This window comes from Nicotiana tabacum, chromosome 18 (genome assembly GCF_000715075.1).
Source record: "Nicotiana tabacum cultivar K326 chromosome 18, ASM71507v2, whole genome shotgun sequence".
NCBI classification, from domain to species: Eukaryota; Viridiplantae; Streptophyta; class Magnoliopsida; order Solanales; family Solanaceae; genus Nicotiana; species Nicotiana tabacum.
Window position 1 is genome coordinate 137,299,527 of NC_134097.1, and position 72,089 is coordinate 137,371,615.

Genomic DNA, 72,089 nt, shown 5'->3' on the forward strand with positions numbered 1-72,089 from the left:
AAACAATTCCAGTATAACATCGACATTGCGCCAGACCGAAACTCTCTTTCAAATTTGAAGAAGAAGCCTTCAGAAAGCTTTAGAGAGTATGCTATTAAGTGGCGTGAACATGCATCGAGAGTGAAGCCTCCCATGGATGAAGTGGAAATGGTCACTACCTTTCTCCAGGCTCAAGAGTCTGACTATTTCCAGAACATGATGTCGGCCATGGATAAGCCATTCGCGGAAGCGATCAAGATTGGAGAGATGGTGGAGAACGGTTTGAAAACGGGAAGGATTTTGAGTCAAGCAGCCATAAGGGCAACCTCCCAGGCCGTCCAAAGTGGGTCTGGAGGAACAACAAGGGGGAAGAAGAAAGAAGAGACGACTATGGCAGCCTCTGAAGCAAGGGAGTATCGTCATCCCAGGCCCCATTTTCCGGGAAGAGCCCCACAACACTATTACCCCCATTCAAATTCGGCATATGCTCATCAACCTTATATGGTCATGAATGCCCAACCTTATAACCATCCACTACAACAAGCCAACCGAGGCCCAGCTCCACCTCCCAGAAATCAGCCTCCTTACCGCAACCACTATAACCCACAACCCCCGCAGAATAACTACCGCCCCCAAGATCCACCTCGACGACGGACTTTCACACCCATCGGTGAGCCATACTCAACTTTGTTCCCAAAGTTGGTCCAGTTGGGTTTCTTGCAACCCATCCCTCAAACGAGGCAAAACCCGACATCTCCTTCTTACAAAGCCGGAGTCAGATGCGCCTATCATTCAGGGGCCGAGGGACATGATACAAACGACTGCTGGTCATTGAAAAGAGTGGTCGAAAATTTGATAGAGCAGGGGAAAATAGTGCTAAGGGACGAGGAGATCCCGAATGTAACAAACAATCCATTGCCCGCTCACAATAATGGGCCGTTGATCGACATGATTTGTGAAGACAAAGAGTTCGACCCTGCTTTGAAAGCCATAATTGCCATTGTCGACACGGGGAAGAGGTTTGAAATAGACCAAAAATCAGAAAAAGGGGAAGAGGCCAAGGTCGCAGAGAGCAAGTCTGAAAAGAAGGTGGAAAAGAAAGTGGTACCAGCAAAGGGCGGAGTTCTTTACGTACCGCGAGGTCAAGCTGAGAAGACGCAGAGATCCGGGATCAAAAAGACAAAACCTATGTACGTGCCAAAAGGGGCCTATGTGGTCCGGGGGACGATTCAACCACCTCGGCTGAATGAGCCAGTGGTTATCGGACGCGTGCCACAAAAGCCAATGACCAACCCGACCACAGTACCGTGGAATTATAAAAAGACTTTGGTGATGTACAAAGGGAAAGAGGTCGTGGGAGAACTTCCAGAAAGTACTTTCATTAGAGGGTACTCAAATACCCAAGAACTGAACAACGCCACACAAAGGCGCTTTCCTCCAAAGAAGCCTGTGAGTGTCGAAGAGGCGGAAGTGTTCTTCCAACAAATGAAGATGCCGGATTACGAAGTGATAGATCAGTTGCGCAAGCACCCCGAGCAGGTGTCCATGCTATCATTATTGACAAGGTCGGCTGAGCATCAAAAGATCTTACTGAAGACCCTGAATGAGGCATATGTGCCGGTTGAAACCTCGGTGGAGCAATTAGAGCGGATGACAGAAAGATTCTTCGCCGTCAACCAAATCTCCTTCAGCAAGAACGATCTACCCCCGGAAGGAGCAGCACACAACAAGGCATTGCATTTAACAGTCAAATATGAGGACTACTATTTCAAGCGGGTAATGCTGGATGGGGGATCAGGTGTTGACATTTGCCCGCTCTCCACGCTGCAAAGAATGGAAATTGAGACCGGAAGAATCCGACCCAACAACGTCTGCGTAAGAGCTTTCGATGGTATCAAGAGAGACACCATGGGAGAAATAGACCTGCTGCTGGTCATAGGACCAGTCGAATTTCGAGTCACTTTCCAAGTGATCGACATGAACACATCTTACAATTTCCTCCTTGGCAGGCCTTGGATCCATGCGGCAGGAGCTGTGCCTTCTACTCTTCACCAGATGGTGAAGTTCGAGTATGAAGACCAAGAGATCGTGGTCCATGGAGAAGACGAACATGCCATTTATCGGGACCCATCTATCCCGTATCTTGAACCGAGAGAAGGGAGCGAGCATACGGTCTATCAAGCTTTCGAAGTGGTATTGGCAGAGCAGCACGAAGAGGGAGTACCTTGCCCCCAGCCTTTCTTGTCTAACGCTTCGGTTATGGTGGCCAAAGAGATGATCCGACACGGATTTAGGCCAGGGAAGGGGCTTGGACGAACCCTTCAGGGAATGACGGAACCCATTACTTTACCAGTCATCAAGAAACCTTTTGGACTAGGTTTCAAACCTACTCCAGCAGACGAAAAATGGGCAAAGAAAAGGAGAAATGAGGGCTGGAAGTTGCCTCAACCACTGCCGGATTTACATGCGACTTTTGTCAGGCCAAGGTACACTAAAGAAGAAGAAGATGAGGTCTTCACAGCTGAGGAAATCGAGGAAATATGTGGGGCAATGAGGGAAATGCTCTACGAGGTCCACATGGTTCAACCAGGCGAAGGCACGAGCACTGCTGAGATGATGTACATGGGGCCAAACGCCAAGCTCCAAAACTGGGAGATCACGCCATTCCCAACTAGACGGAAGTCCGGGTAGACCTGTCCTGCCACCTTTCCTGTATCACAAGTTATCTCCGGGACATAACTTGAACGTTTTCTTCTTTTCAATTGTTGTTCCGAATTCCTAGTTGTAAACGTTGTTGTCTTCCAATTTTCCAAAGAAAATAAAAAAAAATCATCATTGCTTTCCTATTCTTTCTTTTGTTCTGATTTTATTACTTTTCCTCTTATCTTCCTTTTCAGTCCTAATAATGCGGCTTTAAATATGACATGCTTGCGGACTTCACGCCCAGATCACAATGAGCTATTTAACTGCGAATTAATGAACCCAGAACCAGAATATGATGCGGAAGAGGCTTTTAGGGAGATAAACCGAGAGTTGGAATATTTCGAGAATAAACCTAAGCCAAATCTGAATGACACTGAACCGGTAAATTTAGGAACCCTGGAAGAAATCCGGGAGACCAAGATAAGCATTCACATAGACAAGAAAATGCGAGAGGCGATAATTCAACTTCTTCTTGAATTTAAAGACGTGTTTGCTTGGTCATATGATGACGTGCCGGGACTAGGTGTCGATCTAGTGGTTCACAAATTGCCGATTCATCCTGATTGTCCTCCGGTTCAACAAAAGCAACGAAAGTTCAAAACTGAGGTCAGTGACAAAATTAAAGAGGAGATCACCAAGCAACTGAAAACAGGAGTGATCCGGGTAGTCCAATATACAACATGGTTGGCGAATGTGGTTCCAGTACCGAAAAAGGACGGGAAAACTCGGGTATGTGTAGATTACCGAGATCTGAACAGAGCAAGTCCCAAAGATAATTTCCCGCTGCCCAACATCCACATCCTCGTTGATAATTGCGCCAAACACGAGATACAATCCTTCGTAGATTGTTACGCTGGATATCATCAGGTGCTGATGGATGAAGAGGACGCCGAGAAAACCGCTTTCACCACGCCTTGGGGCACCTACTGTTATCGGGTCATGCCATTTGGTCTAAAGAATGCTGGGGCTACTTACATGAGGGCCATGACCGCCATTTTCCATGACATGATGCATCAGGAAATAGAGGTGTACGTGGACGATGTAATAGTCAAGTCCAGGAAACAGGATAATCACATCCAAGACTTGAGGAAATTCTTCGTGAGGCTAAGGAAGTATGACTTGAAGCTAAATCCAGCCAAATGCGCTTTCGGAGTTCCGTCAGGTAAACTTTTGGGTTTCATCGTAAGTAGGAGAGGTATCGAGCTAGATCCGACTAAGATAAAATCTATCAAAGATCTACCTCCCCCAAGAACGAAGAAAGACGTGATGAGTCTTTTGGGCAGGCTGAACTACATCAGTCGGTTTATTGCCCAGCTGACAAGCACGTGTGAGCCCATATTCAAGTTGTTAAGAAAAGATGCGGTGATTAAGTGGACAACGGAGTGTCAAGAAGCCTTTGATAAAGTCAAAAAATACCTTTCGAATCCCCCAGTCTTGGTCCCTCCAGAACCAGGGAGGCCACTTTTCTTGTATCTGACAGTCTTGGAGAACTCTTTCGGTTGCGTCCTCGGGCAACACGACATAACCGGAAAGAAGGAACAAGCAATCTACTACTTGAGCAAGAAATTCACCGGCTACGAGGCCAAATACACTCTACTGGAAAGGACATGCTGCGCTCTCACATGGGTTGCTCAAAAGCTGAGACATTATCTCCAAGCCCACACTACATTCCTCATAAGCAGATTGGATCCCTTGAAGTATATATTTCAGAAACCAATGCCTACTGGGAGACTGGCTAAATGGCAAATCTTGCTTACGAAATTCGACATAGTTTATGTCACTCGCACGGCAATGAAAGCCCAGGCGTTAGCAGATCATTTGGCCGAAAACCCGGTCGATGAGGAATACCAGCCATTGGATACCTACTTTCCAGATGAAGAGGTAAACACCGTAGAAGTGATCTCGGAGGAAGCTCATGTTTGGAAGATGTTCTTTGACGGAGCCGTGAACGCCAAGGGTATAGGGATTGGGGCAATTTTGATCTCACCTACCGGTCAGCATTATCCCGCCATAGCTAGACTTCGTTTCTTCTGCACAAATAATACAGCTGAATATGAAGCCTGCATTATGGGCATACATATGGCAATCGATCAGGATGTCAAAGACTTACTGATTATGGGAGATTCTGACCTGATCATCCGGCAAGTTCAAGGCGAGTGGGAAACTCGGGATGTCAAGCTTATCCCATACCGACAACATGTAGAGGACCTCAGCAAGCGCTTTACCTCAATAGAGTTCAGGTATATTCCGAGGTGTCACAATGAACTGGCAGATGCACTTGCTACTCTGGCTTCTATGCTACCCTACCCGGGCAACGCCCACGTCGATCCTTTGGAAATCCAAATCAAGGAAAGACACGGATACTGCAGTGTAATCGAGGCGGGATCAAATACGCAGCCTTGGTACCATGACATCAAGAGGTTCCTGAAGACGCAAGAATACCCCGAGCACGCTACTGGAGATCAAAAGAGGACCATTAGGCGACATGAAAGTGGTTTCTTTTTTAGCAGTGAATTGTTATATAAGAGGACTCCGGACCTCAATCTCTTAAGATGTGTCGATATCGAGGAAGCAAGAAAAATCATGCACGAAGTACACGCAGGTGTGTGCGGACCTCACATGAACGGGTATGTCTTAGCGAAGAAGATCCTTAGAGCAGGTTATTACTGGATGACCATGGAAAAGGATTGCTTTAGCTTTGTCCGGAAGTGTCATCAGTGTCAGGTGCACGGTAATTTGATTCATGCACCTCCCACGGAACTGCATCCCATGTCCGCACCTTGGCCATTTGTCGCTTGGGGCATGGACGTCATTGGACCAATTGAACCAAAGGCTTCGAACGGACACAGGTTCATACTGGTTGCCATCGATTACTTCACAAAATGGGTAGAAGCCGTCACTCTCAAGTCGGTCACCAAGAAAGCTGTGGCGGATTTTGTACACTCAAATCTTATATGTCGCTTCGGTATTCCTGCGACTATCATTACGGATAACGCAGCAAACTTGAACAGTCACTTGATGGGAGATGTGTGTGAGCAATTCAAGATAACACACAGGAATTCCACTCCTTATCGGCCAAAAGCCAATGGTGCTGTGGAAGCTGCAAATAAAAACATCAAGAAGATTTTGAGGAAAACAATACAAAGTTCCCGACAGTGGCATGAACAGTTACCTTTTGCATTATTGGGGTACCGCACTACGGTACGCACATCGGTGGGAGCGACTCCTTATCTTTTGGTTTATGGGACCGAGGCTGTAATACCGGCAGAGGTAGAAATCCCTTCGCTTCGAATCATTGTCGAAGCAGAAATCGAGGACAGCGAGTGGGTTAAGACTCGGTTAGAGCAATTGACGTTGATTGATGAAAAGCGGATGGCTGCAGTTTGTCACGGACAGTTATACCAACGAAGGATGGCCCGTGCTTACAACAAGAAAGTCCGACCCCGGAATTTCGAAGTAGGACAATTGGTACTGAGGCGTATTCTGCCGCATCATGAAGAAGCAAAAGGGAAGTTTGCCCCAAATTGGAAAGGCCCATACATCGTAAGGAAAATATTGCCAAGAGGAGCATTGTATTTAGGTGATATCGAAGGAAATGACCCCGACACAGCAGTAAATGCAGATGCAGTCAAGAGGTACTACGTCTAAATCGTACTCCAGTGGTCCTGACACGTTTGAGAATGGCGAAGGTTTTATCCCCCACTACTCCCAAACACTACCCAATCCTCTCTACAAAAAGAAAAAAGAAAAAAAAAGAAGAAAAAAAAGAAAACAAAACAAAACATTGATTGAGGCCTGAACTACGTTTGACTTGATTCCGAAAGGATACGTAGGCAGCCTCTCCCTGAGGTTCAGTCACACCAACAACAAAATCCCATCCACCCTGAAATTGAAAACCGGGGCATGTCGGACACTTGAGAAGTTTAGTATCAGCTACCTCTCTTTACCAAGTACAAGCCTTCAAATCAATTACCAAAGATAGTGGGAAACCAATAAGCATCACAAATGGAAACTGGCACACCCTGAGTTGAGAGAAATAAAATGAGAGAGTCTCGGCGGTGAAAACCTTCGGGCACCACGAGGCGACGGGAGTAGAGAAACCAAAATGAGAGAGCTTGTTTAGTAAAAACTCGCAAAGAGTGCTATCAAGCGATGACAGGAAGAGAAATGAGAGAGGTCAGCCAGTGAAAACCCGCAAAGGGCGCTGTTGGCCGAAAAGGAATGACGCCACCCCAAGAAGGTCTCGGCAAAGTTCCACCGGTTTTGGAATCACAGATCTGTTCTGGTTCAGGAAAACGCAAGTTCATGGAAGGTCGGACGTCCAGTCCAAAGAGCATGTCATGTCATTTAAAGCCAGCGTTATCTTCCTCAGATAAGTCTTTCTCGTCCCGAAAAGGGTATTCCTTTTCTGATTTGTTTTCCCCTGCTTTGTTTCTTTTCGAATCCCTTTTGCATTTTAACCCCGAGTTCAGGACACACCGGAAAGAGTAGGTGGCATGGTTTGTTTGCACGGAATCCCGTCTCATGAAGGAAAGCACCTCATCTCGTTGATATGATTACCCAAGCATGATGAATCATGACGTTTGATGGTGTTCCGGAGTAAAGGAAAAAGAGAGAAATCTTGAAATCTTCCCCAGCAAGTCCACCTTCGGACAAATCCCCACAGAGTCTCCCCCTGTAGAAATCCCAACAGAGTCTTGTACAATCTCCCACAGAATCTCCTCAATATAAAAAAAAAAAAAAAAAAATTAGAATCTCCCCAGCACATCCCAGCGAGTCCTTTTGTAAACATTCCCCAACAAGCTTACCCCAACAAATCCTAGAAATCCCACTTTGAAATAAATCCCCAGCATGCCCATTGCACAAAAATCCACACAAAGAATCCACTTTGTAAATATTCCCCACAGAGCTTCCCTTTTGTACAAATCCCCACAAAATACCTCCAATAAAATCCCCGTTGAGAACCTCCAAGCAAAACGGGACACAAAAAAAAAGAGAAAAGAAAAAAGAGCCTTACGAGGCAAATCATCACAGAATCTGGAAATACAAGCCTGAGCGGCCTAAAGGGTTTCGGCATATGAATCAAATCAATGGCGGGATTTCACAACAGAAATGAAGACGCAACAAAGCAACCGGGAACGATCAAGGTCACCGAACCGACCGTCATTTTCGAACTAACAATTGTTCTTTAAGTCGAAACAGGTATTAATCCAAGACAACCGTGCAAGAAGCAGGTGTCGCCCAAAGAAGAAGGTACACGGGTACAAGAAACATTTTGGCAATAAGGAATTCACTCAAAAGGTAAGTTCCCGCAAAACTCCCTCTTATTTTTCTATTAAAACAAGAAAACTCAGAAAAATGATCGTATAGCATTCTAGAGCTCTATCCCCAGCCAATCAGCATTAGGGTTTTAAACCCTAAACTGAATTTCCCTTTAGTCAGCATTAGGGTTTTAAACCCTAAACTGAACTTTTTCCTTTCAGCCAGCATTAGAGTTTTAAACTCTAAACTGAGCTTGTCCATGCAATCAGCATTAGGGTTTTAAACCCTAAACTGAATTTTCCTTTTAGTCAGCATTAGGGTTTTAAACCCTAAACTGAACTTTTTCCTTTCAGCCAGCATTAGAGTTTTAAACTCTAAACTGAGCTTTTCCATGCAATCAGCATTAGGGTTTTAAACCCTAAACTGAATTTTCCTTTTAGTCAGCATTAGGGTTTTAAACCCTAAACTGAACTTTTTCCTTTCAGCCAGCATTAGAGTTTTAAACTCTAAACTGAGCTTTTCCATGCAATCAGCATTAGGGTTTTAAACCCTAAATTGAATTTTCCTTTTAGTCAGCATTAGGGTTTTAAACCCTAAACTGAACTTTTTCCTTTCAGCCAGCATTAGAGTTTTAAACTCTAAACTGAGCTTTTCCATGCAATCAGCATTAGGGTTTTAAACCCTAAACTGAATTTTCCTTTTAGTCAGCATTAGGGTTTTAAACCCTAAACTGAACTTTTTCCTTTCAGCCAGCATTAGAGTTTTAAACTCTAAACTGAGCTTTTCCATGCAATCAGCATTAGGGTTTTAAACCCTAAACTGAATTTTCCTTTTAGTCAGCATTAGGGTTTTAAACCCTAAACTAAACTTTTTCCTTTCAGCCAGCATTAGAGTTTTAAACTCTAAACTGAGCTTTTCCATGCAATCAGTATTAGGGTTTTAAACCCTAAACTGAATTTTCCTTTTAGTCAGCATTAGGGTTTTAAACCCTAAACTGAACTTTTTCCTTTCAGCCAGCATTAGAGTTTTAAACTCTAAACTGAGCTTTTCCATGCAATCAGCATTAGGGTTTTAAACCCTAAACTGAATTTTCCTTTTAGTCAGCATTAGGGTTTTAAACCCTAAACTGAACTTTTTCCTTTCAGCCAGCATTAGAGTTTTAAACTCTAAACTGAGCTTTTCCATGCAATCAGCATTAGGGTTTTAAACCCTAAACTGAATTTTCCTTTTAGTCAGCATTAGGGTTTTAAACCCTAAACTGAACTTTTTCCTTTCAGCCAGCATTAGAGTTTTAAACTCTAAACTGAGCTTTTCCATGCAATCAGCATTAGGGTTTTAAACCCTAAACTGAATTTTCCTTTTAGTCAGCATTAGGGTTTTAAACCCTAAACTGAACTTTTTCCTTTCAGCCAGCATTAGAGTTTTAAACTCTAAACTGAGCTTTTCCATGCAATCAGCATTAGGGTTTTAAACCCTAAACTGAATTTTCCTTTTAGTCAGCATTAGGGTTTTAAACCCTAAACTGAACTTTTTCCTTTCAGCCAGCATTAGAGTTTTAAACTCTAAACTGAGCTTTTCCATGCAATCAGCATTAGGGTTTTAAACCCTAAACTGAATTTTCCTTTTAGTCAGCATTAGGGTTTTAAACCCTAAACTGAACTTTTTCCTTTCAGCCAGCATTAGAGTTTTAAACTCTAAACTGAGCTTTTCCATGAAATCAGCATTAGGGTTTTAAACCCTAAACTGAATTTTCCTTTTAGTCAGCATTAGGGTTTTAAACCCTAAACTGAACTTTTCCTTTCAGCCAGCATTAGAGTTTTAAACTCTAAACTGATCTTTTCCATGCAATCAGCATTAGGGTTTTAAATCCTAAACTGAATTTTCCATTTAGTCAGCATTAGGGTTTTAAACCCTAAACTGAACTTTTTCTTCCAGCCAGCATTAGGGTTTTAAACCCTAAACTGAGCTTTTCCATGCAATCAGCATTAGGGTTTTAAACCCTAAACTGAATTCTTCCTTTGTTCGGCGTTAGGGTTTTTAAACCCCAAACCGAACCTCTCCCCAGCTAGCCGGTGTTAGGGCTCCAGCCCTGAACTGACCATGTATATCCTCTTTCATCAATTTTATGAACTTCCTGGTGAATAATTAACGAAATTTTCCTAGTGAAACTGGGGCAGAAAATTTCGTTTGTTTGTTTGTTTTCTCGCGCAGGTCTGACCTCGAGCCACATGGATCGAAATGACCCACGAGATAAATCCCAGTTCGGAATCAAAGAAGAAAAAAGACAAAAAAAGATATCCCGAGATATCAGAGTAAAGGGAAAGCAAATCGACTCCAACATTTGACTAAGGTCCTGAACTCTGCCAGTCACATTTTATTCGGTATCCCGGAGATTAAACAAGTCGCCGCAACTCGCAAGCATCAAGATTCAGATCAGAGTCTACAAGCAGAATCAGCTAAGACCCAAGATCAAGTCGTAAAAGAATCATAGATAGGAATCTTGTAACTAGCAGTTGACATACACATAAGTAGTTAGCTCAGTTTCCAATTTCCATTTGGTTGTAATAAGGCGGTCAGTAACGTAGCAGTGGCAACAGCAGCAGCAGTAGCAGCAAGCATTGCAATCCCATGGTAGTCCCAGCTACCAAAACTTCCCGAACTACATTGACCTGATTCCTGTTTAGCCCAGGATATGTAGGAAATCTTTGAAGCAAGATTCGGTCAGATCTTTCAAAAAATGCTTCATACGGAGTGTTCTATAGGCAAAAATCGCTCATACTCGCTCACTTTATCTTTGCACGAAAACCCTTCGGGTTTCCGAACAAAGAGGGGCAGCTGTGAGCACGTGATTTTTGTTTTCGCACGACAATCGCTCCAAAAAGAAATAAAAAAAATATAATTGGCCCTGCTGTACAATTTCGGATTTCTGTGCGGCACCTTGTTGATTTATTTGTGACTTTGGCCCATTTTTATTTATATACTTTATTAAAATGAAATTCAAAAAAAATATATGTGTCCTGCATAATTCAAACCGTAATCCGGTCGTTAAATAGAAAATCATGAATAGGCATTTTCGTCCGTTGATTTTATTTGGTTTGACTTTACCTGTTTTGAAATATTTTAGTGTGTGCGCAAATAATTGTATTGAGTGTGTATTTAATTTTAATTTGATTTTTTGGCTTAGTTTTGTTTTTAAAATAAATAAGAAAAGGAAATAAATAAATAAAAAATATAATAAAAAAAAAAGACCCCTTCCCTTCCGGACTTGGGCCAATTTTAACAAAATTGGCCCAAACAAACTCAGCCCAAACCCAGGCCTGCCCGGTCCAACACCAGTGGATGCCCAGGGTGTCTAAACGACACCGTTTTAATCCAGTGTGGTCTGGGCCGTTGATCTCAGATTGATCAACGGCCAAGATCATTTCCCCACAACCCACTGAGGAACCCGACCCGTTTCCACCCGGACCAACCCAAACCCCTTACCCTCGAAACGACACCGTTCCACTTAAGCCATCAGATCCAGACCGTAGATCTAAATTGATCTAACGGTCGAGATCCGCCTACTCATTCCATATATAAGCCCTTAACATACCCTACCCCCTATCCAATACCCCGACCTCCGTCTTCAACCTCATCCCCCATCAAACCCTAGAGCCGCCCTTGTATCCCCCACCATGAAAACCGGCGGCATGAACGCCGGTGACCTCGCCATGAACACCATAGAACCCCCTCACCACCCTGAACATAGACCTGTTAACCGTTTGGTTCGAATCACCCCCCAGGTCCTCGAATCTTCATTTGAAGATTCGAGTCAAAACTCGATCTACACCAAACAACCCCAGCTTCATACCAGACACTCCCCGGACCTTCCTCGTGACCAAACCATACTTGGTTTGGTCCGAATCTAACCAGGGAAGCACGAATATTAGATCTGAGTTTTGAAACCACAAGGTCCCTCGTCACTGGTTCAAACCGGTTCAAACCAAAGAGTTTAAGGTCTGATGGACTTTAATCAAAGTGTTTCTCATTTGAGAAACACTTCGATTAAAGCCCGTTCAGCCTTAAGAAAGTTGTCCGAGTCCGAGTTTGAGGTTTTGATTTTTCAAGATTTAAGGTGAGTTTCTTTCTCTTCTTTATTTGTTTTGGCCCATTTGATTGTGTTGAAGTCTGTTCATGCTTTGATTTTGTGTCTTTGAATTTTGTCAAATGTGCCCCGTCCATTTGCCTGAACTTCTTGTTTGTTTGAATAAGCCTTTCATTTGATCTGATAATGTATATGAATGTTGTGCAAGTAGCGGATTTTCAAGTTTGGACTGACTAATGACTCCTCGAGTGTATTTCTGCTTAGTCAGTATAATTCGAACCATGTTTAAATGTCTGATTTTGGCTACGATTGTGTATGTTAATGCTAATATAGTCGAGTCGACATGTGTCGTCAATTAGTTTCAACTGCTTGAGCAAAGTTAAATCGATTTGCTTCTATTGAACATTTGCATGAATCAATTAAGAGCCAGTCCACTTATAGCTGTTGGATTGTTTGTGTTTAGATTCTGAATTGGAAGGCATGTGCACTCGTGCACAGCATGTGCACTGGTGCATCTCATGTGCTTTGTGCACAGCCTGTGGCCTGCATAAAAGCCTTTGTTAAGTTTTAAACAATTTGACAGCATATGCTGTCAGATACATTCCACTGCCCATACTTGGCTTTAGTTTAAAGAAGTATTTAAACCTTTTAAAAGTGAAATCTGCCAGGGAATGTTGATGGGGTTTAATACTTAATTAGCTAAAGTTGGAAATGGAAGGCACATGGGAAGGGTACTGTGATTTCTGAAAACAGGCTGTTTAAAAAGAGTAGGATAGAGGCTTATAAAAAGGGGGGATAGACATACAGAAGAGGAAGAGGACTTGGAGGGTTGTAAAAGAAAAATACTGTGAGGAGTTTGAAAAGGAGAGCTGAAATACATACAAAATAGATACACATAGATAGAGGGAGATTAAGGGATAGAAGGGATACAACCAACAATCAGAAACTTTCTTCCTCCTATTGTTATTGGGTTTTCAGTTGTTTCAATTTGTTCAAACCAATTCTGATCCTTTGAAATCCCAGTTGTGTCTATTAGTTGAGTGCTTTCATTGGTTTACTACTGTTTTGATCTATCTGGAATTCTGATTCTACTCCACTGGGTGTTGCTGTTATTTGGCTATTGCTTTCTATTGGCCATAGTTGCATCACTGCACTCGAGCTTGTTTCTTGCTGTATTGCTTTGTCTGCTGCTATTCTGCCCTGCTGCTACTGATAGTGCTGTGATTGCTGCTGCATTTTTGTTGTCATCATACTCTGCTGACTTCCCCCTTTCCTTCAATTGTCAAATATTTCCAGGTACACAACCTCTGAAACTTTGTATTGTTGAAAGTTTGAAATTGAAGCAGAAATAAAGAAAAGAACAGTTGTTCATGTTATAACATTGGTGTTAAAAAATAGGTCGAATGTTATTTGGGATTGTATATTTTACTGCAAACTGCAAACACTTTGTATAAACTAGCATACATTCTGTTTGAGATGGACTGTCAGATAGCATTGTTCAATAGTAATGACAGTATGACATAGACAACATGTTTTGATTTAGTATATATTCAGTTCAGTATAACACTTGTTTGGTTTAGTTATGACTGTATAACATAGAGTCATGATAGGCACTTGTATGTATTTTGCCTAGACCACTGAATCAACAAAATTGTGGTACTGGGTCCGGGATAAATGTATCCCAAACAAACTCCCATGCAGTCACATTAAGAGTCTGGCTATGAATGCCAGTTCTCCTGTCAGTTTATTCGCTCCAATGCAGGTTCGATACTGAGTTTCGGTATAGATTGTTTGTCTCGAAATAATGTGATGATTGTTGAGAAAAACTAATAACCATTTTTGAGTTCACTTAGTAGTAATTCCCCTGATAAAACAGTCGATTTCGTTTATCAATTTCAAATAGGTTAAAGTGTTAAAAAATAGAACTTGGAGGTCGTTAAACATAACTCAATATATGTTGTTAGTTTGTTTGCAATCTCATTTAGCGAATTAATAAGTTATCCACTCGATGAAGACAAAGCATGCGGTAACCCTCACCTTATGAACAATCAATCAGGTAATCAAACAAGTTTAGTTTCGGCAAACATAATAAGGATTCAGTCCGTATTTGTCCAAACCCGCAAAATTCGGCATCATCCTTCTCTTTAAAGATAAATGTAGTAGAAATGTAGTCATTGTAGGGTACCCTTCTAAAATAATGAGACGAGCCTCGCCGAATAAAAAATGCAAACTGCGGGGCCCTCAATAATTGATCACGATAAATACTTAGAATTTGGGAGGGACTGTTTAGAGAATTCCACTGCCTTCCCCAAAGATAATAACGCGTTTAGATTCTTTAGGCGCGACTTTAAGTTAAATTATATTCTTAAATTCGGGTGCACATTGATGTGACCCAAATCCAAATCTCAGCGAAGTCAAAATGTGTTGACGATCACGGGTGCATTGATTGTGACGTGGTTCGAGACGCATCTTCACGACGTTGCAATTCTATAAAAATAAATGATAATGATAAAAGCGGTTTAAACTTAATAAAAGCACATAAGTCACAACATGTATTTAAATCAGATATTTAGCCATTATAACAATTTAAGCGACCGTGCTAGAACCACGGGATTCGAGGGTGCCTAACACCTTCCCTCGGGTCAACAGAATTCCTTACTTAGAATTTCTGGTTCGCAGACTTCATTTGGAAAAGTCAAAAATTTCCTCGATTTGGGATTCAAGATAAACCGGTGACTTGGGACACCAAAAGCCAAACCTTTCCCAAGTGGCGACTCTGAATTAAACAAATAATCCCATTTCGAATATTGTCACTTAAATTGGAAAAACTCCACCCGCGCATCTAACCCTTCGGGGTGGGGCGCGCAAAAAGGAGGTGTGACAAACATATTAATTTTTTTTTTTCTTCTAAAACCATTGTGATTAGAGTTTAGATTCTTCATCAACAACCCCCTCTTTTTTTTCTTTTCTCGTTTCAGCTCCTTCTTTGAACTAAAAGTTTATATTCTTTTTTATTCCATTCATGTGGTCGATAGCTTAAAAGCTACCAATTTCTTTGTACTTTTCAATTATTTAAAAGTTAGTTCTAAATAAAGACGTCTATATTTGGTACAACTTAATAACATATGTACACTTAATAAGTAACAATATTTTAATTAGAATCATATGAACTAACTTTATTTTATTATCATAGTTGCATATTGATCCAATTAAACATCAAGTAAAATAACATCGTCATTCATAATATATTCTAAATTCAAAATTTTCTAGCTATAACTTAAATTTTATATTATAACTCCAAATAAATTCAAGAATATGCATATATTTAGTTTATTATTTTCTTGGGTGTCGTTGGTTGAAGTACCAATGTATTTTTAGTTTGATTTGCTTTTTCACATTTTTATTAATATTTACAATCCATAAACATTGGATAACTCTATAAAACATGATTCCTTCCTTCAATAAATTAGCTAAATAGGATCAACAATTTAACACTTACCATTTTCATAAATTTATGATTTATTTTCTTAGATTCTATTTTATAACTCAAATATATTTTTTTAATATTATTTACGTGAGTTTTAAAAGTTTGCGCACATTAATACAAGGTACACGCGCGCACATTAAAACTAGTTGTATATAAGTTACATCAGCCATCTTCGCAAAGGACCAACATAAAAGTTTCCGCTCTGCACATTAAAAGAAGTTTATAAATTGCGCCATCATTTATATTTGTTTATCTCAAAAAATGGTTGAAAATTGTTTAAAATGATGGCACCAGTAAATGGAAAAAAAAAAGATATAAAAAGAAGATTATACAACCAAACAAGAAAGCTTCTGAAAAATACAGCATCACAACATGTGAGATTGAGAAGAATATCCGATAATTTAACTTAAAAATATATCCCAAGACTAGTGCTTTTTTTCTTTCCATCCAGTATCCGATATTCATATTGGCTCCTAATTAAATCTGGATTCGCACCGAAAATTTTTATATTTAGAAGTAAAATGCTCCCTAACAAACACAATTTCTACCAAAAGCTCGAACCTGATACCTCTAGTTAAGGTCTTACTAACTCGACTCCATACTAGTGAATCTATTCTCCAAATTATTGCAGTACTTTGATAATAAAATTACATTTCCCATGGCTTAGAATTTAAGGACTTGTTTCCCTCGACTTCCTTGTTTTCCCATTGCTTTTTCAAGAGCTGTATGAAAATCATTAAAAGGTACCATCTCCATCCTGTATGAGAATTGAGAATAGGCCAACATCAGTACACTGTAAAGAATCAAGATAATGATATTTTGCTCAAATATCTGGAGAACTAGTACAGTCTCACCCACCCCAACCCCAAAAATAAAAATAAAAAAGAGAAGGAAAAAATTCGACATAATATCTCACTTTATCTCAGGTCACTTTACAATCTCAAAACAATTCACATGTTTTTTTTTCCTTCCCTTTTTTTTTGTTTTTGGGTTGAAACTGTTAGGGATATAGTAGATATACTCTAGATCCAATATCATATTTGATGATTTGAACATATTTTTGTGAACGTTATTTGATATAAAATATATATATATGGCATTTGATATTCTTTTATCATTGTTATTAATTGTTTGATTAATTCGATAACGTCCTTGATTAAATTTTGAGACTTGACATTGTGATGGAGATCATGATAATGAGAGTAAAGTTTCTTATAATTTAATCTAAATTTGTTCTTGATCGTAGGATTGTTAATTTGGACATTAGTAATCCGGTTAGATCAATATTTATGTGATCGTCTTTATGGGATAAAGTTTAGTTGATCTCATTAACTAAATTACATAGATAGAGGATGCAGATATGATCATTGAACCGACTCTTTGGATAATTCCTAATGATTAGAATTACCATAAACTGTCAATAGGGTATTCTCTTGAAGAATGTGATGTAAAAGTTTCCTTTGACCTGAGATCGTCATAGTAATTGATAAGTTATTTATTGTGCTTTGATACTAGACACCTATGGCCCTAGGGCAATAGTCGAAAGGATATTGGGTACGATTAAATACTTGTAGAATTAGTGATTGGTCAAGATGAAATCTGTCAACTCTTGGTAATGAGTTTAAGCTCCATGTGGTCATGAATTATAAACGACCAAACTAAAACCTTGGCTAGGGCAATTGAATGAAAGAAGAAATGAGTTTCTTAGGTCATTCAGTGGTTGATTATATTTGACATGAACACATAGTTGGTCGCCTATTAGGATATGACAGTTGAACCATATCCTAGGGTGATCCAGAGCTATAAGGATAGAAGGAATTGCTACATTATTCTTCTACTGGTTCTTGAGAGTAAATTGTATACTTCATGCTATCCGGTCGTTAAGGAGTGTTGCTAGACGCCACCCTTGATTAGTATATTGATGTGATCAATTTACTACCGGTTTAGTATTGAACCTATTGGGTCGCACACTAACGAGTGTTCTGATCTTTGCTAAATGATTAATTACTTTATTGTTTGTTAATTAAATTAAAGAATTTAATCAGTCAAATAATTTAGTTATTAGTTCAAATGAAATATTATTATATTCTTTGCTAGCACAAAGATTATAATTAATATTGTGAACGAATTGAAATTTCTATTTCAAATAGCAAAGAAAATTATATCTCTTGGTTGAAATATATATATATATATATATATATATATATATATATATATATTTAATAGTCATAGTTGATATGTATATATAGGAGATATTAATAAAGTATCCAATGTGGAATTGGATTGTAAATCCCATAAGAGATGCCGACTACATGAAGTCATTGGTTATGGAATTTGAACTTTGCAAAATATTAAATAATGACTTATAAGAAAATCCAATATTGAATTGGATTTGGTGTTATTACATTTCCAACTTTGACGTTGGACTACATGGAAAATCGAAGTAGAATTCGGCAGAATCAAACCCATTAAGAATGGGTTAACAATTCTTTATTTAGAAAAATTCCAAAAGTTATTTTTGGAATAAACTTTTACCCTAAGTAAATCATTACCTCAACCAAATAGGAAAAAAGTTTGTAGGTGATGCTATATAAAGGGTGATGGAGAAAATTTGCACTTAATTAATTCTTGAGAAGAAAAACACTTTGCGAAAGTGAGAGTACAATACAAAGCCAAGAGAGAAAATACAATTACAAGAAAACTGTTTCTTGTTCTTCTAACATTGAGTTGAGATTTTTGAGAAAACTTTCAACACAATATTTTTCATTCAATTTGTTCGCGGGTTTCGTTGATCAAAGAGTTGATAGCAAGGATCGGTCTCGGTGTGGATACGCATAAAAGTCATCGCACTATCGAAGAATTTGAAACGAGAATTTCTTCACCAGGTACGTCTTAGATCCGATCTATTGACATGTAAATAGATTTTAAACACGAAAAGATCTACCTAGGATTGTTATTGTCTTCCGTTGCGTGTTACGAACACCTATACGCAATCCTTCAGTGGTATCAGAGCCGTGGTTTATTGTGTCTAAAATTTATTTACGAAATATTTTAGTATTATATTTGAAGAGTTCAAATCATAATACATGTATCTTGTGCAATAGTCAAATCGTTTGAATGTTGATATTATTTTATTGTGGATAAAATATGTATTCATATAACTATTGAGATAGTTCATAACTTGAATTTGAAATTTTGTATTAGATACGACGGGAATCTATAATAGGTTAAATGATTCTATTGTTATTTTTAATTGTTATTAGTTCATAAGATGTTAATTAATAATGATATTATGGCATGAATTACTTTTTTGTGATATATGTGATATATAGATTAAAATGTTAGAAGAATGTTGAATTTTTTTTTTATGTCATGTGCTTGTTTATTACATAATTTTGAATTATTTATTACATGTGATGTAAATCAGTTTAGGACTAAGCATGTAGACAACTTGAATTAAATTCACATGCTATAAAAGATTTGATCTTCATGTTATTAAAAATTATTTTAGTAATAATTCCCTCTTACTAAAATTTGAGTTCTTAAATAATAAAATATAAGATATTTTATTATAGAGCTATCCATCAAGGTAAATAATTTTACATATTTCTTGTTTATAAGGAGCGGTCTGACTACCAGGAGACTTATAGTTCGAGAATATGTTAAAATTATTTATTGCATTAGATGTATGGATTGAAAGAATTATTTAATTTTACACTAGACGCCTGGACCACCCGGGGGATTATAAAATTTAATAAGTTCTTTACTATCATGATGGTTGAACTCAACTATGCCAATAGGATCAACCTGACTACCAGGGACTATTTGACATAGAGCTATTTAAGGAAATTGTATGGGAATATAATCGGTAAGAGTACCTACCTTTAAAATATATGTGAGAAACGACTAGACTTCCAAGGGGCTCATACATATTGTTAAAGGATTCCTTTACTCTACTGACAAAAATAAAGATTTTGTAAACTATAATGAGGGTAAATAGTTTAAAATAATTAGTGGAAATATCATTAAGATAAAAGTTGTGTATTTATGATAAATGCAAATATGTTCTTATATTATTGCTTTTTCTTTTCTATATTTTAGATTTCTCAATATGTATGTTATATCACTACGTGAAATACTTGAGACCAACAAGTTGGTAGGACCAAACTTTGATGACTGGTATGGAAATTTGAGAATTGTTCTCATGCATGAAAAGCTCATTGATGTGATCGATAAGCCTGCAAAGATAGTCGCACCAGAGAATGATGTTCAAGGCACCAAGATTTATCAAAAACACTTGGAAGAATGCCTTGCTATTAAACACATCATTCACGCTTCTATGAGTTCTGAACTCTGGAGGAAACATCAGAATATAGATCCAACTGTAATCATTGAATATCTTAAGAAGATGGCTGATACACAGTTGGACATTGAAAACTCTCCAGTTGGACCCCATGTCAATCATATGATTGTTCTTACCGAAGAACATGAGAAGTTAGGGTACAAGCTTGGTAAAGAGCTTTCTGAAGATTTGATCTTGCAGTCAATATATGATGCTGAATGTTTTCACTGTAAGAAGAAAGGGCATTGAAAGAGAAACTGCAAGGAGTATCTTGCAACTCTAAAGGACAAGAAACAAGGTGAGACATTAATGAAAATTTTTTTCAAGGTTTCTTTAACTACTACTAATTCTTCATTGTGGGTATTAGATACTGGCAGTGGTTATAACATCTGTAATATGTTGCAGGGGTTCCAGATAAGTAGAAAGGAGAAATTAATCTACAAGTTGGAAATGGTGCAAAAGTTGCGGTCGTAGCTGTAGGATTCATTTCTTTAATAATGCCTACGGGCAAAGTACTTATGTTGGATGATTGTTATTACGTTCCTAAATTTGTTTCGAACATAATTTCAGCTTCTATGTTAGAAAAACGTGGTTTTCGCATTAATATAGGCAATGATATTTGCTCTATTTATTATAGTGATAATTTATATGTGAATGGCTATCTCCAACATGATGTTTATGTCTTACCTAATGTGAATGCTAATTCGATTATGCATGTTTCAAGTCTTAAGAGGAAAAGAGATGATCAAGTAAATCATACATACCTTTGGCATTGTAGGCTTGGTCATATTGGAGAGAAAAGAATTAACAAGTTGTACAAGGAAGAGTACCTTGACAAGTATGATTTTGAATCATATCCAACTTGTAAATCTTGTCTCAAAGGAAAAATGACCAAATCTCCATTTACTGGAAGTGGAGAAAGAGCTTCTGAATTATTAGGACTAGTTCATATAAATGTTTGTGGTCCCATGAAAATTCAAGCTAGAGGTGGATATTCCTACTTCATCACCTTCACTGATGATATGTCAAGATATGGATTTGTGTATATTATAAAACACAAGTCTGAATCTTTTGAAATGTTCAAAAGGTTCTGTAGTGAAGTTGAGAAGCAAACTGGTAAAAGTATCAAAGTACTAAGGTCTGATATAGGTGAAGAATATATTAGTGAAGATTTTACCAGATATCTCAAAGAGAATGGGATTCTCTCATAGTGGACACCTCCAGGAACACCATAACACAATGGTGTGTCTGAAAGGAGAAATCAAACCTTATTAAATATGGTAAGATCTATGATAGGGTTCACTGATCTTCCAAAACATTTATGGGGATATGCTTTGAAAACAACAACATACTTACTTAATAAAGTTCCCACTAAGTCAGACTCTATAACACCATATGAGATATGGAAAGGATGTAAGCCTAACCTTAAACATATTAAAGTTTGGGGTTGTCCAGCTTATGTTAAGAGACTACATTCTAATATACTTGATTCAAAATCTGATAAGTGTAGGTTCATTGGGTATCCCAAGGAAACAATGGGATATTATTTCTATCACCCTTCTGACCATAAAGTGTTTGTGGCCAGAGGAGCAACCTTTTTTGAAAGAGAATTTCTTTTAGAAGAAAATTATAATGGAGAAATAGAACTTGATAAAGCTCAAGAAACTAATGAATCAACACAATATAAAGATCATGAGACTCAAGTTGAAGAACCTTTATTGGATGTTTTGAAGTTGCCAAGGAAGTTGTCATCTTCAACAGTTGAAGTTCAAGAACTAAATGAAGTTCAAGAACAGGTTAATGAACCAGTTCCAAACCAAATTGAACAATAACCAAATCCAGCACAAGGTGAACAGGTTGTACAAGTACCTCTTAGAAGGTCTATACGAGAATGTCATGTACCAACTAGATTAAATTTATTGGTACAAGATGATGTATCAAATGAGGTTGATCATAATGATGATGACCCTAAGACCTATGAAAAGGCTATACAAAGTTCCGATTATGAGAAGTGGAAAAAGGCCATGGAATCCGAAATGGAATCCATGAAGGAAAATAAAGTATGGACATTAGTTGAGCCTTCAAAGGATATAAAACCTATAGGTTGTAAATGGGGTTTTAAGAAAAAGATTGGAGCAGACGGAAAGGTGGAGACCTACAAAGCCCATCTTGTTGCCAAGGGATATCGTTAGAAAGAAGGAGTCGACTACGAAGAGACGTTCTCTCCCGTGGAAATGCTCAAATCTATTCGAATTTTGCTTGCTATAGCAGCATACTATGATTATGAAATATGGCAAATGGATGTGAAAATAGCTTTTCTTAATGGTGAGCTAGAAGAGGATGTGTACATGATACAACCTGAAGATTTCACATCTTCGTCTGATCATAATAAAATTTACAAGCTACAAAGATCCATTTATGGACTAAAGCAAGCTTCTCGAAGTTGGAATATTCACTTTAACAAGACAATTGAAAAGTTCAATTTTGTTAGATGCGAAGAAGAACCTTGTGTGTACAAAAAGGTTAGTGGGAGCACAATTATATTCTTAGTGTTGTATGTTGATGATATATTGCTCATAGGGAATGACATACCGGCATTGCAAAGTACCAAGATTTGGCTATCTGAACAGTTCTCCATGAAAGACTTGGGAGAAGCAGCTTATATATTAGGAATAAAGATCTATAGAGATAGATTTAGGAAGCTAGTTGGACTTTCCCAGTCTTTGTACATTGATACTATTTTAAAGAGGTATAACATGGATAATTCCAAAAGAGGTTATCTACCGATAGGCACTAGAACTACTCTCAGTAGGGAGGATTGTCCTAAAACACCTGAAGAGAGAGAACGCATGAGTAGGATCCCATACGCTAGTGCAATGGGAGCTATCATGCATACCATGACATGTACATGTCCTGAGGTGGCTTATGCACTTGGAGTGACTAGCCGATATCAGGCAAATCCTGGTGAGGAACATTGGAAGGTGGTGAAGACCATTCTTAAGTACTTAAGAAGGACTAGAGACCAATTCCTCATCTATGGAGATTCTGAGTTGAAACTTGAAGGTTATACTGATGCAAGTTTCTCTTCAGATAGAAATGATAGCAAATCTATTTTTGGTTATGTATTCACCTAAAATGGTGGTGCAGTGAGTTGGAAAAGTTCCAAACAAGCTACAGTAGCTGATTCAGTGACTGAAGCAGAATATATAGCAGCTAGTGAAGCTGCTAAGGAAGCTGTATGGATGAAAAAGTTCTTAACTGAACTTGGTGTGGTTCCTTCAATAGAAGGTGCGGTTCTACTGTTGTGTGACAATACTGGAGCCATTGCTCAAGCAAAAGAACCAAGATCACACCAAAAGTCCAAACATGTTCTGCGAAGGTATCACTTGATAAGAGAGATCATTGAATGTGGAGACGTCAAAATTCAAAAGGTTGATGGAAAAGAAAATGTTGCAGACCCATTCACTAAAGCTCTTGGCGCAAAGGAGTTTGACAAGCACAAGTGAAAATTGGGAATGAAGTACAAGAGCGATTGACTCTAGTGCAAGTGAGAGATTGTTAGGGATATAGTAGATATGCCCTAGATCCAATATCATATTTGATGATTTGAACATATTTTTATGAACGTTATTTGATATAAAAATATATGGCATTAGATATTCTTTTATCATAGTTATTTTTAATTGTTTGATTATTCTTTTATCGTTGTTATTAATTATTTGATTAATTCGATAAGGTCCTTGGTTAAATTTTGAGACTTGACATTGTGATGGAGATCATGATAATGAGAGTAAAGTTTCTTATAATTTAATCTAAATTTGTTCTTGATCGTAGGATTATTAATCTGGACATTAGTAATCCGGTTAGATCAATATTTATGTGATCGTATTTATGGGATAAAGATAAGTTGATCTCATTAACTAAATTACATAGATAGAGGATGCAGATATGATCATTGAACCGACTCTTTGGATAATTCCTAATGGTTAGAATTACCATAAACTGTCAATAGGATATTCTCTTGAAGAATGTGATGTAAAAGTTTCCTTTGACCTGAGATCGTCATAGTAATTGACAAGTTATTTATTGTGCTTTGATACTAGACACCTATGGCCCTAGGGCAATAGTTGAAAGGATATTGGGTACGATTAAATACTTGTAGAATTAGTGATTGGTCAAGATGGAATCTGTCAACTCTTGGTAATGAGTTTAAGCTCCATGTTGTCATGAATTATAAACGACCAAACTAAGACCTTAGCTAGGGCAATTGAATGAAAGAAGAAATGAGTTTCTTAGGTCATTCAGTGGTTGATTATATTTGACATGAACACATAGTTGGTCGCCTATTAGGATTTGACAGTTGAACCATATCCTAGGGTGATCCAGAGCTATAAGGACAGAAGGAATTACTACATTATTCTTCTACTGGTTCTTGAGAGTAAATTGTATACTTCATGCTATCCGGCTGTTAAGGAGTGTTGCTAGACGCCACCCTTGATTAGTATATTGATGTGATCAATTTACTACCGGTTTAGTATTGAACCTATGAGGTCGCACACTAACGAGTGTTCTAATCTTTGCTAAAGGATTAATTACTTTATTATTTGTTAATTAAATTAAAGAATTTAATCAGTCAAGTAATTTAGTTATTAGTTCAAATAAAATATTATTATATTCTTTGCTAGCACAGAGATTATAATTAATATTATGAACGAATTGAAATTTTTATTTGAAATAGAAAAGAAAATTATTTCTCTTGGTTGAAATATATATATGATATATATTTAATAGTCATAATTGATATCTATACATAGGAGATATTAATAAAGTATCCATTTTGGAATTGGATTGTAAATCCCATAAGAGATGCCGACTACATGAAGTCATTGGTTATGGAATTTGAACTTTGCAAAATATTAAATAATGACTTATAAGAAAATCCAATATTGAATTGGATTTGGTGTTATTACAATTCCAACTTTGATGTTGGACTACATGGAAAGTCCAAGTAGAATTCGGCAGAATCAAACCCATTAAGAATGGGTTAACAATTCTTTATTTAGAAAAATTTCAAAAGTTATTTTTGGAATAAATTTTTACCCTAAGTAAATCATTACCTCAACCAAATAGGAAAAAGGTTTGTAGGTGATGCTATATAAAGGGTGATGGAGAAAATTTGCAATTAATTAATTCTTGAGAAGAAAAACACTTCGTGAAAAAGAGAGTGGAATACAAAGCCAAGAGAAAAAATACAATTACAAGAAAACTGTTTCTTGTTGTTCTAACATTGAGTTGAGATTTTTGAGAAAAATTTCAACACAATATTTTTCGTTCAATTTGTTCGCGGGTTTCGTTGATGAAAGAGTTGATAGCAAGGATCGGTCTCGGTGTGGATACGCATAGAGTCTTCGCACTATTGAAAAATTTGAAACGAGAATTTCTTCACCAGGTACGTCTTAGATCCGATCTATTGATATGTAAATAAATTTTAAACACGAAAAGATCTGTCTATCATTATTATTGTTTTTCGCTGCATATTACGAACACTTATACGCAATCCTTCAGGAACTCCGTCAATTATTAGGGTTTATGTTTACTCATGGTAGTTGTACAATCATTTAAAATATTTAGACTTACGAGGTATCAGGGTTCCAGCACATTGTATTAAATAACATCACATTCATATTATTTGTCTTTTAAGATCTCTACACACCCTTACAAAAAATTAAATCATAAGAGTATTAGTTTAAATTAACATTTACCTCTATTCAAATGTCTCACATAATTAATATTTCACTAATTGGATAGTTAAATTTGTAAAAACTATATTTAACGGCATCTTAATTTTCTACAAGGTCAAATATTTCGAGACAAATTTAATTTATTAAACGACTAATATTTGGCGAGGAAAAATGTATTATTTTGTTCATCAAAATGACTGATAAATGTTTTGGTACTCCTTTTGCAAAATGTTGTTTCACTTACCATCACCTCTCCGACCTTCTTAGGCTAATTCTCAACTTTTGCTGACCCTTGTACTATATTAAAAAGTACTTCCTCCGTTCTATTTTATTTAAATTTTTTTCTTCTTATTCTGCTGCAAAAATAATTACATGTTTTATATTTCTTCAATGAAAAGTTTTTACAAATTTTCTTACATTGAACCATTCCTATATCATATATGTGTACATGTAAATACAGGTACCATATATATTTTATATGAATATATGGATTCATTTTGTTCTTTTTAAAAAATAGTTTTAGTTGACATGTTTAAGAACACAAGTTTCAAAAATATTATGATATACACATAACTGTATGACATTTTTAAGATAAAGAATTTTAGGAGTCTTTAATTGTTTCTTAACAATACAAACTAAAGTTAAGGAATTTACTTCTTATTAATACGCTTCATTGTCCAAACTATCCTTTCACGTGAATATGACTTAGGAATATAAAGAATGAGTAGAAAAGAACTTACTCATATTTCAGTTTTCCAGCACGAGCTAGGGCCAAGAGATAATCGATCCAATCCCTATATTTTGCTTGATCTAATTTCCATTCTTGTAACCAGAATCCTTTCAACGTAATATCCTGCAACAAAACTCCCATTAAATATTTTGGCATTATTTCTCCGTTTTAATTATAGTCAAACCTTTCTATAACAGTTTCATTTGTTCCGATATTTTTTGGCTGCTATAGTAAAGTGTTGTTATAGAGGACATATATTATAAAATAACGTAATAATCGATTTCGAGAAAAACTTGACTTTATAGTAAATGTTTGTTATATGAGGATATTGTTTTAAATAGGTTTGACTATATATAACAATAAAAAATAATTAATATTTATTAATAGTCCCATTTCTCGGTTTGAAACGAACCTTGAATATGAAATATGAAGTAGAAACAGTAACAGGTTCTTTCGACATCCCTCCATATGTAACCATAGTACCACCTTGCCTGAAAAGAACATGCAACAAAGTTAATTATAATTAATCGCTTATAATTGAAAGCTAAAAACTTCAACTTAATAAGAAAATAAAATTAAGAAAAGTTGTCTCACTTCAAGAATTTGACAACCAAAGTAGCAGCATTGCCACCAACACAGTTCAAACCCAAAATAGGTTCAGATATATCACCCTAGAACATGCAACCAAAAAAAATTGAATAAATAAACTAGAAGTTAATTATAATCTATGTATCATCCTTGAAATGTAAAGTTAATTTCGTGTATGATTACAAAGTTAAATCCAATATACTAGTAACATTGTAAAATTATTTTCTATTACATTAAAGTAACACATAATTTAACCAATATAATCAAAGTAACGTTGATGGGTATGTTTTGTCGCTATAGTAGGTAAAGTACAATAATTTAATTCGAGAAATTCTTTTTGACTATACTATCATAGTGAATAAGAAGAAGAGCTTTGTAGTAATTTCCGTGTGACCTATAGATCATGGGGTCGAGTCGTATAATTAGCTACTGATACTTTTATTAGGATAGATTGTCAACATCACATTTTATTGGGATACGGTCTTTTCTTGAACTTTACATGAACACGAAATACTTTGTTCATGGAGCTGCCCGTTCACTATCATAGTGGATAAAATTTAAAACTTTATTGTTAGCGAATACAATTGAGTTACTTTAATCTGACAAAAGTAGTTGTGACTTTAATTCCTAAAATTCTGTGACCGTGCGTGAAAATTATCAACTCACATACAATACTTTTAGTACTTTCTCCGTTCACTTTTACTTGTCCACTATATAAATATATTTTCATATTTACTTGTCTACTATATTAAATCAAGAGAATTTTTTTTTGTTTTACATTTATTATTAACTATTCATTCTCCAAATTAATTTCCAAGACTTTTGAAAATGCTATCATTATTATGTTAAAATTGTAAAGTTCAAAGTTTGATAACTAAAAGTATACTAGGGAGTATAATAATACCAGGAGATTTTTGACACGTTTGACATCCAACTCTTTCTCAGTAAACACCTTATCAGCACCAAGTTTCATTAATCTTTCTTTTACTTCATCAGATCCTGGCTTATCTCTTATGATATTAATGCTATGAATTCCACGAAGTCGAGCTAGCTGAATAATACATTGCCCCGTAATGCTTGTGGCTCCATTTTGCACAATCGAGTCTCCTATTTATGGAAATTAAACACATAAATTAATGAGTAAAAAAGAGAGGGAATTAAACAATAAAACACTAAGTAATTAATTTGACAAATAATTAACCTGGTTTTAAAGTAACAAACTCATCGAGCATTCTCAAGGCGCTCACTGGATTAACAGAAACAGTGGCAGCATATTCTATTGGGGTGCTTTTATCAATTTTGTGCCACATACTTTGTTCTTGTACAATGTACGTTTGCCATGACCCTGAGCACAACATAAAGACAATATTAATTATATTATCGCATTTAATTTATATATACTGATTGTGCAAAATTTTTTGACATTTAGCACAGTGTAATGTAGCTGGTTGTCTACTTTATTTAAGAGTTATTAATTACCCTCATTATAGACAAATTTTTGGTGCTACATCTTTAGTGTTATTTGATGATAGTACATAAATATTTTATACCGTCAGTGTATATAAGCTGCACTAATCTTACTTCCTGCAGAGTAAAAGCAACTCACCATGGACTTGTGTTACGCGCACATATATATATATATATATATTCAAACATACGTCGTGCATCTATTGCTTTGGTATAAACAGTAGGTGTGTATAAGTTTTTACCGAAGAGTGAATCTATGTAATATTGTAATTATAAGACACATAAAATATTACCTTGAATATAAGGAAAACGTATAACCAAATCTCCCGGGGAAAGAGCCTTAACAGCAGAGCCAACAGAATGTACAATTCCCACCCCTTCCCCTCCACCGACTGTTGGTAGTGGTGACCGGTCTGGATATACTCCTGTTGATCAATTAATTATTCAGCAAAATACATGGGAAAAAGGTTAACTATATTCTAATAATATTCAGATGATAAGATGAAAAATGCTAAGTTTTCTATTGCAAAAAGATCATTAATAAGGGACCAGATAAATCAAAGGTAGAAATATAATAATGTATCATTTTCTTTGTGCTAGAAAGAAAAGAGTATACACAGTATATCACATAACATGGAACAGGGAGAGTACCACTCCCTCCGTTCCAATTTATGAAGATATTCGAAATTTGTGATCCTAAACAAATCAAAAAGGGGTTTAGGAAAAGCTTCTTATTAAGGGTAAAATTGTAAGCAAATGCGGATTTAGGATTTGAGTCTTATGAGTTCCTACCGTAATTTCAGATTAATATGCAATAATAACTGGGTTCACAATTAGATATTTATAAATATTTAGTGAATTTTTAAATATAAATACAGAGTCTACACAAGAGTTACTGGTTCCCGGGAACCCGCATTCTATGCTCTAGGTCCGCCCCTGATTGTAAGTTTAAACTAAATTATTTTCAAATTGAGAAAATGAGTCATTCTTTTTAGGACGGACCAAAAATGAAAGAGGTTCACATAAACTGAAACGGAGGAAGTATTTTTTTAGCAAAAATAAAAATAAAAATGAGTACTATTTCACATAAGCCTTTCTTTATGAAATATACGTGATGTGCAACAAAAAGAATTAAAAAAAAATGCCAACTTATAAATTTTGATGGCTTTTTATCTCCATTCTCACTAATTTTTAGGGGTGGCAGTTTGAGCCCGAGCCCATTCAACATACCCAATTCGTTTAAGGTTGGGTCGGTTATTGTTCGATCATTTATTGAATTGTCCATCTTGACCAACTCATCTCAGCTCATCTAAAGTTGTGCTGATTTTAGCCAAAATTAATTTACAAGTAACTTTACTAAAATATCTTTAAAATAATTCTTTTTGTTTGATATGTTGTATATGACCAAAACAAAAGAAAAAAGTTTATTTTGGTAATTAAACAACTTATAAGAAAATAACGTTCATTATTTAAAGATTGGTAAGAGTTGGGCGGGTTACGCTATTATCCAAATTTTAAACCATATTCACTCAATACATCTCAGTCCAAGTAACTTTTGGACGGATCATTAACCCACCCATTATTGACTCAGGCTATTTTGACATGTCCAAAACTAGTCCAACCCGTCCATTTAACACCCCTGGACTAATTGCTATAGGCAAGATGATATGAGTCATTTTGTCTCGAGTGCCATTATACACTCAGACCTCTCTATAACATCATTTCTATATAAATAGTACTTCATTATAAAAGCCAAGCTTTTTACAAAATTAATTTTTGTATTATGTCATAATATATGTTCTTTATAACAACAATTTGCTATAATATCAAATGATATTCGGAACAAATAAGGCTGTTTTAAAGAGGTTTGATTGTATATTGTTTGACTCAAAAGATATTGAAACCTTTTTGAACTAATCAATTAGAGATGAAGGGGTAAATGTTAGTCAGACACAATAAATTCCAGATCAAATAATTAACAGTGTGGATCATATGTAGGATGAAGATAATGTAAATGATCTTATTGAGATTTAAAGTTGCGTCTCCCATCAATCGATGAGGAGATTGCTTTACATATTTTTCTAGAGATTCATTCTTCTCAATCAAGAATAATAGAAGAGAGCTATTTTGGTTTTTTTCGAGAGATAGCCGGAGCAGCCCCCTTTTTGAAAGCTTTCCCTTGCTATATATAGTCATGACACCCTTGCCCTTTGTTTGGCTCGACGTCCTCTTGCTTCCAATGGGTCTTAGTCATGATTTTAGGCGTCGTTCTTGCGGACTTGTCGGATGCCGGGAAAGGGGCATGGAGCGGGTTATATTATCTTTCACTGCTCAGTCACTTAGGCGGGATGTTGGTCAGCTCGGTCGTGACGGTCAGATTTTGACCAATACAGTTAGTCCCTCCGTCTGTCGGGGTCATCCTCTGTCGGGCTCGATAGACGGATCATGATTGTTGAGAATTCGAGAAAAATCTAGCTTTCGACTATCTGTTCCTTTGTTACATTTCTTGGGTTTCTGGCGGAGTGGCAGCGTTCTTTCGATTCCCATAGACCGTTGCGGCGGTTTCGGAACCGAAACGTCGCTTGGTATCAAAGAATTGTTTTGTGATTGCCACCATTATTACACACGTTCCTGGGGGACTGAAACGTTTCGTGCCCTATCAGATTTGATTGACGACTCTTGGGTTTCGTGCTCGGGGGATTTATGTCTCTTATAAATAGAGGGAGCTTATCATTCGATTAACACACTTCTGTACCTTTTATTTGAGAGAACCCTGCAGATATCCTTTTTTCCGACACTCCAACTTCCTACTTGCCCCCTTGTTCACTAAAAATTCTCATCCATTCTTTTTGTTATTTCTTTGGCGTGTTTTCTAATGTCTGGTGATTCTTTTTGTGACAATTTCCGTGTCGCTAGTTCAGTGCCGAAAAATGCTGCTCAGGTCACCAGAGGGGCAGACACAGTGGAGGATAAGGAGGTCCCATCAGTGATTGAGATTCTGCCTCGCCCTGGGAGAGAGCCGACTGACTTCAATACTTCCCCCGGGGTCGAACCAGAACCTGTTCACTCCATTATGAGGGAGAGGGATATTGCAGAGTTAAAAGAAAGGTGGGGAATCCCAGGTTAAGTTGATATGCAGCCGACAGTGAGGAAAGACATAGTTCATTTCGACCGCCCCGCCTACCCCTTCATTGTAGGGTAGAAAGTAAGAACATGCAAGAACTACATTCTTCATTCGGTGTCATCACCGCCACCAGCATCACCATCGCCATCACCATCTCCAAGAAGCTCCCATTGCCATCATCCACACCCCCATTAGCTTCGGGCGTCGCCGCATCATACCTACAATTGATGCGAGCCTCCCACGCTTTCTCTCGCGCTTCTTCATAGGCATCCTCAGTCACAGTACCTGCCTCCCATAAACTCTTATATGGCGGGGGATGAAGTGGAGGAAGACTCAACCTAAGCCAATAATCGCTTATTTTTTGCCTCCAGTGCCGCGACCCGGTCTCCCAGAACACTCCTCGAGCCTTGCCTCCATGAGGGTAGCTGTCACTTTATCCGACTCCTGTTCGGAGTGGAGGACGCGAATGGTGTTCTCTAGGGCCGCCATCCTCGCCGAAGCCTCGGACCAGGCACTCTCGATTCTCTCTAACCCAGTGACTTTGTTCTCTAGCGCGGTCAATTTTCTCATCCACTCCACGCTCATCGCCTCGACCTTGATCAAGTTTTGATCCATCTCCGACTGCATCGACCTCAACTTACCCTGCAGATGCTCACATTCTGCGGCGACTCCCTTACCCAACTTGATCTCCTCGTCCTTAATTCGAAGTTGCTCCTCGAGCGCACTCTTACTGCGGATAGTTTGCATCAAATCCTAGTCCCTTTTCTCCAACTCCTCACCAAGAGCCCGATTATTGGGGTTTGTCCTCAACCGCTCATGCATCTCGCGACACCTGTTGCGGTATCGACAATACTTTTCCAACATCTTCAAGAAAATCTTGGCCCGGATGTTGGCCCTACGAATGCTTTCCACTTCTACCATATACATTTGAAAAACGCAAAGACGGGGTTAGACTAGTATTTTCAAGAAGGGCAAAGGAAGAAAACGAAAGTAAAATGCAACGTATACTTAATCCCATAACATCCACCTCATCCATCAAATCAGCATCAGGAATAGACCGAAGGGCCTCATTTTAAGCTTCAGAGCATAGCAGGCTGAACTGCAGCACCAAATCCTCTCATTCCCCCAAGAGATTGACACCGGAAGGGATCTGAAGAACACGGGCCGAGCCTCCCGCATGAACCACTGAATGACTAAGGCCCTCTTCAAACATCCTGACATCATCGGGGTCTAGGCTCGACTCAGATTCGTAGTCGTCGCTCACCACACCTTTTCCTTTTTCTATTGTTGAAGAGGAATCACGACCCACTGTAGAAGATGAGGGTACATCCAAAATCATCCCAGAAGTTTGATTCTCCACCACGATAGGTTGTTGGTCACTGACAACAGTAGGAATTTTTGATTGAGCTAAGGCAATGGTAGGAATTTCTAATTATCGATCACAGACACCGACAATTCCGACGGTCTATTCCGTCCCTACGGGGGTAGCCGCGACAACACCCTCTCTAGAGCCCATCTGGGGAGAGTCGTCCAGATGAATTACTGTAAGGGGCGCAATCTCAAACTCCACTCTCCGTTTCTTCGACGACCCCTCCTTTTCCCCAGTAGATAGTGATTCACCTGTTGGGCGAACGACATCCGTGGGACCTCGTCCTGAGAAGCAGCCCTCACAGGAGTAACCAAGGCTACAGATTCAACTGATGTAGCCTTCAATGAAGGTCGGGCAATGGGTACCACGATAGGGTGAGCAGATGCGGCCGGCTGATGAAAAGCTAACGGAGGTGCCCTTGCTCTCCGCACTCTCCCTGATATCGACAAACGACACATAAGAAGCTAAGCAAAAAGGGAGAGAATAGTAGACAGAGACGTCATCTCACTTGTAAGGGGCCTGCGTCCGAACTTTTCATGAAAGGTCGACCATGTGCAAATCCTCACTGTATGGGAAAGTATGGCACCCACCCATTCATGGATACCTTCGACAGGCGGAGGGGGCAATCTCTCAGCTGCAACGACATGATAAAGTTTAGTACCAACAGAAAACGGTCGAGCATTTCACTGTTTAAAAATATAAACTTACGCGCAAAGTTCCACTTATCAGGGAATCCCCTTGGGTCCGCCACAATGTGCTCAGTCCGCACATAAAAGTAATTCTCGTAGAAACGACGGTTGGTCCTGTCGTCCATCTTCACCACTAGACCCCTCGACCCCCGAGGACGCATGTGAATCATCGAACCGCGAATAAGTTAAGGAGCAAAGATGCTGAGCATATGTTCCAAAGCGACCTTGCGATCGGTGAGTTTCGCGTACTTGAGCAGCATAAGGAATAACTTGTACAAATATGGCAAAAGTTGGGTGGGGGCACACTTTGTAAAAACGGTAAAAATCCACCACCAACAGAGGAAGAGGAATTTGTTGTTGTTTCTTCCACCTCCCTATTTTTTTTATTCTTCTGCCTTCTTCCCCTATTTTTTTATCGTTGGCTTGGCCATATGTGAGCGGAGATAGTTCGCATAATGACTTTGTATAAAAGAGAGTCTTTTCTTAGTTATTTGCCTTGTACTTACCTTTATTCCATCTGTTTATGGCTTTTGGAGCGAGATGAGCGCCTGTATGCCGAGTCTCGGTCTTTCTTTCTGATGGCTTTTGGCCTTAGAAGCATTTCAACCTAATATAAATAGTGCCTCATCATTGTTTGATCGAGGTCGAAATTTTCTCTTATTGGTGGAGGCTTGACCTTAAAGAGTGTTATTTTGAACTTATCGAAATAGTAACCCGTCGTCGTTCGATCGAGGTCGAACTCTTCTTCTTTTTGGCGAACTCCCTTGAACATAAAGGGTGTTATTTTGAATTTATCAAAATAGTAACCCGTCGTCTTTCGATCGAGATCGAACTTCTTCTTTTTGGTGAAGGCCCTTGGCCTTAAAGGGTGTTATCTCGGACTTATCGAAATAGTAACCCATCGTCGTTCGATCGAGGTCGAACTCTTCTTCTTTTTGGTGAAGGCCCTTGGCCTTAAAGGGTGTTATTTCGAGCTTATCGAAATAGTAACCCATCATCGTTCGATCGAGGTCGAACTCTTCTTTTTGGCGAAGGCCCTTGTCCTTAAAGGGTGTCATTTCAAACTTATCGAAATAGTAACCCATCGTCGTTCGATCGAGGTCGAACTCTTCTTCTTTTTGGTGAAGTCCCTTGGACTTAAAGGGTGTTATTTCGAACTTATTGAAATAGTAACCCGTCATCGTTCGATCGAGGTCGAACTCTTCTTTTTTTTGGCGAAGGCCCTTGACCATAAAGGGTGTTATTTTGAACTTATCAAAATAGTAACCCGTCATCGTTCGATCGAGGCGGAACTCTTCTTCTTTTTGGCAAAGGCCCTTGGCCTTAAAGGGTGTTATTTCGAGCTTATCGAAATAGTAACCCGTCGTCGTTCGATCAAGGTCGAACTCTTCTTTTTGGCGAAGGACCTTGGCCTTAAAAGGTGTTATTTCAAAATTATCGAAATAGTAACCCATCGTCGTTCGATCTAGGTCGAACTCTTCTTCTTTTTGGTGAAGGCCCTTGGCCTTAAAGGGTGTTATTTCGAACTTATCGAAATAGTAACCCATCGTCGTTCGATCGAGGTCAAACTCTTCTTCTTTTTGGCGAAGGCCCTTGGCATTAAAGGGTGTTATTTCGAACTTATCGAAATAGTAACCCGTCGTCGGTCAATCGAGGTCGAACTCTTCTTCTTTTTGGCGAAGGCCCTTGGCCTTAAAAGGTGTTATTTCGAGCTTATCGAAATAGTAACCCATCGTCGTTCGATCGAGGTCGAACTCTTCTTCTTTTTGGCGAAGACCCTTGGCCTTAAAGGGTGTTATTTTGAACTTATCGAAATAGTAACCCATCGTCAGTCCCAGTTTTTGAAGAGCCAGATATCTTCTGGGAGAGTCCCAGTCCATTTGGCACTGCTCGCAACAGAGGGTACGACGTCAGAGAATGTGAAGCGTTGCTGTTTCGCTTAGGTTTGCTCTGCGCACAAATTGTAGTTTCCTTGTTTGGCTCCTGTCTTCCGGCTCAGAGATATTGGTGGTGGGAGGTATCACAATTGTTTTGCAGTAGTTTTTCGTCCTTTAATTGAAGTGTTGTTTTTTTTTGTTCGCCTGCGTGGCCGTTATATTCCTACTTGAGTAGAGACCGGGAGGCGAGTTAGAATGAAATTTTCCTTGCCCCCATCCGGTGGTCCAATGGGGGATAATTGATTGGTAATGTTGTTCGCCTTGTTTGGCGTATCTGTAGTTGATGCGGTGAAGATTTTGTAAGCTTGATTGTTTTGCTCGGCTCTCCTCCCCCTACTGCGCTGCTCCTTCGTCTTGTGTGAGTTGGATTTTCTCTTCGCGCTCCTTTTGGTGAGCGATTGTATTTCTTGTCTTTGATCTGGGAGAAACTATGAAATTTCACTAAGAAATCCCCATGGACTGCGCCAAATTGTTTGACTTAAAAGATATTGAAACTTTTTTGAACAAATCAATCAGAGATGAAGGGGTAAATCTTAGTCAGACATAATAAATTCCAGATCAAAGATTAGGATGAAGAGAATGTAAATGATCTTATTGAGATTTAAAGTTGTGTCTCCCATCAATCGATGAGGAGATTGCTTTACATACTTTTCTAGAGATTCATTCTTCTCTCTCAAGAACAATAGAAGAGAGCTATTTTGGTTTTTTTCGAGAGATAGCCGGAGCAGCCCCCTTTTTGAAAGCTTTCCCTTGCTATATATAGTCATGGCACCCTTGCCCTTTGTTTGGCTCGACGTCCTCTTGCCTCCAATGGGTCTTAGTCGTTATTTTAGGCGCCGTTCTTGCCAACTCGTCGGATGCCGGGAAAGAGACATGGATCAGGTTATATTATCTTTCACTGCTCGGTCACTTAGGCAGGACGTTGGTCAGCTTGGTCGTGATGATCATGTTTTGACCAATACATATATTACACCGAACATAATCAGAATTGGTGATTAACTGACTTGGCCAATGCAATGGACACACTTGGACGACACCTCAGATCCAATACGTACTTAATAAATGTTATCCAAACAAATTATCGAGTCAAATCCTATTTTAAATGCCAGGCCCTGAGATTATAATAAAACAAAAATATTTGCTGCCGAACAAAAAAGTCTGAGATATATACTTTAGAACCCTACAAGGGACCAATAAATGTTTATCATACAAATACAGTTATTTTACAAATAATGTGATTATATAAATATTTTTTAAATCTTCAACGTATAAAAACTTAAGCTGCAATAAGAATAGATCACGCTTTTCCTTCTTTTGTTTTCCCTTTTTTTTTTCCCCTCTCTTTCTAATCCCACTTTAAAGCCAGAAAATAATATAATCCCCAACGCCCCCCCCCCCCCCCAAAAAAAAAACACCACATACATACAAATCTGAGTGACATATGGTCCAGGTAAGCCACTAATGTTTACATTTTATTCTTTTTTCCGTTAATAACATTAAGAAGTATCACCAAAGGATTTGGTGCAGTGGATGAGGCTGATCCTCCTTTATTCAAAGATTTCGGGTTCGAATCCTGAGTATAAAAAAATTCTTGGTAAGGATCGAATGGGGTCCTACTCAGCGCGAATCCGGATATAGTCGGGCTCTAATGCGAGTATCTGAGTGGGAAACCAAAAAACATTATGAAGCTATTTTGCCTCATTTTTTATTTTTATTTTTTGTATGTTGATATGTAACGTTTTCTTTATTCATCTATAAGAGATGGCCAAAAACAAAGTTATATAATACATATCGAACCTTCTATTTTGTTGATATCTGCAGGATTAATTGGAGCCGCAAGCATTCTAACGCACACGTCGTTTTCTGTGATCTTCACCGGCGGAATTTCAGTGAGTCTATATAAATGAAATAAAAAGATTACACTTAATTCCATAAAATAGAAATATATATGCACCATACATATTTATAGAGTACGTTAACTTCTATATACTGATGGTATAAAATAATTATCTAGCGTTGAGTTCTGACCTAGTGACGGTGTCAGGTGGACCGTGGTGATCGTAGACGACAGCCGTAGACGGCGGAGACATGGCGGCCGGAAAATCTCCGACTAAGTAATGTGATTGCTGTGACGACATAGTTCTCTATTTGTGGTCTAACTATCTAAAAATGAGCTAGTTGTTGCTACTTAAATAGTAGTGAACGGAGAGAAAGAAATTATTTTGCAACGGTTTATTTTCAAATTTCAATTATGAAAATCTATACACCAAATCTGATTTAGTAACTGGGAATAAATACAGGTAAATTGTTAGAATGAAATTTAATTCACTCTGATTGTGTAAATATTTGCATAAAATCTTTTCTAAAATACTTATTTACCTCTTACCTTAAATTTTGGTATGTTACTTATGAGAGCGAAACAGAAAAAGAATAAAATATTTATGAAATCTCTCGAAACAACCAAAGGGTAAACACTCAAATTTAATAAATACGAAACTAAGCAAACACATGTTTCAAACACGATTGTAATTTAGAGAAATATATATTTTTAGTAACTCCTAAGAATAACAACTGTTAAAATATATAATTTTTTGTTCCTATGTATATTATATATAAAAAAATATAGTATATATTTTATATACTTTTCGACTAACGAATGCAATTAGTTTCAACCGACCAGTTAGTTTTGCATTTTGTCCATTAATTTATCCGATACTATATAAGGATAAGTAACAATACATTTATTACAACATTGTGGTTACAATTTGGCAAGGATGCTTCCAATTTTAAGTAATTGGCAAAGAATAATTTTTAAACCTTTATGACTTTACTATTATAGTACGTAACATTTAGTTACTTTAATATCACTGAAAACATTTTATGACTAAATTGTTATAGTGGATAAACTTTATTGACCATAATTAACTATCATGTAACTGTTCGCTTTACCGTCCAACAATGTATCACTGGAAAAAAAACTTGTAATCTCCTCGTATATATTATTGATATATCATTAAGTAATATCTCTTCTGATCACATGCCTATTGTATCAAGGAGACTGATTCCTATTATGGCCTTTTTAATCAATAAAACAAAAACATCTAATGGCTTATATATATATATCACTTGGAATAATTTATGGTGTCCCAAATCGTCAGTTTATTTTTAAAATCCAAATCGAGGAAAATTTGACTTCGTTAAAGTCTGCGAAACCAGAAAGACTAGGTAAGGAATTCTGTTAACCCGAGAGAAGGTGTTAGTGTTACGTCCCAAACTACCCCCTAGACGTGACTGACACTCAGCTAACACCACTCGCCAGGCGAACCAATTCCTGTACTCTTAATATTTTATATAAGCACTGAGAAAAACACGTACATGTCCAAATGCATTATATATTACTAAATAGGAAATAATTATTCGACTAAAATCATTATTTATTTATAGATCTAAAGAACACTCAAATAATAAAACTCTAACCCAAATTTCATACTAAGACTGTGGAGCATCTAATAGAGTAATAGAAGTTTAAGTGATGGGCATGCAAACCCACAAGAAATAATAGACATAAGATAGGTAGAGCTGAAACAGCGGCCTCCACGAATAATGCGGCGACTCACTTCAGTAATAGGATCCACTTAGCGAACTCGTTAGCCACTAGCCTCGCCCTCAACAATAGTATCTGCATGGACATACAGGTAAGGAGTGAGTAATACGTAAATATAACCTAATAAGATCCTCGACCTGCCACTCTGAATACCTCTGGGACAAGTGTTAGAAAATACAAACATACAACAAGCACAAAAATAATATACATAGAAATCTTGCACCATATAATTACTCTATAAGGTCCAAACATATTATCTCAACACAATCTACCCTAAGGACTTGTCATTAACGGCATTGCAGGAAATTAACCAACACCGCTTGAGGGTAACGCTTGATGAGTGCTTGGTACCCTCAAGCGGACAACTTGAGGGGGAAAGGCACGGAACCATCGATTGCACCGCTGATCGACTAGTTTTACCGCAAATACGCCTTTCCGAATTTAAAGGGTGATATATAGGAAGAGCACAAACACTCACCAAGCATTGCTATAGGATTGATTACGCACGAGTGGAATATGATGTTGAGCATGATTTATGCAACAATAAATAGCATGTTGTCACGTATTTGCACGTTAAAAATGATAAATGCGGTATATAAATAATTGAAAGAAAGTTAAGAAAGAAAACAAAGAGACGAGTCAGTTTCAGCAAATAAAGGAAATCATGAATGCTTGAGAAATAGGCAATTAAATCCAAATAAGGGGGAAGGGGTGCACATGTATTAACAGAACAAAACATGCTTAAGAGTAATTCACAAAAACAACTTCGTTATGGTAAGAGCCTAAAATATTCCCAGTAGAGTCGCCATGCTGTCGCGCCCCCTTTTTTCCTCACGGAGTCCGGGTTTCGACATTTCTTTGGGACAACTCATTTCCTTTTGGGAATTGGGTATGGAATTTGAAGAGTCGCCTACTAACGGATTTAAGGTGCATTAGGGAACCTAAAGCAAATAACTCATAAACCGGTTTGCATTACCAGATATTGGGTAAGGGCTCGAAATAACCTTGAGGGGAAGGTATTAGGCACCCCTCGAGGTCCACAACGGTGGGTCCTGGCCAAACTCGAATTAGGTGAATTAGTCTTATAAGCAAACAAAGCAATTTAGACAAATAGATATTACGTTTAAAACAAGGGATAAAAGGGGTCCTAGGTTTTTTAGCCTATAGGATCACTTCTGTGCAATACTTGGTAATCGTCCCCAAGTTGGGGTGCTACACATAACATTAGCGCACAGGTCATCATATCCTTTACTACCCGATTACCCTCCCCTTAATTATTGTTACCTAAGCATTCTAATAGTATCCAGTACGTGCCTTATACGTGCATTACCCGTCCCTTGCCTGTGGCCCTGGAGGTGTTTAGGAAGTTCTAGACTCACCTATATTGTTTAAAAAGAGAAAACTAAGCGACAAACAGAAGTCAGATAGAGTTATCAAATAAAGTTGCAATTAAAGACTCATATTTACCTCCACAAATAGACAAACAATTGTACGCCTCAAACAAACAGTTTTAAACAATTTAAAAGTCTTATAGCAGGATATCTAGATGAGCACAACATATGCAACATTTTTATTAAAGCGGGACAACAAATACCTAATCAGTTTGCCTACTAATTTTATTACTTCTTGAATCTGGACAGTTTCAAGTGGCAGGAAAATAACAGTTTTAAACCCCGAACTCATGCAACCTACAAGATTGCCTAAATGATAAACGGGTAGGATTTTTATAAAGCAGGTGTCTAAGCTGTAAACAAATTACTAATTTTTGCGGCTGATTTTATTTTAAACCCTGTATGCATGATTTCTAAGTGCTGAAACATGTTGAAATCCTATAGGCATGAGTTCTAAGTGTAGAAACTGATTGCAAAAACTTATAGACATGGTATCTAAATGCAAAAACTGATTTTAAACCTTATAGACATGGTATCTAAATACAGGAACTGATTTAAACCTTATAGGCATGACATTTAAATGCAAGAACTAATTTAAAACCTTATAGACATGGTATTTAAATGCAAAAACTGATTTAAACCTTATTCACATGGTATCTTAATGCAGGAATTGGTTTTAAACCTTCTAGGCATGGTTTCTAGGCGAGTAAAATATCAATCAAATGCCAAGCGGATATCAACAAGGAAATTCCTAGAAACATGATTGCTAATGCACGCATGAAGGTTTGAAGACATGACTATCGATGCAAAATTGAGTAACGACTTAGAAGCAGGTTTTCTAATGATGAAAATTCAGGATTCAAGGAATTAGATGAGTCCTATAGGCATGGTTTCTAATGCATATAAATAAACAAACATTGCAGCAACCTATAAGCATGATTTCTACCCGTTCCCAACAAAATATATATAAGAAGCCCTCCTATTTTTACTAATAATCCCAATATCAGTTTTACAAGGAATTATTATTACAAACCAAATATAAATGAATGACAGAATAAAACTGCTATACTATAGGGAGCTTGGATAGGCCCAAAAATATTCCTGGGAGCCATGCATTCAACCAAGTCTGAAATATGCCACTATTCTCATAGTACACCCAATGGTTTTTTGGTGCGTCAAAGTTTCCAAGGGCCTCAGGGACTCTGGAAAATGCTCACACCAAAAGACTTTTAAAGAAATATTTTTGTGAGCCAGTTTTGGAGAGCCAGCCCCTGTGTGTCAAAGTTCAGATGAGTCTCATGGACTCCTAGGCAGTGCTCACACTAGAGGGGCAGGACCCTAGATGTTCTAAGAGTAGGAGTTGAAAACAGTTTGGATTTTCTGGGGTAAAGAGGAACAAACAGAGTCATTTCAACACTTGGGATTCAAACAGAGATTCTAGCAATCAAACAGTAGGCAACAACAGGATCACAACCACTTCAAGCAAAGTTTCACATTGCCTAGATTGACAGGTATTAAACAAAGAAATGACATGCTAGGATCAGATTGCCAATCAGACAATCATATATGAAGGGCAGTAGGGGTTGGGAGCATGAATATCATTAATCAGAAGTCTGTTAGGGGTGAATACTTAAAATAGAACAGAAAGAACATGCTAGTTGAGAAATAAGTAGACATAGGTCTAATTTACATATAAGTAAATATGTAGACATGTTGAAAGTAGGAAGCACATAGGTTTAGTTAAAACAGAAGTAAACATGCTGAAAGCATGAAACACATAGGTTTAATTAAATAGAAGTAGACATGCTGATTACAAGAAATATATAGGTTTAATTAAACAGAAAAAGACATGTTGATTACAGGAAACACATAGGTTTAATTAAACAGAAAAGAACATGTTGATTACAAGGAGCACAATGATTTGATGACATAGAAGTTTGAATTGATAGCAGAAGTAGAGGCATACCAGTTAAGAGATAGCAATAGAAGAGTGAAGCAAACAGGGTCCAAAGGTCTAGCCTTGGCTTCCAGCCGGCTAGACAGTGCAACAAATAAAGAGTAGGAAGATTGTGATCGGGGATAAGAGCAAGAACTTTTGTGTGTCTTTCTATGTCTGTGTGCGTGTGTGTTAAAAAAAGAGTGAGGCTTATATAGCATTGAGTAGAGTAAAGTAAATAAAGTAAAGCAGTTTAAAGGTTTTCAAATAAGGCAAAGAAAATAATAAGTCAATCAATTAGGCATGACGGGGCCAATCAATAGGCAAAAATCATGGGATTACATCCAAAAATAACTCGGAATTGAGGTCTAAATAAGGTAAGTGGTAAGTCTGATAGCCAATTAGAGTCAGAACACCAAAAATTCGGCAAGTGGCCGCGCAATTAGTCACACAAATATGGTAACACAAGTAAATAGAGACCAATTTGGGGTTCGTAAGGCAGTTAGTCCATAAATTAAGCTTAATATAAACAATTAAGGCATGTAGTACCAATTAGGAGTCCCGGAATAAGGAATGTATTCAAAAATTACAGGAAGTATTCACCTCAGTAAAACAAAGCAGTTTCAAACCCTGGACAGTTTAGATAATCAATCAATTACTCAAGAATAACAGGCAAATATTAGAGTGAACAATGAAATAATCAAACAAACCAAATACTGGAACATAGTCATGCAAGAATCAATAGAAAAAGATAATCAAACACATAGAAAATTTTTGCAGAAACAAAACGAAGTGAAACCCTAGTTCTTAGAAACATTAGTATCGATTAACAGTAAGGAAAACAAAAGATCTTTAAAGAAAAATGCTATAGAAACTCAAAATCTTTTCAGATCTAAAGAGATCTCAACAGCAAATACTAAGGAAGCGAAACCTTAATTTGGAGGGACATCAAAATCAATTAACGATAAAGAGATTTTGTTTTTTTAAAGAAAACTACTAGATAAACTCAAAATTGCTCCAGATCTACAAGGATATGAACAGATTCAAGTTGAAAAGATGAGGGTTTTGAGAAAAAGGGACGGGGTGAGGGAAAAATCTAACCATAGCCACAAAGACAACAATAATCACAAATATTGATGAACACAAGGCGGGCTCATAAGAAAACGAAGAGCCTAGGTCAACTCTGAGTTGGATCTCTTCGAGATTCCCTCAGAAAACAACAAGAATCGAACAACCAAAAGAGGTAAGAGGCCGGCAGGGGCCTGAAATCACAGAGGAGCTCTATGGAACGGGTAAGAATCGAAGGGATTTGGCGAAATTTTGGGGGTGAAAGCGCTAGGGTTAGGGATAGTTTCAGAGAGAACGGAGAAGAAGAGGGATTCAAGGGCGGCGGTCTTTAGAGAATGGGTAGGGTTTGGGGGGTAGTTTGGATTAAAAAGGAAAGGAAAAATGTGGACCATTGATCTCAAAGATCAACGACCAGGATTAGAGAAGGTTTGGGTTGGTTAGGGGTTATTTAATTTGGGTTGGGGCGTATTGGGCTAAGGTTAATTTAAATTGGGCCGGGGGTCCGAATTTAGACATAATTAAAGGGGCTATTTGTTAAATACCCAATTTATTAATAAAATAATTTGTAAAAATAGCTAATTAAATGATAAAAATAATTTTTATACGTGAAGGTGATTTAAAATAATTATGAAAATATAAAAAGTTATTTTATGTATAGATAATGTAGTTACGCATATGTATGAGCTATTTTTGCAAAAGATGCAATTATAGTCTTAAAAATGCAAATGTAATTGTATAAATGCAATAAGATATTGAACACTTATATGAGAAAAAAATGATGAATTTAGATGATTAAATCATCGTAAGGTAATATGAGGGATAATTATTGAATATTTATATAACTAAAAAAATGCAGAAATAACTTGATTTAAGGTCTTTAAAAATTATAGAAAAATTGTAAAAATACTTGTGCATGTTTGTAAATGCATGTACTATATTTTCAAAGTATTTATGCATATTTAAAAATATATGAGGGAAAAATTAGGTATCAATAGTTGCCCCTCTTTACCCGGGAAGGGTGAAAGAGTTTTCGGGTAAAGAAATGATGATCGATTTTGACCGAATAGGTGTTTTGGAAAATAGAGGTCGAACCCTGGTCTCTGAGTTGCCTACATATCCCTGGTTGTACAGGAATCAGGCCATGTGTAGTTTTGGACCCAACGGTGAATGAAGCCGATGGAGTTGTTATAGGAATGGTAGCCAATTTCAGTAAAGGTTCTTTTGTGAAGAGTAATGTCGGATGGAGTTATAATTATGAGTCTGGAGTGTAACGAATGTATTATAGGGCAGATATCTGAATGGTCACAGAGTAAGGTGGGTAATTGGTGGGAATCGATTATAATGGCAAAGTGAAAATGGTATGAGCCGAAACCGGAGCGAAAATTACTCCTATTTGAAGAACGGTTACCTCCTGGATTACCTGCAAAACTCAAAATACGATGCATGCAAGTATATAGATTACTACGAGAATTTAAACCTGATGCAAATTCCCTTTGGGCCATGAAAGATTGTCTTTGGACAGTGCAGATGACGTCCTTAGACTATGATGTCCCGAGCCATGAATTATGAGATAGGTGATTCACAGGTCATGAAATGATGTTCTCGGGCCATGAGAATGGTGCCTATGAACCGTGATGCCTTCGAATAATGATATGCAAGTTTGAGGAATCCTCAGGCCATGACATGGTGTCTTCAGGCTATGGGGATGATGCCTTCAGACTATGACGCCTTTGGATAGGTTGACTATATGTCAGCCCATGAAGTGTAGAGATATGATACCAAAAGTGATAGCAAGACAAAGCTTAGTCTTGTGTGGAGTTTGGGGCCAGAGCTTAACCCGAGGAAAAAAGATAGTGCCAAGTTTAGAATAGAGCAACATTTATGCAGGGAGGGACAATGCTTAGTCCTATGAGAAGGTAGTACTTAGCCTTATGCAAATACGGAGGCAGGGCTTAGCCGCATGCAAGACTTGAGACAGGGCTTAGTCTCATGTAGATAGGGAGGCAGAGCTTAGCCTTATGCAATATTGAAGATAGGGCTTAGTCTCATGCAAGGGGAAGGCAATTCTTAGCCTTACGCAAATATGGAGGCAGGTCTTAGCCTCATGCAAGATTGGAGACAAAGCTTAGTCTCATGCAAGGGGAAGGCAATGCTTATCCTTACGCAAATATGGAGGCAAGGCTTAGCCTCATGCAAGATTGGAGACAGAGCTTAGTCTCATGCAAGGGGAAGGCAATCCTTAGCCTTATGCAAATATGGAGGCAGGGCTTAGCCTCATGCGCGATTGGAGATAGGGCTTAGTCTCATGCAAGGGGAAGGTAACGCTTAGCCTTATGCAAATATGGAGGCAAGGCATAACGTCATGCAAGATTTGAGACAAGGCTTAGTCTCATGCAAAGAGAAGGCAGTGCATAGTCTTATGCAAATGTGGAGGCAGAGCTTAGCCTCATGCAAGATTTGAGACAAGGCTTAGTTTCATGCAAAGAGAAGGCATTGCTTAGCCTTATGCAAATGTGGAGGCAAGGCTTAGCCTCATGCAAGATTTGATACAAGGCTTAGTCTCATGCAAAGAGAAGGCAGCGCTTAGCCTTATGCAAATGTGGAGGTAAGGCTTAGTCTCATGCAAGATTTGAGACAAGGCATAGTCTCATGAAAGGAGAAGGCAATGCTTAGCCTTATGCAGTGAACAAGTAGCAAATAGGAGTAGAATGTGTCTTAGCTGGAGATATATTTGTGTCTGGTGGCCCAATTGATAGTGATTTTGCTGCATGTATATTTGTGAATACTCCTGTTATGTCCATTATGTCTGCACCCAAAGAAAAGTCGTGGGTTTTGTAAGGGGAGGTTGGTTCGTGCCTTTGTCTGCTAGCTGTGCTTTGCTCTATTATGGAGGACCTGTTTGAGTTGCCCTAGGTAACACCTGGCTGTCACGGAAATAGAGTTTTTGAAAATATGCACTTATTGATGAAAATAGAGTTATTTTAGAAAACATAGTGAAATATCAAGTAATTTTAGATGAACAAATGACTGTAACACATTTCAGAGACATTACAACTTTCTTGTATTAGAATTTTGAGGGTCCTCCTCAAAATTTTGTCCCAGCTTGGTAAATGATCCTTCGGCCGTTTTGCGTGCGATGAAACTTGCTGAACCTTCTCCGAAATTTTGAGAATCCTTCTCAAAATTCTGCCCTAGTTTCTTAACCAATTTCTGACTATCAGGCATATGATGGCGTTGGCTGGACTTGCTCCGGAATTTTGAGGGTCCTCCTCAAAATTCTGCCCCAATTTCTGGTGTTGGGGGACATGAAGATTTTATTAAGATATGACTGAACCCACAAGGCTGCCTACATATTCCCTCTTAAATGGGAATCAGGTCAAGCATAGTTCAGTTACATCATATGAAGGAATGTGAACAATCTAAACATAGTATCTCTTGACTGCATCTAAATTGATTGGTTTCAGCCATACTTCTCCATCCATTTCTGCAAGTACGAGTGCTCCTCCTATTAGCACCCGGTGAACCATGTAAGGACCTTGCCAGTTGGGAGAGAATTTCCCTTTGGCTTCATCTTGATGCTGGAAGATCTTCTTCAGCACCAACTGTCCCGGTGCAAATTGTCTTGGTTTGACCCTTTTGTTGAAAGCTCTAAACATTCTATTCTGATAAAGCTGACTGTGACATACTGCGTTCATTCTTTTTCTGTCTATAAGGGCCAGTTGCTCATAGTGACTCCTTATCTATTCTACATCATTGAGTTCAACTTCCTGTATTATCCTTAAATAGGGAATTTCTACCTCAGCTGGAATGACAGCTTCGGTACCATAAACCAGTAAATAGGGGGTTGCCCCGGTTGATGTGCGGACCGTAGTGCGGTACCCCAATAGGGAAAAGGGTAACTTCTCATGCCATTATTTGTGATTTTCTATATCTTCCTTAGTATCTTCTTGATTTTTTATTGGAAGCTTCCACAACTACATTCATTTGAGGCATGTATGTTGTAGAGTTTTAGTGCTTGATTTTAAAGGTTTCACACATGGATTTCATCAGGTCACTGTTGATATTGGCAGCATTATCAGTGATAATGGACTCGGGAACTATGAATCGGCAAACAATACGATCCTTGACAAAGTCCGCGACAACTTTCTTGGTTACAATTTTGTAAGATGCGGCCTCTACTCATTTTGTGAAATAGTCGATGGCCACTAAAATGAACCGGTGCCCGTTTGAAGTAGTGGACTCTATCAGATCGATGACATCCATTCCCAAGGCAGCAAAATACCAAGGTGCACTTGTTGCATTGAGCTCGTTTGGTGGTACCTTTATCATGTCCGCATGTACCTGGCACTGGTGGCATTTCTGTACGTACCAGATGCAATCCATTTCCATGGTCATCCAAAAGTATCCAGCTCTGAGTATCTTCTTGGCTAGAACAAAACCATTCATATGTGGTCCACAAGTTCTGGCATCTTTTCTCAACATTTTGAAGATGGGCTCACATATACCTGTGGACTATGCTATGAAGTGGCGGATGTAGTTAAGGCGTCCTAGGAAGCTCATTACGTACTTTTTGCTCTTTGGTGGTGGTAACTCTTGGATAACCTTAACTTTGGACTGGTCCAACTCGATTCCTCGGCGGCTCACAATGTCTCCCAGCAGATTTCCAGCGGGAAGCACGAATGCACATTTTGCGGGGTTCAATTTTAGATTGTACTTCCTTAGCCTGTCAAAGAACATTCTCAAATCCACTATATGATCTGGGCCCTCTTGGACTTGATGATGACGTCGTCAACATACACCTCTATTTTCTTGTGTATCATATCATGGAAGATGGTTGTCATGGCTCTCATGTAAGTAGCCCCAACATTCTTTAGACCGAATGGCATCATCTTGTAGCAGTATACTCCCCACAGTGTGATGAAAGATGTTTTCTCTACGTCTTCTTCATCCATCTAGATCTGGTGATAACCCGCGAAACAATCTATAAAGGATTAGAGTTCATGCTTGGCGCAGTTGTCGATCAGGATGTGTATATTCGGTAGTGAAAAATCATCCTTAGGACTTGCTCTGTTTAAATCTCGATAGTCAACACAAACCTTCACTTTCCATCTTTCTTCGGAATTGGTACAGTGTTGGCTAGCCAGGTTGGGTACTCAACTACCTTGAGGACCTTAGCTTTGATTTGCTTAGTGACTTCCTCCTTGATTTTCAGGCTCCTGTCTGGTTTGAACTTTCTGAGTTTCTGCTTTACTAGCGGACACATTGGATTGGTAGGCAACTTGTGAGCCACTATGGGTGTGCTCAGACCGGTCATGTGATCCTATGACCATGCAAAGATATCCCCATATTCCTCTAGGTAACGAATGTACTCTTCCTTCTCTGATAGTGATAAGTGAATGCTTACGCAAATTTCCTTGACGTTTTTGGCGTCTCCCAAATTTATTGCTTCGGTCTCGTCCAGGTTGGACTTAGGTTTATTCTCAAAGTTCTCAACCTCCATGACAATTTCCTCAGGTATTCCATCCTCTTCTTCTGAGTCACTATCCTTATGTTGTGTTGTTTCATTACATGTCACAGTCATTGGTTCATTAGGAAAAGTAATAATAACACTGTAGAAAGAAAATATGAAATATAATAATGAATAATAAATAGCAATGCACTGCTTAAATTTTGAAAATATCCAAAACAAGTACGACTCGATGAATCAAGCAATTATTTTAAAACAAAATACATCTTTAAAACAAAATTACTAAAAACATCTTAAATGCCTAGCATGGCTATAGAAATAAATTAGGCTAAATGCCAAGCTACCCAGGGACCCAGCGGGCGCGGAATGTGTGGCAGTCCAATTCCTGAGAATAGCTCCCTTCTCCACAGTCTAAATGGTGAGGTCTTTTTCCTCCTCCTCCTTAATTATCGCACTACAATCCATATTCTCGTCATCCAGGAAAAAATCCATCAGCCCAGCTAAAGTTTCTTCCTCTGTAGTTCCCAATATTGTATCGGCCTGATTAAAAGTCTGACCAAGATGTGGCACGAGTTTCTCGAGAGGGTAATAGGGACCACGCCATGGTGGCGACCAGTCATTATACTCCTGCCAAGTGTATGGGTATCCCAGCCCGAAAGTTGTGCCGTGACATTTCAATTGTACCGGCTTGGTAATGCCCTGGATATTCTTCCCAAGCCATTTGTCGGGTTCATACCCAAGCCATGCTAGTATGCTTTCTATTTTGTTACTCCATTATTTGTCTTTCTCAACTGGATTGACATGTTCAATGTGGTGATAAGTTTCCCCTCCTAGCCTTCTTCTATTATCGATAACCGGGATAGCTTGACTGGTGTAAATGAGATTACTTCTATCTCCATGAATGATCACCTCCGGATGGTTCCATTTGAACTTCACTGCCTGGTGTAGCGTGGAAGCCACAACCCCAGCGGCATGTATCCAAGGTCGACCCAATAGAAGATTGTATGTAGCTGATGTGTCAAGTACTTGGAATTCAACATCAAACCAAGTTGTCCCCATCCACAGGCAAAGGTTAATCTCCCTAATCGTGGCCCTTTGAGACCCATCAAAGGCTTTCAAGTTCATACTTCCTGCCCATATCTCGTGGAAATATTTTCTCAATCTTTTTAGTGTAGTCAATAGACAAATGTTGAGGCTTGAACCCCCATCTATTAATACCCTAGCAATGAATTTATCTTCAAACTGTACCGTGATATGTAGTGCCCGGTTGTGACTTAACCCTTCAGGTGGTAATTCATCCTCGTGGAAGGTGATCTTATGACTCTCCAGCACTTGCCCTACCATGTTGGCCATTTCTCTGCAGGTGATATTGTTGGGCATATAAGCTTCATTTAACACCTTTATCAAAGCATTCTTGTGTACCTCTAAATTTTGCAATAGTGACAAGATGGCTATCTGAGCGGGGGTCTTGTTTAAATGATCGACAACGGAGTATTTCCTCGCTTGTACTTTCCTCCAAAGATCATCTAGTCCCATTTCAATGACAAGTTATTTAGTAGCAGCCTCCTTGCTCGATCCTCCCAAATGTTCGGGTGTATAGATCTTTCCTGTTCTGGTCATTCGTTGTGCGACATCAGATTCTTCCATTTTTGCTTTTCTCTTTCTCCTAGCTTCAACAACGTAATCCCAAGGTATGGCATTGGAGTTGAAAGGAGGTGTGGTTGCTACTGTAACTGTGAAAGGTGTGGTCACTTCTACCTCAAATAGAACAGGTATGGCCGCAGGTGGAGCTACCTCTACCTCAAATGGAACCGATGTGGTTACCTCAACTTCGATTGACAACTGTATCTATACCACAATAGGTGTGAGTGTGATTGTGGGTTTAAAGTCACCGCCTTCCCGAATAAGCCCGATTGACCCCTCAAGATCCCATTCTTCACCCATCTCTATCACATGTACCCTATCACCCCAATGATTCAGGAGAGGATTGTTGAGGACGTTGGGCGCAACTTCCTTTTCCTGTATGAGCTTGTTACCAATCAATATCTGGATTTTATCTTTTAATGTTCAGCACTCGTCAATGGTGTTCCCCTTCATACCAGAATGATATGCACAGGTTTTGTTTGGGTTGACCCATTGAGATGAGTTCTCCATTGCCACAACAGGAATAAGGGTGACATAACCAACAACCTTCAATCTTTCGTATAGCTGGTCGATAATGGTGTATTATTTGGGTGGTTTGCGATCAAAGTTAGGTCAGGGTTTCTGGTAATTTGGACGAGTTGGAGGTGAATGATAGTAGGCTGGCTGGGTATTATAAGTGTGATAGGTGATTGCGGGTTGGGAATATCTGGGAGATGAGGGCTGGTATGTAGGTGGAGGTGTTTGGTATGTGGGTGGAAGTGTTTGGAATGTGAGTAGAGATTTTGGGCCTTGGGCCACCATTACTGCCCCTACTTCTTTCTTCTTTGATATGCCCCTGATTGTAATGCTTTGTTTGTGGCCTATAGTGCCTCAAAATTCATCACCATCCCTCTTTTTATACCCTCTTCAATCCTTTCTCTAAGTTTGATGATGTCAGAGAACTTGTGATTCTCAATGACCATTAGCATGTGTGTCCTATGCACTGACAAAGAATTTGTTCATTTGTTCTTCTTCTAGTACTGGCCTGACCTTGGCTGCTTCCGACCTCCAATGAGTAGCATACTCACGGAAAGTCTCAGTTGGCTTCTTCTTTAGATTCTGGATATAGAAGATATCTAGTGCATTCTCCGTATTGAACCTGAACTGGTCCATAAATTCTGATGCCATGCTCACCCAATCGGCCCACTTCTTAGGGTTCTGGCTTATATACTAGGACATGACATCTCCGGTAAGACTTCTCATGAAGAGATTCATTCGAATCCTTTCATCTTTTCCGACTCCCACAAGCTTGTCACAGTATGTTCTCAAATGAACCTTGGGATCACCTGTTCTGTCAAACATTTCGAACTTTGTAACCCTCCGGCAGTTCCACGTCTGGTTGTATGCACAAATCCTCAATAATTCAAACCTTCTATCATTTTACCTCATTTAACACCCTGAACTCAACTTGTCAATTTCTTGAGTTCCTAGGCCATGTTCTTGATGAACAACTCCTTCTCAGCAGATTCTGGTGTATAGGAGATTGGTTGAATGGACTGAGGTACGGTTTCCATGTATGTGGGGTTGTTTGGTGAGTGCTAGGGATTTTGGTGTAGTGGTGGTCGTTGGTTGAGTTTTGAGGATCGGGAATGGGTTGTAGTGTATTTTAAAGAGTGTGATAGGTAGTGGTTTGTGGGTATTGGGTTGGTTGATGATGCTGTTGCGGAGGAGTTGGTATCGGTAAAGGATTGGGGTTTTGAGGTGGAGCTGCATATTGATTGGGTGCGTGAGGTTTTCGTGGATGTTGGTTTGGCGTATTTTGAGGAGGGGCTAGGTTTTGAGCATTTTGTTGGTTAACGTGTTAGACGTTTAGAGTGAGGGAGAGGTTTTCTAAGTTGCGTACCTACTCAAGTTCTCCTTGTAACTCTAGTATCTTTTGTTCCAATCGCAAAACCAAGTCATTTTGTGTTGGAGTACTCCGACTATCTGAAGTTTTTGCATTCTCAGCGTTTTCTTTTTGAATATCACTCAAATCATCCATCTTAGTTTTTCCTCTGCTTTTCGTATTACTTGGAGGAGGAGGAGGTGGAGGACCTCTAGATCTGGTGTGATATGCTGATTATGCCAATATGTGCGAACCAATCTTAGGGGATGAGAATAATAATAAAAATAAAGAAAAACAAAAGGTAAACAAGTTAGTAAAGATTCTGAAAAGTTTACAGTATTTAAATACATATTGTGGGCATGTAAATTTGCGTCCTAATTTGGGAGCCTCATTGTGCCTGAGGAAGGCCTAGCAACAAATAGATTTGGAGAAATTCAGTGCCAATAGTTGCCTCATTTCATTAATGTAAAATAGACGAACCCCACAATGACACTAAATAAGATAAGTCACTAATAACACTTGGCCTTATTACATTTGAAAAGCAAGTAAACTTAATCTACTTGGTCCCATCCTTCTCCAGGCTGGATGATCAGATCCCCCAGTTTGTGTAGGTTCAACAGGAAGAATGCCCTTGCCAAATGTCCTCTTTCGTTCCCCTCAGCGTTCTGGCAATCGGTGACTCTCTTCCTCATTTTCCCTTCCAATTCCATCAGACTGCAATCCAGATATTCCAGCCTTTTGCAGGATTTAACATCCCTCTCTCTCCACTCATTGATCATTTCCATATCGGCCTTATATTGCTCCATATGCTCGGCTTCAGACTCGCGAACTCTTTTGTATAGTTTGTTATACTTCACCTGTGCTTCGGCAACTTCGTCTATGACCCTGTTTCCTGGACCAACCCTTGGCTCGAATATTCCCCCCTATGTTATCATCCAACCATGAAGGGTAAAAGTATACGTGACCGGCGTGATACCGATCCGGCTCGATGGTATCCTTTTCCACGATATTCTTCAAGTGCCACATGTTTTGTGCTTCATTTTTGTATGGAATGGAGTCACCTTGAAAATTAGCTATGAAATGACTCATTTTAGCAACTCACGGTATGACCTGCTTCCTGCTTGCCTGTTTCATAACCCTGACGGGAGCATAAGGGTATATGCCCCTTAACTCGATCAATACCAAGTGAAGAACATCCCTGGATCTGATGATGAACTCATTGGTCGGGAACCACTCGAACATCTATTGAACTTGATCCTCGGTCAGATTGCTGAAGAACTATGCCTATTCTACAACATTTCTTGGTTGAGCAAACCTGTCTAGGATATAGGTGGTCATCTTAGGATGGTGGAAAGCTATGTGATCATTCCATGGCCTTCGTGGAAACTCTTGGTGGTATTGACCTCTTTGGAGATGTTTTAATAACCAAACCTACAACAGCAAATTGCAACCCTCAAAGTATCTTTACCCCTTCTGACAGCACTCTAAGGCCCGATACTACAATGATAATGGGGACAATGGTATATGTTTGCCCCTCGATCCCTTCCATCAAAAATTTGGCCACCATGGCTAGCCTGGTGTGGATTATGTCCCATTGGATTGGGAACACTAGCATACCCAAGAAACACACAATGAATACAAAGACCCTGCAGTAAATCCAACCCAAGGAGGTTATGGAGAATTCATCATAGAAAATACGGTAAGACCTGCTGTGACCGTATCATTCATAGAGGAAGTCAAATGGTATGTAGGAGTTTTTCAGGCACTCCAAGTCATCATTCTTCTTTAACCCCATCATCTTAAAAAATCCCCTAGTGGTGCGATTTTCAGGTACAAATAGACCAGGACTATCCCAAGGCAGCCCAGCAAATCCCCTTATATCTTCCAAGGGAAGGGTCATTTCTATGTTTCCAAAGTGGAACACGGCCCTTTCTTTGTCCCAGAACATTGTAGCAGCTTCGATTAACATTTTGTTCGGCTGGAGGTCCAACAAAGAAGGGAAATTTCCTAAGACCCTTTTCACATGATTTTGGTCACTTTATGGAAGATCCTACACCAATCTAGCAATAGTGATGGTATGTTACTGACTATGCCAAATCTGGGGACTTCGTGCCTCATTTTCTGCAAAACAAATATGGTTAGACCCTTTCCCCCTCCAGATTCAACTATTTATACAACAATGATTAGCATATTGGCACTTATGCCTCCAAAATTAATGCACATGATCGTGGTTGAGTCCATTGGGATTATGGAAAACCCAATGGACTTTTGGACGAGGCTTGTCTTAAAGGGTTATTATGTGGATAACATATTAACCCGGCTAAGTTTGACCATGATGCATGTACGATTAATCAGAGTAAGATTTCTATAGAGGTCTAGATTGGTACCCTCAAGCGGGCAACTTGAGGGGGAAGCACGGAACCGTCGATTGCACCGCTGATCGACTAGTTTTACTGCAAATACGCCTTTCCGAATTTAAAGGGTGATATATAGGAAGAACGCAAATACTCATCAAGTGTTGCTATATGATTGATTACGCACGAGTGAAAAATAATGTTGAGCATGATTTATGCAACAATAAATAGCATGTTGTCACGTAATTGCACGTTAAAAATGATAAATGCAGTATTTAAAAAATTGAAAGACAGTTAAGAAAGAAAACAAGGAGACAAGTAAATTTTAGGAAATAAAGGAAATCATGAATGCTTGAGAAATAGGCAATTAAATCCAATTAAGGGGGAAGGGGAAAGGGTGCACATGTATTAACAGAACAAAGAATGCGTAAGACTAATTCACAAAAATAAGTTCGTTATGGTAAGAGCCTAAAATATCCCCAGCAGAGTCGTCATGCTGTCGCGCCCCCTTTTTCTTCGCAGAGTCCAGGTTTCGACATTTCTTTGGGAAAACTCATTTCCTTTTGGTAATTGGGTATAGAATTTGAAGAGTCGCCACCTAAAAAATTTAAGGTGTGTTAGGGCACCTAAAGCATATAACTCATAAACCTGTTTGCATTACCAGAGATTGGGTAAGGGCTCGAAATAACCTTGAGGGGAAGGTGCTAGGCACCCCTCGAGGCCCACAGCAGTGGGTCCCGGCCAAACTCGAATTAGGTGAATTAGTCTTATAAGCAAACAAAGCAATTTAGACAAATAGATATTACATTTAAAACAAGGGGTAAAAAGGGTCCTAGGTTTTTTAGCTTATAGTATTAACGCACAGGTCATCATATCCTTTACTACACGATTACCCTCCCCTTAATTATTGTTACCTAAGCGCTCTAATACTATCCAGTATGTGCCTTATGTGTGCATTACCCATCCCTTGCTTGTGGCCCTGGAGGTGTCTAGGACCTCTATTTAAGGAAGTTCTAGACTCGCTTATGTTGTTTAAAGGAGAAAACTAAGCGACAAACAAAAGTCAGATAGGACTATCAAATAAATATGCAATTAAAGGCTCATATTTACCTCCACAAATAGACAAACAATTGCATGCCTCAAACAAACAGTTTTAAACAATTTAAAAGTCCTATAGCAGGATATCTAGCTGAGCACAACATATGCATCAGTATTATTAAAGCGGGGCAGCAAATACCTAATCAGTTGCCTACTGATTTTACTACTTCTTGAATCTGGGCAGTTTCAAGCAGCAGGAAAATAATAGTTTTAAACCCAGAACTCATGCAACCTAAAAGATTGCCTAAATGATAAATGGATAGGATTTTTATAAACCAGGTGTCTAAGCTGTAAACTGATTACTGATTTTAGCGACTGATTTTTTTAAACCCTGTAGCCATGATTTCTAAGTGCTAAAACATGTTGAAATCCTATAGGCATGAGTTCCAATTCAGAAACTGATTTTAAAACTTATAGATATGGTATCTACATGTAAAAACGGATTTTAAACCTTATAAACATGGTATCTAAATGCAGAAACTGATTTAATCCTTATAGGCATGACATCTAATTGCAAGAACTGATTTAAAACCTTATAGACATAGTATTTAAATGCAGAAACTGATTTAAACCTTATTCGTATGGTATCTAAATGCAGGAATTGGTATAAAACCATGTAGGCATGTTTTCTAGGCGAGTAAAGCATTAATCAATGGCCAAGCAGACGTCAACAAGGAAATTCTTAGAAACATGATTGCTAATGCACACATAAAGGTTTGAAGACATGATTATCGATGCAAAATTGAGTAACGACTTAGAAGCAGGTCTTCTAATGATGAAATTCAAGATTCAAGGAAGTATATGAGTCCTATAGGCATGTATTCTAATGCACATAAGTAAACGAACATTGCAACAACCTATAGGCATGATATCTACCCGTTCCCAACAAAATTTATATAAGAAGCCCTCTTATTTTTACTAATAATCCCAATATCTGTTTTACAAGGAATTATTATTTCATACCAAATATAAATGAATTACAAAATAGAACTGCTATACTATAGGGAGCCTGGATAGGCCCAAAAATATTCCTGGAAGCTATTCCTTCAACCAAGTCTGAAATATGCCACTATTCTCATAGTACACCCAATGGTTTTCTGGTGCGTCAATGTTCCCAAGGGCCTCAGGGACTCCGTAAAATGCTCACACCAAAAGACTTTTAAAGAAATATTTTTGTGAGCAAGTTTTGGAGAGCCAGCCCCAGTGTATCAAAGTTCAGAAGAGTCTCATGGACTCCTAGGCAATGCTCACACTGGAGGGGCAGGACCCTATATGTTCTAAGAGTAAGAGTTGAAAACAGTTTGGATTTTTTTGGGGTAAATAGGAACAAACAGTCATTTCAACACTTGGGATTCAAACAGAGATTCCAACAATCAAACAGTAGATAGTAACAGGATCACAATCACTTCAAGCAAAGTTTCACATTGCTTAGATTCAACATAGTTTACTAGTTGTTACTAGCTGGGTATATGGACAAGAATTAAACAAAAAAATGGCATGCTGGGTTCAGAAAGCCAATCAGACAGTCATATATGAAGGGCAACAGGGGTTAAGAGCATGGAAATCATTAATCATAAGTCTGTTAGGGGTAATTACTTAAAATAGGACGGAAAGAACATGCTAGTTGAGAAATAAGTAGACATAGGTCTAATTTACATATAAGCAAACATGTAGACATGTTGAAAGCATGAAGCACATAGGTCTAGTTAAAACAGAAGTAAACATGCTGAAAGCAAGAACCACATAGGTTTAATTAAACAGAAGTAGACATGCTAATTACAGGAAACACATAGGTTTAATTAAATAGAGAAAGACATGTTGATTACAAGAAGCACACAGATTTGATCACATAGAAGTTTGAATTGATAGTAGAAGTGGAGGCATACCAGTTAAGAGATAGCAATAGAAGAGTAAAGCAAATAGGGTCCAAAGGTCTAGCCTTGGCTTCCAGCCAGCTAGACAGTGCAACAAACAAAGAGTAGGAAGATTGTAATAGGGGATAAGAGTAAGAACTTTTGTGTGTCTTTCTATGTCTGTGTGCGTGTGTGTTAAAAAAAGAGTGAGGCATATATAACATTGAGTAGAGTAAAGTAAATAAGGTAAAGCAGTTTAAAGGTTTGCAAATAAGGCAAAGGAAACAATCAATCAATCAATTAGGTATGACAGGGTCAATCAATAGGCAAAAATCATGGGATTATATCCAAAAGTAACTCAGAATTGAGGTCTAAATAAGGTAAGTGGTAAGTCTGATAGCCAATTAGAGTCGGAACACCAAAAATCCGGCAAGTGACCGGGCAATTAATCACACAAATAAGGTAACACAAGTAAATAGAGATCAACTTGGGGTTAGTAAGGCAGTCATCCCATAAATTAAGCTTAATAGGAACAATTAAGGCAAGTAGCACTAATAAGGAGTCCCAGAATACGGAAAGTAGACAAAAATTACAGGAAGTAATCACCTCAGTTTACAGGCAGTTTCAAACCCTAGACAGTTTACATAATCAATCAATTACTCAAGAATAACGGGCAAAGATTGGAGCGAATAATGAAATAATCAAACAAACTAAAGACTGGAACATAGTCATGCAAGAATCAGTGGAAAAAGATAATCAAACACATAGAAAAATTTTGCAGAAACAAAATGAAGTGAAACCCTAGTTCTTAGAAATATTAGTATCGATTAACAGTAAGGAAAACAAAAGATCTTTAAAGAAAAATACTGTAGAAACTCGAAATCTTTTCAGATCTAAAGAGATCTGAACAACAAACACTAAGGAAACGAAACCCTATTTTGGAGGAACATCAAAATCAATTAACGATAAAGAGATTTTGTTTTCTAAAGAAAACTACTGGATAAACTCAAAATCGCTCCAGATCTACAAGGATCTGAACAGATTCAAGCTGAAAAGATGAGGGTTTTGAGAAAAGGGAACAAGTGAGGTAAAAATCTAACCATAGCCACAGAGACAACAATACTCACAAACATTAATGAACACAAGGAACGCTCATAAGAAAACGAAGATCCTAGGTCGACTCTGAGTTGAATCTCTTCGAGATTCCCTCAGAAAACAACAAGAATCGAACAACTCAAAGAGGTAAGAGGCCGGTAGGGGCCTGAAAGCACAAAGGAGCCCCATGAAACGGGTAAGAATCGAAGGAATTTGGGGAAATTTTGGGGTGACGGCGCTAGGGTGAAGGATAGTTTCAGAGAGAACGGAGAAGAAGAGGGATTCAGGGGCGGCAGTCTTTGGAGAATGGGTAGGGTTTGGGGGTCGTTTGGGTTAAAAAATGAAAGGGGTGTCACGACCCAAAATCTAACCATGGTCATGATGGCACCTATTGTGTTACAAGGCAAGCCTACTTTCCAAAATATTACTACCAATTTGATTTTAAGAATTTAATAAAATATTTCCAATAATTTAATTCCTGATAAACTAAACCAACTCTAAATATAAATAATATAGAATACGGAAACGAGCCCCAAACATCGGGGTGTCACTTATTCATGAGCGTCTAAAACTATGAACTAAGATATATAAACTGTCTAACTGTCCAAAATAAGAAATGACAAAAGGTGTAACAAGGTCCTGCGGACGCTGGCAGCTACCTTGAAATCTCCACAGATAGCCGACCTGAAATCAACTATCACCGCGCTCTAACTCACCTGGATCTGCACATAAAGTGAAGGGTATAGTATGAGTACAACCGACTCAATAGTAACAGAAATAACTAAAAAACTGAGCAGTAGTGACGAGCTAAGAAAAATAGTTCAATTATTTATTAGTTAGAATTTTAAAAAATAACAGGAATAAACAGGTAAATTCCATAACTCAGTAAATGCCACAAAGAAATTTAACAGTTAAATGCTGCAACAACAAAAGTAAATACAACCTCACAGTAATGTCACTCCATCACTCAGCACCCCCACTCAGCACAATACACTCAACACTCAATACACTCAACACTCTGCACTCACTGGGCGTGTGTACAGACTCTGGAGGGGCTTCCAAAGCCCAAGAGATAGGCACGGACAACTCACGTGCTATCATATCAATACCTGGATCCGCACGATCAACTCATGCGTTGTGGTATCAATACCTGGACCCGCACGGTCAACTCACGTGCTACGCGGACGACTCACACACTATGGTATTAATATCCTCACAACCAGGCCTTCTGTCTTACTCAATCATGTACCTCACTAGCCTCACCATCATCAACAAATAAGAGGACACAACCCACATCAAGTATCACAGTATATTAGCAAATAATAAAGATTGAGGTAAACATGTACAATAATTTCTATGACTGAGTACAAATAATGTGAGCATGAATAAAGTCTAAGCATGATCTCTAATATGAAGGCAGACAAGTTCAACAACAAGTAACTACGTAAATACAGATGATGGCCATAAGGCCTCACGGGACGGACCAAGTCTCCATCCCTCGAGGTATACACACACACGCCGTCACCTAATGTGGGTATCACCTCCAAACAGTCACACGATATCAAATTCTCTAGGCTTATACGCTCAAAGCCAAAGTTAAAATTGTTACTTACCTCAACAGCATAAAATCCTTCTCCGAGATTCCCTCATCTCTGGACTCGATCTCCAAAAGCTCCGAATCTAACCATAATCAGATTAATACCATCAACATATGCTAAAAAATTCGAAATAGGCCAAAACCCGACCCCCGGGATCACATCTCGGAATAGGAAAAAATAGCATAATCAAAACCCTCATCCTCTCCCAAGTCTAACCATATAAAATTTATCAAAATCGGACTCCGTTTGGTCACTTAAATCCCTACCTAAAACTCTAAAACTCAAGCCCTAATTCCCTCAATTTTACTTTGAAATTATCAATCAAATCCCAAAAATGAAGACAGATTCATGAAATATAACCAAAACTGAATTAAGAACACTTACCCAATCCCTATGGTAAAAATTGCCTCCAAAATCGCCCAAATCCGAGCTCCCCAACTCAAAATATGACCGAATGAACAAATCCTAGTTTTATATATTTTTGTGCCGGCTATTCTGCCTCGTTTCTCATGCTAAACGATCCCGAAACTCGTATTTTATGCCTCCAATGGATTCATTGTGAAATCCTAGTCAAGTTAGACTTTTGAATCACTCAATTTGACCTTATAATGAATGAGATATGTAGGTTTTAATATTTGCAAATAATGCAGATTTTTAAATACGTCATCAGTAGCTATTTCGTAATTAATCTGAAAAATCTAGCAACCTAATTCTTAGTAAAATGACCATAAAATTCTCATACGATGTCCAAATTCTACGATTATATTTTCTACAGGTCCGTAATTACGATACAGATCTAATGCTTCAATCAAAAAAAGAAATCAGAGCTTATTTGTTCAATATGATATCATTTATTTTTGAGGAAACGACATCGAAACATAAGAAAAACGAGCGCAACGCAACCCAAACCTATCTGAAACTCACTCAAGGCCCTCGAGACCTCAACCAATAATCCCAACAAGTTATATATCACACCCAAACTTGTCGAACCTCCGAAACACCCGAAAAAACACCAAAACACCAAATCAACCTCGAATTCAAGCCTAAGAACTTCTAAACTTCCAACTTTCGCCAATTCAAGCCTAATTCTACCACGTACCTCAAAATTATATTTCAGACATACTTCTAAGTCTAAAATCACCCAACGAATCTAATCAAATCATAAATATCCAAATCTGAATTCGTTTACTCATAAGTCAACTTCGGGTTGACTTTTCTAACTAGCTTTCTAACTAAGAGACTAAGTGTTCATTTCACTCTACAACTACTCCGAACTCAAATATACCCACTTGATATAACTCAACACAGCTGAATAACACATCAAAAAGCATAAATTGGGGAAAACAATTAAAAATTCTCAGAACGACCGATCGGGCCGTTACATTCTCCCCCTCTTAAACAAACGTTTGACCTCGAACGTGCCAAGAGTTGTTCCTAAGCTGTGAAACTACCGTGTAACCTTACCATGCACATACCCGGGGGTGATCTCATCACCTTATTCCATATAGGCCTGACAACACAACATAACTGAAGATCATTACTTCAACCTTAGTCCGTAAACCCCAGAATCCAATTTTCAACATCCGAAATTTACTACAAGACCCGAACTTCACATTTACACACTGTATAAGCCTGAACAAGCTATATCAAGTCATAACCACAACCCAGAATTTAATCACCCAACACACCACATGACTTGCATCCATCCAGGGAATCAGAAGTCGTCGATGCACAACTGATACCCAGCGCTCATGTGCGCATGCGAATACATGGAAGGAATTCAAAGAGTTACACTTCAAGCTGAATCAACACCGTATGGTAAGAATTCAAGAATGTGAATTTTTCCTAAAGGTTTTGCAGCCTCTCGAAGATAAGTACAGACTTCTTTGTACCGATCCACAAGACTCTACTAAACCCGCTCGTGATTCATGAGATCTATGTAACCTAGGCTATGATACCACCTTGTCACGACCCACAATCTAACCATGGTCGTGATGGCGCCTATCATGTTACAAGTCAAGCCTACTTCCCAAAATATTACTACTAATTTGATTATAAGAATTTAATAAAACATTTTCAATAATTTAATTCCTGATAAACTAAACTAACTCTAAATATAAATAATATAAAATATGGAAACGAGCCCCAAACATCGGGGTGTTACTAAGTCATGAGTGTCTAAAACTATGAACTAAGATATATAAACTGTCTAACTGTCCAAAATAAGAAATGACAAAAGGAGTAACAAGGTCCTGCGGACACTGGCAGCTACCTTGCAATCTCCACAGATAGCCGGCCTGAAATCAACTATCGTCGCGCTCTAACTCACCTGGATCTGTACATAAAGTGCAGGGTGTAGCATGAGTGTTGATACCCAATTTTTTCCTATGTATTTTTATATACAAAATACTTTTAAAATAGCATATATATGCATACATAAGCATACCCAAGTGTTTTAGTATTTTTCTAATCTTTTGAAGAGTTTTTAAAATCAATTTACTATCCATTTTAGCAGTACAAAATCCATAATTATTCCCAAAATCATCAATTTTTGTGAATAATTTATTTCATTCCTATATTTATACCAAAATATAGTTAATATAATTTTTGAACATTTTTACAAATTTATTTGGTCTTTAAAAGACTAAATTGCATATAATTGCAATTATAGCCTATTTTTAAGATTAATAGCATTTCTATAATTGCAAAATTGGTTTCAATATTTTAAATCAATATTTATGCGTTATTAGTTGGGTCAGTACTTTTAATTTGTTTTTAAAGTCTTTTTCACTATTTTTATAAAATAAAAGAGTAAAATTGGCTATTTAACATTTAGCCTATTTTTATTTCAATTACAGCCTCATTTTCTTTCAATTTTAACCTCAATTTGATCCCAATTCTGCCCAAATTAAAACCAATCCAGTTTCAATCAGGATCCAACCCACGACCCAATTACAAACGACCCAACCTGTTTCCCACTTACCACTTAAATCTGGACCGTTGATCACTCAAGATCAACGGCCAAGACTCGCCCTTCCATAATTAAACCTAAACGACTACCCTAATCTCCCTCATTCTCACCTGACCCGCCGCGTTGAAACCCTTTGTCTCTCAAAACACTCTCAAGCTCTCTGAAACTCTAGCTATCTCCCACCTTATTCTACCATATTTCCACCGGAATCTGTGGCTTCTCAGGCCATGGATGGTTGGTACTCACCTCCCTCCATCATTAAACCATGGTTGTTAGAAGCTTCGAGGCCCGACTATGATGGCTCTCTTCAGATCCTTCTCAGATCTGTAGATCTATGGCTTCTCCGGCCATTATTCCGGCGTGTTCAAGCAATATGAGTCTTTTCGACTCAGGATCAAATTTTCTTCCAAGCCTTTCTCATTTATAGGGTTTCTCTAACACCCTAAGCTATTCGAGATTTTCTCTGGTTGTTTTCTTAGATCTATGCTATATCTGTGTTCTACTGGATTTTTAAAACGTTTTCCCCAATCTTCTCTTTCAAAATTTGTTTCTCTTCGATTTAGGGTTTCTGAAAAAAGTTTTAAAATGTTTTCTGACTCCTCTTCTTCTTTTCTTTGTGTGAATCTGTCTATGCTATGTTTTTATGTTCTCTTTTCTACCCCACATGTCCTTCTCCTGTATTCTTAGGTTTGCCTTATTATGCATATTCTTCTACTGTGCTCTGTTCTTTCTTCTACTGGTTTCTATATCATGATTTCACACATTTATCTTATGTGTTCGTTTAACCCTGTGTTCCTTTACTGTAATTTCTACTAAGCTCTTTTCTTATTTGCCTTCTTCTGGACTTTGTTTGAGTTCTTCCTAAACATGTTTCATCTACTGTTTCCTTAAGTTTATGCTACCTCTTTGTCTTCTGAACTTGTTTAAGTTCCAAGCTTTTCTTAAAACATGTTCCTTATGCTTCAAATCAGTTTTTTCACTATGTTTGTTTCAAACCTGCTATCATGTATGGTAGTTTCTCATGAGTCTCTGAAAGAGACCTCTGAGCCTGTTATCTGTCTTCTCGTCTTTGCTTCGGATTAAAGTTGAAAACCCTAGGCTTTGGGGTTTTGGCAAGTTTGATATTATGTTTGGACTAGGGTTTTATTAGGGAACCCTGGATTCTCTCGAACTAAGTCTGAGTCTATGTACTGAATTTGAGCCTCTTTGCTTGTGACTCTGAACTTTTCTATGCTAGATTCTTTCTAATTACATGACAGTTCTTTCTTGTTTGACATGTCTGTATGCTTTATATATGAGGAATTCTTCCTTCAAAAGAGATTTTGCCAATTTGTGATTGATTCAGAATTCCTTTTAATAAGGTTCGATTGATTGCTACTGATTTTCTTTAATTAAGCCTTTCTTCACCTTTTCTGATTGGATTCATTCATACCAAAAACTCAATTTCTGATTTTTACTGGCTGATGATTGATTGCCTTTCCTTATTTGCACAAACCGTGTTGCTACCAGACTCTTTTCTTAAATGGTTTCTATGTATTTGCCCTTCTTGTACTACTTTGGAAAAGATTTTAATCCAATTCTTTCCTTAATTGTCTTCTATCCATTTGAAATCAGAATCCCTTAACTGAAGGGAGATTTTATGTAATTGATTGCAAACTATTCCCTTACCTTTTCTTACTTGTTTTCTGCACTATAAAAGGGGCATGACCCTTCTGCACTTAGACACCTTGAACCTTCAGTTCAACACTTCGAATTCAATACTTTACACACACACCTCTCAATTTCAATACTCTTTCAATACTCTACTCTCTTCTGAGATCTTTTGTACTGTTTGCTTGCAATTTGGTTTACAAGACTCCAACTTTCACTTATTTGTTTCCCTGAAACTGGTATGCCTTAATTTCAATTTCAGCACCATCCCTATGTGTTTATTTTACAGTTGCTACACTCCTGTCTACTTTGTTATTCATGTTATGTATTGAGTATAATACTCTCTCTTTGCATCTGTTGTTTGTTATGAACTCCATATACCCCCACTCCCATCTATGTGTTTGAGTTAAGGTTCATGGCCTGACAACATCCAAATTGCTGCTTAGGTCTGAACCTGATCCTCAATGGATCCCAACTCTAAAAAATGTGGCTAATAGGCTAGTCATGAGTGTGCCAGCACTCTTGATTGCTGGGCATGACCACCAGCCTGCCATGGCTCTCCCTGATTTCCCCCCTTGTGCACTTACACTTACTCTTAGATTCTAAGTTCTGCCCCCCTCTTATGAGCTTTGCTTTGGGACCTTGAGTTCCCTCGGAACTTGGACATCTGAGGGCTGGCATTTCCACATTGTACTATGCTTTTAATTCTGCAATATATTTGGGTTGTAAGCACTGTCTGTAGGTTTTTCTGCACTTCTGCATATAGAAATCATGACTATAGGTCTTCGGCACTTCTGCATTTTACATGTATCATTAGTTAAACAGTTATAGGTTAAGTAATAATAAGTTTCATTCTAGATACCATGTCTATAGGACTCCTGCACTTTTATAATCGTCTTAAAACCAATAATGCCTAGAAATCATGCCTATATAGTAACCAGTTGAATCTGATTCGTTTATTTCATCTACAAGTCTAAAATCAGTAGTAATGTCATTTAACATCCGTAGAACTTATTTGTTTTCTACAATCAGTAAGCCTTCTTTAAAATCGGAGTAAGCATTGTTAGATGTCATGCCTATATGTCTCACTTAGGCAAACCATTAGATAATTAATTAACTTCATCAGTCTTTGATTAATTAAAATCGGGGAAGGCTAATTCAGACTCCTCAATTTGAGAAATATGTGATGAATTAGCCTATCCTACGCTTTAATTTAATTCAGAAGGCCTATTTGAGCCCTTTAAACTGTTATGTGTTCGCCCCATACCTGCCTTGTATATTTTGATTGTCGCCCTAGAATTTTGTCCCAAATGCCTCCGGGACTGATAGGATTGGAGCGGGTACTAGCATGCAATAAGTAACGATATTATTCCGCACTTAATACCTTAACGAGGCGGGAAAGGGTAGATATGCATATGATGAGCGGTGCGTTAATACCACGTGTAACCCTTCTTTTGAGGAGTGATTACCGGACATTGCACTGATGTGATCCATATTGTTTGTAAACCTAGGACCCCCTTTCTTTTAACTTGTTTTCTTGTTCGAGCTACTTCCTTAAAATTTCTGCTCTCTTTATTCTCTCCAAACTTTCAATTTGCTTGCAATAATATGTGAAAATCCCCTTCTATTTGAGGCCCTTAATTGCTTATTTGATTATGTAAAGTCACAATTGTAACATGGATGGGAACCACACTAGTGGATCTTGAGGGGTGCCTAACACCTTCCCCTCGAGATAATTTCTAGCCTTTACCCAAACTCTGGTTCTTCAAACTCAAACCCTTTTTAGTGTCCTAATACACTTAATCATTAGGTGGCAACTCTTCAAGTTCCAAAACCCAATTCCCAAGAGGGAACGAGTTTTCCTCCCAAATGTCACAAGCCCGATTTCACGAGAAAAAGGGGGCGCGACAATGAGTACAACCGACTCAGTAGTAACAGAAATAACTAAGGAACTGAACATTAGTGACGAGCTAAGCAAAACAATCCAATTATTTATTTTTCACAATTTTAAAAAATAACAGGAATAAATAGGTAAATTCCATAACTCAGTAAATGCCACAAAGAAATTTAACAGTTAAATGCAGCAATAATAAAAGTAAATGCAACCTCACAGCAAAGTCACTCCATCACTGAGCACTCGCACTCAACACTCAACACTCTACACTCAATACACTCAACACTCTGCGCTCACTGGGGTGTGTACAGACTTCGGAAGGGCTCCCAAAGCCCAAGCGCTAAGCACGGACAACTCACATGCTACCATATCAATACCTGGATCCACATGGTCAACTCACGTGCTACATGGACAACTCACGTGCTATGATATCAATACCTGGACCCGCACGGTCAACTCATGTGCTATGCGGACGACTCACGCGCTATGGTATCAATATACTCGCAACTAGGCCCTTAACCTTACTCAATCATGTACCTTAATAGCCTCACCATCATCAACAAATAAGAGGACACAACTCACATCAAATATCACAAAATATTAGCTAATAATAGAGACTGAAGTAAACATGTACAATAATTTCTATGACTGAGTAAAAATAATGTGAACATGAATAAAGCCTAAGCATGATCTCTAACATGAAGGAAGACAAGTTCAACAACAAGTAACTACGTAAATACAGATGATGGCCATGAGGCCTCACGGGACGGACCAAGTCTCCATCCCTCGAGGTATACCTAATTCTTAGTAAAATGACAATAAAATCCTCATACCATATCCAAATTTTACGATTCTTTTTGCTACGGGTCCGTAATTAAGATACAGATCTAATGCTTCAATAAAAAAGAAATATGAGCTCATTTGTTCAATATGATATCATTTATGTTTGAAGAAACGACGTCGAAACATAAAAAAACGAGTGCAACGCAACCCAAACCTATCCGAAACTCACCTGAGGACCTCGGGACCTCAACCAATAATCCCAACAAGTCATATATCATTACCCAAACTTAGTAGAACCTCCAAAACAATACCAAAACACCAAATCAACCTCAAATTCAAACCTAAGAACTTCTAAACGGCCAACTTTCGCCAATTCAAGCCTAATTCTACCACGGACCTCCAAATTAAATTTCGGACATACTTCTAAGTCTAAAATCACCCAACGAAACTAATCGAATCATAAAAATCCAAATCCAAATTCATTTACTCATAAGTCAACTTCCGGTTGACTTTTCTAACTAGCTTTCTAACTAAGAGACTAAGTGTTCATTTCACTCTACAACTACTCCGAACTCAAATCTACCCACTTGATATAACTCAACACAGCTGGATAACATATCAAGAAGCATAAATTGGGGAAAACATCTTGTCACACCTCTTTTTACCTACACCCCCGGAAGGGCGTAAAAGGGAGTTTTTCCACTTTAAGTGACAATCGAAACGGGATTTACTTATTTAAAGATTCAGAGTCGCCACTTGGGAGATTTATGGTGTCCCAAGTCACCGGTTGAATCCCAAATCGGGGAAAATATGACTCTATTTAACAATCCACGAACCAGAAATCCGAGTAAGGAATTCTGTTAACCCGGGAGAAGGTGTTTTCCGTGATTTTAGCACGGTCGCTCAACTGTTATATCCGACTTAATTATCTGATTTTAAAAACACTTTTAAACCTATGTGCATTTTAACTTTAAACCGCTTTTAATTATTTTTAAAGAAGATTGAACGTCGTTTAAAATACGTCTTTGGATCGCGCCACATGAAATGCACCCGTAATCCTAAACATAGTTTATTCAACGTTTTAAGATTTGATTTGGGTCACATGAAATGCACACCCGAGTTTAGGGAGGTAAATTACTAAAATAGCGCGCCCAAGCAACTATGCGTGTTCAACTTTGCGAGGGCCATGGAAAATTCAACTAATTGGCACACCTCGATTTCTAAAGAATTAAAATTAATTAAGCTAGGGCCATGGGTTTAGAGATTTTATTTGGCATGGCACACCTCGATCCCGATTTTTAAAGGAAACTCAAACTAAGCTTTTGAGGTCCATAAACTATATCTCACTTACTATGGCACGCTTCAAATCTAATTGCCTAAAATTCTTATTTTTAAAATTATGAGGGTCATAGACTATTGGTGTTATTAATATAGCTCACCTTAATTATTTTAAGGGCTTAATTATTTAACATTCAATGAAGTTAAAAGTTCCCTATGGTCGTTTAGTTAGCAGTCAAAGGCCACAAATGGGATTCCCATGTGAAGTCCAAAACCAGGAAAGCTAGCAAATGAACTGGGCATGGCTGAGCCGCAATTACGACCCAAATCATATTCGAAAGAAGCTGTCAAGCTTGGGCCCAGAAATGAGCCAATTTCGAAACCTCAACAGGTCTGAGTGAAGAACTCAGTGTCGAGTCCCTGCAGGCCAAGAACCAGCGATATTCAACAACAAAAAATGAGACCAATATGTGTGCAAACAACCTCTGGGCTCGTTTTTCTTAGTAACAAGCAATGACAATGGAATTCTCATCACGGACAGCATGTTTAATCTAATTTTAAACTTGTAACACTATGAGTAATGCATTTTTGATTTTATCCCATTACAGAAAATTTTTACATATCTAAACAAGTCCAAAATTCATTCTCAAACCAATGCATACATCCAATTACCTCGAGTACCCAGAGATTGATGCCAATCAGACCAGTATTCATAAAATTTTACTCCCAAAAAGCACACAGTCACCTTTTTTAATCGAATGCATTCTGATTCTCAAATAAAACTAAATGATAAGCTAGAAATCAAAAGAGTCTAACCACATGCTTGAATATATGCATAACAAACAGTGAGTGGCTTAAATCACAGTCCCTATACACAAGATCCCAAATGTCCTGAACTACTTACACATAAATAAAACCATCAGACCATGTGTTTTCATCACAAACGAAATGCAGCATGAGTTTTCTAGGGAATAACACACTACTGCTATATTAAAATGAACAGGTCAGGCTAAATACTATTACAATATACCACTAAACTCCAGAAATTCTAAGTAAACAACTAATATTGATGATTAAGGAAAAAGTAGTATTCATTCATGGGATCTTCATGTAATTATAGTTCTCATACTTGCATTTCATCTTTTATAGAATCAGGGAATACCTGAAATTAAACGAAATAAGAAAAAGGGAGAATCAGCAGTAATGACAGCAGGGAATCAACAGCAGGTTCTAGTAACAAAAGCAAACCAACAAAACATTTTCAAAACCCAGAAATGAAGTACTACAGCCCAGAAATCAGTCTCAAACACACAATTAAACCAGCTGACATTAAGACCAACCTCAATGACTAAGTCTCAAACCATTTCTAAGTTCAAACAATCAGGAAATCAATTCAGGAAGAAGAGGATTTTAGATTACAAAGCTAAAACTCAATGAAACAGTATTTTCTGCAGAAGTTTCAGCCGTTTAGTTGTTTTTCAGAATTTTCATTCTCTTTCAAGTCTCTTGGGTCTGCCTTGAAAGGCAAGAAAAGCTTCATTTATAGGCAAGCTATTAGGGCAGACTTAGTTTTGCACTTTGCCCCCTTTTTAATTTTCATTATAGCTAAGCTACCCTTATAAAAGAAACAGAAAATCAGAACCAACCCCTTCCCCAACTTCCTAGAAGCTTCCTAGTCTGTTATAGCAAGATTCTTTTAGGCCAATTCCCTAGTCTACCCTTTAAAGACTCTGAGACTACCCCAGAACCACCCAGGTCAACTGGTCAAGCTAATTGGGTCAAGCTGACCCAATTCGATGGGTCTACTGAATACCTAGCTCAGCTCTCATTGGGCTTTTTAATCTTGTGAACCCAATCAATACTAAGAAAAATCCCAAAACCCAAACGTTCAAATTGAGATCCTAGAGACTCGAAGTTAAGCCCAAAAGGATAATGCAAATTCAGACTATCCACACTTGAACACAAGACCCAACTCACAATCACACACATCCTAAATCTAACATGCAGGTACGGAAGATAGAGAAGAATGATAAATATAAAGAAACGGAATAAAAATAAGAAAATAAGAGAAAGATTATAAGAAGGTGAGGATGAGGAAACAAAAATACCAAAGGGGAAAGAAGAATACCTAAGGATCTCGGACAAACAAGAAATAACATTTACACTTTGATATCTCCAATTTCCGGCACAAACCGAGATTAATCGTATGTTCTTTGTCAAAAACATGCAATTAAAGTCGAACTGAGCCTTAAAATCTTCGACGAAACCTTGATTTGAGACCTGGGGTTCTATGGTTCATCCTCTGATCTAAGATTCGAGGAGCTGGGGCAACATTCGAGGAAAACGGAGTGGGGATTTGGAACGAGGGGGTCAGGGTGGTTCGGTGGTGTGATTTTGGTGGCGTTTGGAGGTGGCGCCGCCACCGGAGGCCGGGGATTTAGGGGCAGCTCAGCTAGGGTTTCGGGGTGTTCTGGTGGGGGGTGTTGAGCAGAAGGGGTTCTAAGAAGGGGGGAAAGGTTTCAGACACTTATATACTCCCAAAGCTTCAGTTCTGAGCCGTTCGATCAAGGGGAGATCAACGGCTTAGATCAATACTTATTGAAACGATGTCGTTTCATTTGGGGGGGGGGGACCGACCAGGTCAAGGCGTGAGTTTGGGCCGGATACTGGGTAATTTTGTTTGGGCTGGGGACATTTGGGTTGATTTTGGCCCAGATTTAGATCTTCTCATTTCTTTCCTTTTCTTTTTCAATTTCACAATTCTTTTCTTTTTTCCAAAATTAAAATAAATCCTAAATTAATTAATAATAATTTTTAAACTAAATTAACCTACCCAATTAGATTAATCACTCATCATGGTATTTACAATAATTAATTAAATCCTAAATTTAAAGAAAAATTACACAATTCAAAATTAAAAAGTAAAAATGCAAAATGAATTATTTTTGTGATTTTTATTTTTTATAAAACAAACTGATTTGCTAATTAATCTAAAAATATAAATTAAATCCTAAATGCAGATGCAACATTTTTTTGCAT

The 72,089-nt window shown here is 38.2% G+C and overlaps 1 protein-coding gene across 1 annotated transcript; it reads right to left on the reverse strand.

Annotated features, from left to right (window-relative positions):
- Nucleotides 1-16,004: 16,004 nt before the first annotated feature.
- LOC142172838 (enoyl-[acyl-carrier-protein] reductase, mitochondrial-like) lies at nucleotides 16,005-37,601 on the reverse strand. Its single transcript, XM_075236510.1, has 9 exons — nucleotides 37,531-37,601; nucleotides 37,300-37,397; nucleotides 28,677-28,808; nucleotides 28,118-28,261; nucleotides 27,821-28,023; nucleotides 26,923-26,999; nucleotides 26,741-26,819; nucleotides 26,339-26,451; nucleotides 16,005-16,272 (listed from the first exon to the last, which is right to left on the reverse strand). Exons 1-9 carry the CDS (start codon nucleotides 37,590-37,592, stop codon nucleotides 16,179-16,181), a joined length of 1,002 nt encoding a protein of 333 aa, XP_075092611.1. The 5' UTR covers nucleotides 37,593-37,601; the 3' UTR covers nucleotides 16,005-16,178.
- Nucleotides 37,602-72,089: the final 34,488 nt, after the last annotated feature.

Excerpts from the sequence above, each read along its gene's own strand:
- LOC142172838 (XM_075236510.1), bottom strand. The coding sequence starts at position 37,592 with ATGTCTCCGCCGTCTACGGCTGTCGTCTACGATCACCACGGTCCACCT. Across the intron at positions 28,262-28,676 it reads ACGTTTTCCTTATATTCAAG|GGTCATGGCAAACGTACATT; the intron begins GTAATATTTTAT and ends TGTTGTGCTCAG. Across the intron at positions 26,820-26,922 it reads TTGGTTGTCAAATTCTTGAA|GCAAGGTGGTACTATGGTTA; the intron begins GTGAGACAACTT and ends TGTTCTTTTCAG.